Source organism: Sus scrofa, chromosome 17 (genome assembly GCF_000003025.6).
Source record: "Sus scrofa isolate TJ Tabasco breed Duroc chromosome 17, Sscrofa11.1, whole genome shotgun sequence".
In the NCBI taxonomy this organism is placed as follows: domain Eukaryota; kingdom Metazoa; phylum Chordata; class Mammalia; order Artiodactyla; family Suidae; genus Sus; species Sus scrofa.
In genome coordinates, this window is record NC_010459.5 from 37,278,941 (window position 1) to 37,350,014 (window position 71,074).

The 71,074-nt window shown below is 47.6% G+C and overlaps 1 protein-coding gene across 1 annotated transcript; it reads left to right on the forward strand.

The window, feature by feature from the left end:
• On the forward strand, positions 6,482 to 55,163 carry CHMP4B (charged multivesicular body protein 4B). Its single transcript, XM_003134402.6, has 5 exons — positions 6,482 to 6,834; positions 48,446 to 48,623; positions 50,754 to 50,868; positions 51,874 to 52,000; positions 54,310 to 55,163. The coding sequence occupies exons 1-5, from the start codon at positions 6,645 to 6,647 to the stop codon at positions 54,372 to 54,374; spliced, it is 675 nt and encodes a 224-aa protein (XP_003134450.6). The 5' UTR covers positions 6,482 to 6,644; the 3' UTR covers positions 54,375 to 55,163.

Here is a 71,074-nt window from a genome sequence, read left to right on the forward strand (position 1 = left end):
TCAAATTGGAGCTACAGCTCCCAGCCTACACCACAGCCACAGCAACACGGAATGTAAGCCATGTCTGCAACCTACACTATAGCTCAGGGCAGTGCTGGATCCTTGACCAACTGAGCACAGCCAGGGATCAAACCCGCGTCCTCATGGATACTAGTTTGGTTCGTTACCATGGAGCCACAACGGGAAGTCCTCTTACTGAGTTTACTACTTACCTCTCTATCCAAAACATTATTCCCCTGCTTGTCTCCTCTGACCTCAGTTCCATTCTTGTCCTCTCTGACCTCAGTCCTGTGCTAACTGAACACTGATCAACCATAGCAGGTGACTATGATGTTGTCTATAACATCATTTATGTAAGAAAACTGCTGTTGTAGATATGAAGAGAGTGGGAGACAAGCCTCTTGGTCTTTGAGCTTAGGATGTTTAAAAGGGGAAGAACAAAGAAACTGGGATTAATCATCATCCTTTTGTAACATTTCTGTGACATTTCCTCTTTTTTTTTTTTTTTGGCCATGCCCATAGCAAGTGGAAGTTCCTGCCTGGGCCAATGATCAAACCCGCACCACCACTGTGGCCCAAGTTGCTTCAGTGACAATGCTGGATCCTTAATTCGCTGTGCCAAAAGAGAATTGCCCTCTCTCTTGCTTGATGTCCTGCCAGTAAATGCTGACTTTGCTCTCAGAGTTTGCTTTCTGCACTGTGTGGGCAAAGGAGCCCTTGCTTGGTTATATGCGTACCTCTCAGTCCATTCCTTTCTTTGGATGTAGGCAGTTACAGGCATAGTGGATGAGCAGGTTGTCTTTACAGTAAGAATCCCAGCTCTGCCCCTACAAGCCGTGTGACCTTGGTTGAGTTATTCAACTCTGCTTCTCCAGTATCTCATGTACAAAATGGGAACAATGAGAAGGCTCACATCGTGCAGTTGTTTTGTGGGCCAAATGAGGTAATGCATGTAAAAATGCTCAGTTTGGTGTCTTGCTGAGCACCAACTGCTCAATAAAGATTTTCTATTATTTGCTGGGGATTCAGATGCCAGCCACACCACTTAATGATGGTGTGATCTTGGGCAAATCACTCAACCTCTCTAAGCTTCTGTTTCCTCAGCTGTAATCTGTACCTACCTCATTGAGCTGTAATTGGATGATTAAATGAGATATACTGTGTAAGCCATTTGACTCGGAGTAAGGGCTCAATAGCTGTTATTTGTATTTCTGTTATTGTTGTTTATTTATTTTGTAAATATATATTACATGTGTATTCTGTGCCAGGCCCTTTACCTATATTTTCAGTGAATCCTCAGAATGGCTTGGTGTTGAAGTTAGTGTCTCTTTCATAGATGGGGAAACGGAGGCAGGTGAAGCGTATTGCCACATGGCTGAATGGAAGAGTCCCAGTTCTATGTTTGTGTGGTTGGCAACAAAACATGTTTTATTTTCATTACTTCACTCTTTTTTTGAGTTAAAATTCACATAACAGGAGTTCCTGTTGTGAATCAGCATGTTGAGAACCCAACAAGTAGCCATTGAGGATGCGGGTTGATCCCTGGCCTTTCTCAGTGGGTTAAGGGTCCCATGTTGCTGTGAGTTGTGGTGTAGGTCACAGACTCAGCTCTGATCTGGCGTTGCTGTGGCTGTGGCGTAGCTGGCAGCTGCAGCTCCAATTCTACCCCTAGCTCAGGAACTTCCATATGCCACAGGTGTAGCCCTCAAAAAAAAAAAAAAAAGGAAGCAAACAAACAAAAAACGGTACAAAAAATTCACATGACATAAAACTCACCATTTTAACTATTCAAGATATATAATTCAGTGCTTTTTAGTTGGGTTGCTCGTCTTTTTTTGTTTTTGAGTTGTAAGAGTTTTTAAAAAATATTTTCTGAATATTAACCCCTTGTCAGGTATGAGATTTGCCAATATTTTCTCTTGTTTCATGAGTTGCCCCTGCATTTTCTTGATAATGGACTTTGATGTACAAAAGTTTCTAATGTGAGGGAAGTCCACTGTATTTATATTTTTCTTTCTTTTCTTTTTTGTCTTTTTGCCTTTTCTAGGGCCGCTCCCGTAGCATATGGAGATTCCCAGGCTAGGGGTCTAATCGGGAGCTATAGCCGCTGGCCTACACCAGAGCCACAGCAACTCAGGATTCAAGCCACATCTGCAATCTACACCACAGCTCACCGCAATGCCGGATCCTTAACCCACTGAGCAAGGCCAGGGATCGAACCTGCAACCTCATGGTTCCTAGTCGGATTCGTTAACCACTGAGCCACGACGGGAACTCCATATCTATTTTTTTCTTTTGGTGCTTGTGCCTTTGGTGTCATATGTAAGAAACTGTTGGGGAATTCTCATCGTGGCTCAGCAGTTACAAACCTGACTAGTAACTATGAAGACGTGGTTCCTGGCCCCACTCAGTGGGTTAAGGATCCAGTGTTGCTGTGAGCTGCAGATTTGGTGCTGCTGTGGCATAGGCCATTGGCTACAGCTCTGATTCAACCCCTAGCCTGGGAACTTCCATGGGGTGTGGATGTGGCCCTAAAAAGATCAAACAAACAAACAAAAAACGAAAGAAAGAAATTGTGTGGCGCAGTGGGTTAACAATCTGACTGCATTGGGATTTCCTGTCCTGGCGCAGAGGAAACGAATCCGGCTAGGAACCATGAGGTTGCAGGTTTGATCCCTGGCCTCGATCAGAGGGTTAAAGACCTGGCATTATTGTGAGCTGTGGTGTAGTCACAGATGAGGCTCGGATCCTGTGTTGCTGTGGCTGTGGTGTAGACCGGCAACTGTGGTTCTGATTAGACCCCTAGCCTGGGAACTTCCATATGCCGTGAGTACAGCCTTAAAAAAAAAAAAAAAAAAAAGTCAAGAATCTGACTGCATTGGCTTGAGTCACTGTGGAGGCACAGGTTCAATTCCTGGCCCAGTGCAGTGGGTTCAAGGATTCAACATTTTTGTAGCTGTGGCTTACATTCAGTCCCCGGCAGGGGAAATTCCATGGATTTGTTAGTAATATAGCAATTTGTAACTAATACAAGAGGAAACTGTATTTGAGAAACCATTTTTTTTTCTGGGTTTTTTTTTGGAAGTTCCCGGCCTAGGGGTTGAATCTGAGCTGCAGCTGCCAGCCACAGCCACAGCAATGCCAGACCCTTAACCCACTGAGTGAGGCCAGGAATTGAACCTGCATCCTCATGGATACTAGTCAGGTTCTTAACCTGCTGAGCCACAAGGTGAACTCCTTGACAGATTTTTAATGAAAGTTAAACTACCTGGCAGGGTATCTTTAACCATGTGACCTTGGGCAGTTTCTACTTCTGTGGGCTGCACCTGTGGCATATGGAGGTTCCCAGGCCAGGGGTCCAATTGGAGTTGTAGCTGCCGGCCTACACGAGAGCCACAGCAGTGCAGGATCCGAGCTGCATCTGCGACCTACACCACAGCTCACGGCAACGCAGGATCCCCATGTTGTGAGTATGAATCTCGGGAGCCCACGGACCAGGTGAGCAAGGCTAGGGATCAAACCCACATCCTCATGGATGCTAGTTGGGTTTGTTAACTGCTGAGCCACGGCGGGAACTCCCCAGGAGATGTTTTTAAATTGCAATATAATGTGTTTAGTTAAGCACATATGTATGTAAAGAGCACTGATCTTAAGTATAAACATATAAATTTGTTTACACCTATGTTAACATCCCTGGATCTTGACATAGAACATGTCAGCACCCTACAATGGTCATTCTGCCTGGTCTGTATTACCCTAGAAGGTAACTTCTATTGTGACTCTTATCACCATAGACTATAAATTAGTTTTGCCTGTTTTTCAACTTTGTATAAATAGAATCGTACAGGTTTTTGTGTCTGATTTCTTTCACTCCATATAACATCTGTGTGTCATCCACCCTGATGCAGGTAATGGTAGCTAGAAGCACTGGTGGTATAGTGGCTAGCATAGCTGCCTTCCAGGTAACGGTAGCTCATTCTTTTCACAGAGCTTTTTTTTGAGGGCCTATGGAAATTCCCAGGCTGAGGTGGGGGTGGGGGTTGAATTGGAGCTGCAGGTGCTGGCCTATACCATAGCTACAGCAAAGTCAGATCTGAACTGTGTCTGGGACTTACACTGCAGCTCACGGCAATGCTGGAGCCTTAACCCAAAAAGCATGGGCCAGGGATTGAACCTGTGTCCTCATGGATACTAGCTGGGTTTGTTACCACTGAGCCACAATGGGAACTCCTCACAGAGCTTTTTAATGAGCTAACACCAGTCTGTGTATTTTCCCAAGAAACCAGAAAAATGAAGGTCAAGGAAGCCTAGGGCTCTCCAGTGTTGAGCCAACACACCCTGTGAATCCCCACCAAAGCAGCCGAATCCTCAGCCAGGATGGCAGCTGCCTTGCCCGTGGGTCACCATCTCCTACCCCTCACGCTAGGCAGACATCATGAATTGATCTCAGCACACTTTTACAAGATGTCCTGGTGAGAACTCAGAATTCTTCTCAACCCAATAATCTAAGTGACCCACACCAACTGATTGGGGTTGATACTCAAGATTAAATCTGAGTGTCTGCTATTATATCCCGAAGATGTTTTTCTGGCCTCCCAGAGTTATGGCATGAGGGGCTCTGCTATCATCCATGGTTTACTCCACATCAATACAAGACTGGTTGTGAGGGAATCTGCCAGTTCGTATATTCTTTGGGGCACGGCCCAAACCCGGCAAGTGTTCCTGGCTGCAGCATGACTTAGGTAAGAGTGGAGGGGCAGATTACTTAGATGTGGAAGAGGTGCTGTATCCATGAGATGATTTGATGGAAGCCTCCTTGGTTTTATTTTTCATTTTGATAAAACATTGCAATGTCTCATTTATAAAACAAACACAAGTGTGACTTATGTGTCATAATTTATGCTGATGTGAATTCTTGACAGTTCTAGCACGTCTCTCACATAATTTCTTCCAACTGGAAAGTTGGGTGAAGTGGATTCTCCCATCCCCTGGGAATGGTTACCTGTCTGTGCAGGCAGGTGTTGTGGCAGATTCCAACAACAATGACAATATCTGAGGCATGTTTTTGTCTTCATGTAGATAATAATCTAGGGAAGAGACAAGACTCGGTTATGTGAAATAACAGAGGAAAAGTTCAGTTAGGCTCATTTATTTGAAACTGTTTCTAAGCAAGAGAGTCCAGGAAGGAATAAAAAAGAAGCCATGATTTTCTTCATTGAAGAGCACTTCACATCGTCACTCAGAACAGGTTTACTTTTTGTTTTCATACAAGACTAACATATGCAAAAGATTGGAAGTGGCAAATTAGATTGGTGGGCTTGGGGGAAGTATTGGCTATTACAGCCTCATTGCTAATGGATGGAGAAGTGATTCTTGACAGCAATAGACAAGGAAAAACAATGTCGTGTAATGCAGCTACATACACATGAAAATCCTAAATACCTCTGCTACTTTTGAAAATTCTGGAGTTCCTGTCGTGACTCAGCAGAAACGAATCTGACTAGTATCCATGAGGACGCGGGTCTGATCCCTGGCCTCACTCAGTGGGTTAAGGATCTAGCGTTGCCTCGAGCTGTGGTGTAGGTCGCAGACATGGCTGGGACCTGGCATTGCTGTGGCTGTGGTTTAGGCTGGCAGCTGCTGCTCCGAATCTACCACTAGCCTAGGAACCTACATGTGCCTCGGGTGAGGCCCTAGAAAGACAAAAAAAGACAAAAAAAAAAAAAAAAAAAAAAAAAAAAAAAAAGAAAAAAAGAAAGTTTTGAGTCTTCTCCTGGTTTAATTGCTGTTGTGCATAATGATGACCCAGGCCTATGCCAAATAAGCACTTGACATTCCTATCTCACACAGGCTTGTAGGTGGTCCTGTTGTTATCTCCAGTTTACAGTTTTGAAAAGGCAAGTACGGAGAATAGGGCAAGTAACGCGCCTAAGTAAGTATTCAAGGTGAGTTTTGAACATTTGCAGTCTAGCTTTGCCTTAAGCCTCTACTAGGTTTCGAAGAACCTGTTAGGTGAATAAAGAGTAGAAAGGCACTGCAGGTAGAGGAACAGCATATGCGAAGATACGTCTAAGTTAAGCTAATCAGTCCCTCAATTTCTGAGTCTTGGTTACTCACCTACAAAATTAACAGTATTATCTCTCATAGGCGTGTGAGAATTTAATGTAATAATGAATGTAAAGCATTTTTCACAATGCCTGGATCACAGAATGTGCATAACGTTAATTACTGTTTTATAAACTACTCATTTCCTGTTCTACCTCTACAGAGCTGGTTCCAAGAAGACTACATTTCCCAGCATGCCATCTCGCCCTTTGACTCTAGCTAGACCAAAAAAATGCGTCGTAGAGCTCCTGAAGCCGGAAGACTACAGTCTCCCAGCATGCAGCGCACCTCCTTCCATTAAATTTGAGGCATGGCCCGCGCGTTGCCCTTCGGGAGTTGTAGTCCACGGCGTGTTTCCCTGACGCCGGCCGGGCCGGGCGTGGGGGCCTGTGGGAGGTGGCTCGGCCGGGCCCAGCTGCGGGGCGGAGGTGGCGAAGAGGCCTGCGGCGGCAGGGAGCAGCAGGGCTGGGAGCAGGCGCCGGAACCGAGCCGAGCCGAGCCGAAGCGGGCGGCGCAGGCCGGCGCGGCGAGCAGCAACCATGTCGGTGTTTGGGAAGCTGTTCGGGGCTGGAGGGGGTAAGGCCGGCAAGGGCGGCCCGACCCCCCAGGAGGCCATCCAGAGACTGCGGGACACAGAGGAGATGCTAAGTAAGAAACAGGAATTCCTGGAGAAGAAGATCGAACAGGAACTGACGGCCGCCAAGAAGCACGGCACTAAAAACAAGCGCGGTGAGTTGGCCCGGCCCCCTCAGACTTCCCTGGCCTGGACTCCACCTTCGCCAGACTCGCGCTAGTGTTTGCTCGGATCCTGGACCTCTTACCCGGTCAGACTCCCTTCAGTGTCGCCCCCTGGACTTCTTCATTAGACTGTCATTCCAGCCCTCTTCTCCCAGGCTCTCCCCACTCTGCCAGGCCCTTTCAGACCCTCGTTTCACAGCACTTCCTTCGTCCTCACTCTGTTCCTTTCTCCTCCACATTTCCCCCTCCCTCTGGTCTGTCCTCACCCAGCTTCCCAGATACTGCCGCCGCCTCCTTCTTGTCTCCTTTCTGCCCTCCATTCTAACACTTGTGTCCTTCCTGTCCCACTCCTACCCTCTGCCAACCCCTCTGGGGAATCCATGAGCTGTCCCTGGCCTCTCTCCCCATCCCCCTGACTCAGAATTCTCCTTTAGAAGCCTCCTGAATGGAGAGAAAAAGGAACTGGGAGGAGAGGAGGTCCCCTGTTCACTTGCTGAATGAACTTGAGCAAGTTACTTTTCCTCTTGAGGTTCATTTCTCCCATCCATCAGCCAGGGTTTGACCTCCATGGGGCCTAAAGTGCCTTCCAGCTCTGTGATTCACCTCTGGTTTCCTCATAACCAGGTTTTATCAGAGTTTCACGTAGCGCAAGCCTTCACGCGGTGACTCACGGCTTCCTGATCCCGGTGTACCAGAAATAAGGATTCCATTCCTCCGTTGGCCCCGACTCCTCCCCCAGTCCCTACTTCTGTGATTGAGGGCGGGGATAAGGAACTCTGAGGCACTTCCTGTTGTATGGCTTTCTGGGCAAGTGCTTTGTATTCTTAGGTGAAAAAGTGTTAATAACGATAAAGCAGTTTAGAAATATTTGATTTTTCTCGTTGTTACGGCAATGTGAGAGTGAACCATAACATGACAACCCTCCCCCTGAGGAGGGGGAAAGTGAGAGGGGTTTAGGAGCTATACAAACAAGTAGGTAACTCAGAAGTCTGCAAGTTACAGGCTGTGTGACCTTGAGGTAGTGAATTTACCCTCGAAAGGAAAATCATGGATTTACAGTGCCCAGCACATAGTAGGAGTTAAATTGATGCTTTCTTCATTCTAACAGAAGAACAAAATAATAATCCATCCTGAGGATGCTCTTTTGTTGATAGTCAGTGGATACTCTGGAAGTTCTTTCGGGGGCTTACTGCATGCACTAAGTGAACAAAACACAGCTTCCACCCTAATGAGGGAGAAGACAGGAAAATGAATGAAAAAAATACTGCCTAGTGGTGAAAAGTGCTCAAAAAAAAAAAAAAAAATCTGATGGCGAGTGATGGGGTGGAAAGGGGTGCCACTTTAAAATAGAGTGGTTAGGGAGTTCTCGTCGTGGCGCAGTGGTTAACGAATCCGACTAGGAACCATGAGGTTTCGGGTTCGGTCCCTGCCCTTGCTCAGTGGGTTAACGATCTGGCGTTGCCATGAGCTGTGGTGTAGGTTGCAGACGCGGCTCGGATCCCTCGTTGCTGTGGCTCTGGCGTAGGCCGGTGGCTACAGCTCCGATTCGACCCATAGCCTGGGAACCTCCATATGCCGCAGAAGCGGCCCAAAGAAATAGCAAAAAGACAAAAAAAAAAAAAATAATAATAATAATAATAATAAAATAAAATAAAAATAGAGTGGTTGGGGAGTTCCCGTTCGTGGCTCAGTGGTTAACGAATCTGACTAGGAACCATGAGGTTGCAGGTTCGATCCCTGGCCTTGCTCAGTGGGTTAAGGATCTGGTGTTGCTGTGAGCTATGGTGTAGGTCACAGACTCGGCTCGGATCTGGCGTTGCTGTGTCTCTGGCTTAGGCCGGTGGCTACAGCTCTGATTAGACCCCTAGCCTAGGAACCTCCGTATGCCACGGGAGCAGCCCTAGAAAAGCCAAAAAAAAAAAAAAAAAAAAAAAAAAAAGAAAAAGACAAAAAAATATATATAAAAATAAAATAGAGTGGGAGTTCCCATCGTGGCTCAGTGGTTAATCTGACTAACATCCAAAAGGATGCAGGTTTGATCAGTGGGTTAAGGATCTGGCGTTGCCTTGAGCTGTGGTGTAGGTCACAGACTCGGCTTGGGTCCTGTGTTCCTGTGGCTGTGGTATAGGCCAGCAGCTGCAGCTCCAATTCAAACGCTAGCCTGGGAACCTCCATATGCCACAGGTGGGGCCCTAGAAACAAAAATAAAATAAAATAGAGTGATTGGGGAAGTCCTCTTTCAAAACATCAAGTTACCAGCTCTGGTAAAATCTAGGGAAGAATTGTTTCAGGCAAGCAGACAGCATGGGAAAAGGCCCAGAAGTTGGCCTGTTTTAAGAAAACAGAAAACCTCTGTTTCTGGGATGTAGTGATTGAAGAGGAGAGTAGTATAAAATAAGTGGGTGTGGAGTGGACCTTGAACTTCCTGGTAAAGAGTTTAGATTTTATTCCAAGTGTGTGGAAAGTCATCTTAATCATTGACATAAAAAACACCACCTGGCCTCTCTTTGGGAAGTAGACCTATGGGATCAGAGTGGGAGCCTGGAGACCAGTCAGGATGGTTGCAGCCACACGTTTGTGGCCTGGACTCCAGTTGGGGCTCTGGAGCTGGAGAGCAGGGTTAGATTTTGCTGTCTCCAGCGTTTTTCTTTGATGACTCTTCCCATTCGGGATCCTCTGTTGTTCACGGTAATTAGAGGCAGTGTTTTGACCAGTCTGCGTTTAGGGAGTGCTTTGCCCATTGCAGGGTGGAGGAGGGCATCCGTTTACATCATCTCCCATCTGAGAGGGCAGGTCTCCCTCTGGAATTTTTGGTCTGGAGCTAATTTTGTTTCTGCAGTTCTAGAGGTGATTGAATTGGCTTTCAAGAGGCTTTTTGAGAGGCTGCCAGCAGACTGTGGAGGACCATTCTCAGTTGTAATAACTTTTTGGAAAGCAGTCTACTTGAGTTTGTCTGAGAAGACAGGAGCTACTGCCCTTCGTTTTAGTGTCCTTTGGGGGAAAGGACTTCCTTCCTTCTAGGGATAGTGTTCTGAGGTGTTAACACCACAACATAGATTCATTTAGTCACTCATGGACTCCATACTGTGCGGGGACTTGGAGGATCAGAGGTGAAAATACACTCTGTCTGCTCTCCAGGGGCTCAGGATTGGAAGTGTGTGTGTGTGTGTGTGTGTGTGTGTGTGTGTGTGAGAGAGAGAGAGAGAGAGAGAGAGAGAGGGAAGGAGGAGGAGGAGAGGGAAGGAGAAGGAATCTACTGAAACTTGAGTATGTACTCAGGCTGCAAAGGAGAAGATTCTTGTCTGGAGGGGAAAGGGCAAAAGCAGGTTGGCAGAGGAGGAAGATGGGAAGTAGGTCAGCCAGGAGTTTAGGGAGCCCCAAGTGAGAGCATCTCCTGGTGGGAGTTTGTGGGGCAGGACAGTAGAAGGATTAACACTGGGGAGGAGCCTGTAGCTTTTAGACCTTGACCTGGAGGTGGTGAGGCGCATTGGCTGCCCTAAAGCAGAAGAGACAGATGAGCTTGGATGTTTGCACTGTGGTAGCAGTGGAGAGGAAGGGGCCGGAGGCGGGAATCTAGTAAGGGCTAAGGCTAGAATCTCAGGGACATGGATTAGAGCTGTGGCTTTGTCGCTAGCTGTATGTGTTGGGCAGGTTACTCTGTACCTCAGATTCCTTCTCTGTAAATAGGGGTATTCATACCTACCTTAGTGGATTAAATCATGTTGTGCATGCAAAGCTCTTAGTACAATGCCTGCCAGGTGGTAAGTGATCAATAAATGGTTGCCATTACACAGAGGAGCAATACTTTATATTGTGAGTTCTTTGAAAAAACTCCTTTTTTTCTTTTTTTTGTCCATACACCCAGCATGTGGAAGTGCCCAGTGACCCAAGCTGCTGCAGTGATAACGCTGGATCCTTAACCTGCTGCACCACAAGAGAACTCCTTTATTTTTTTTATTTTTTTTAATTTTTTTTGTCTTTTCGCCATTTCTTGGGCCTCCCACAGCATATGGAGGTTCCCAGGCTAGGGGTCGAATCGGAGCTGTAGCCGCCAGCCTACGCCAGAGACACAGCAACGCGGGATCTGAGCCGCATCTGCGACCTACACCACAGCTCATGGCAACGCCAGATCGTTAACCCACTGAGCAAGGCAAGGGATCAAACCCGCAACCTCATGGTTCCTAGTCGGATTCATTAACCACTGCGCCACAACGGGAACTCCAAGAGAACTCCTTTAAAACTCCTTTTTTCCATGAGTCTCACGATACCCACTGAGCCTTCAAGCTCCATGAGGCAGGATGTTGTGGTCATGCTCATTGCTGTGTCTCGTGCACCTAGCATGGTGCCTGCCATGGAGTTACTGCTCAGTACATACTTCTTAAATGAATGCAAACAATCTTGGGAGTAGCTTCTCTTATTCCCACTGTCCCGAGAGGAATGTGAGCCTGCAGAGAGGATGTAACTCAGCTCAGAGACCAGTTCTGGTGGCTGTGGGCATCTTGTGTTTGTTTACTCCTGTGATGGCTTCCTTGGAGGCATCATCATGACCTTTATCATCACTCATTAAGCACCCACCTGTGCAAGGCGTGGTGCTGAGTCGGGGGAAAAAGAAGTAAGACAGGACCAGGCCCTGCCCTGTGAAGGGTGTTGTAGCCAACTGTGGGTACTATTTTTGCAGTGTACATGTTGAAAGATGATAAATTGTCCTTTGAAGCAAACCTCTGCAGCTCAAGTAGATTATTTGCATGGGGCAGGTGCATTCCAGGCAGTGGCCTCAATTAGGAGCCTAGAGCAAAATGTGGATTGCATACTTTTTCCAGATTTCTTTTCCTTTCCTTCAGTCATGTATATATTCTTAAGGGCGTGGCAAGCTCTTAAACTGTGTCCTGGGTCCCATGCTCAGTGCTGAGAGCTGAGTGCTGGGAATATAGAGAAACCAGGCATAGACTCTGCCATCCAAGGCATGTAAGTCTTGTCACTTTACTTTTCTGTCAAGTGGAAACAGTATTCACCTCACATGACTGGGGTGAGGATTAGCTAAGATCATGTATGAGAGAGTGTGGTACATTTTGGATATTGAGTAAGCATTCTTTTCTTTCCATTTTTGATCAGGTTATTGTTGATCACACTTCTTTGGTTTAATTGTCAAGTGGAAAAGTTCTTTCACAGGGAACTGAATGGGAACCAGGATTGCTGACAAAAATCTCCCCAACTTAGGTCTTTTTTGGTACCTTTCCAGACAGTGCCCTGTTGGTTTTCTCTCTAAAAAAGATGATTGAATGTCAAAGATTCTTTTCTTCTTAACACCTTGTAATTAGTTATGAAATATCTACTCTAGGTGGTTCACATTTCCCTCTTTTCCTGTTTTAATAAAGATGAAACCACGTTGTAGAAAGGGTCATATTTTAGTTTAACAAAAGAATTATATGAGACTGGGAAATGGAGATTGGGTAGCCCACCCTACACTGGTCTATTTTTGTTGGATTTATGGATGCAAATCAGTTCATTTACAGGTTAATTTAGGTTCAGTTGAAAGTGTCTGATGGATGCAGAGAGGCCAGACACTCATGGGAAATAGATCTTCATTAACTCCTGCTCTTTGCTGGAGCCAGGGTGGCTCTCCCATGTTTAATAAAGTTGTTCTAGGGAGTTCCCGTCGTGGCGCAGTGGTTAACGAATTCGACTAGGAACCATGAGGTTGCGGGTTCGATCCCTGCCCTTGCTCAGTGGGTTAATGATCCGGCGTTGCCGTGAGCTGTGGTGTAGGTTGCAGACACGGCTCGGATCCTGCGTTGCTGTGGCTCTGGTGTAGGCCGGTGGCTACAGCTCCGATTCAACCCCTAGCCTGGGAACCTCCATATGCCGCAGGAGCGGCCCAAGAAATAGCAACAATAACAACAACAGCAACAACAACAAAAGACAAAAGACAAAAAAAAAAAAAAAAAGTTGTTCTAAAATGTTAGCATCTGGAAAGACATCTTAATAAGATAAATTTATAGTGAGTGTGGTTTTTGGTTCTCTGCTATCAGGGTGTCAGGTTGAAAAGCCCAGTATCTCAGTGGTGCATGTGCCGGCCAGATCTCCTGTCCCAGAGGCCCAGAGATGGAAAAACTGAAACCCACCCAGGGAACTGAGCAATGGGAATTTCCCTTGATGATGCTTCAGTTTCTTGTTTACAGGAATGGTTGGCCAGATTGGCACTGGTTTGCTTCTTAAGACAGATGGAGTGTCAGAGAGGCCTTATGTGTTGGCTGTCCAAATATGGCGGCGCTTTTGATTCAAATTACGAAATCTTTTTTTGCCCCATTTGGCAGGAGGATTAAATATTTTTAAGTGCCTACTAGTAGGTTTCTAATGTGATTTGAAATTCACGATTGATTTTGTTTGGAAGTTGAGCTAAATGTGAGGACCTTTGAGCTAGACTGTTTTGCTTTTAGGGAAGTTCTGAGTTGTCCTGAGTTGGGTTTATGTGCACAGAGCTAGTTTCTGGAGAACAGCCTGTGAAGATGTGTGTGAGTTCTCCACCTCTGGGGCAGAAAACCAGGACCTGATTTGCTTGCAGTGGTCCAGAGCCCTGAGATGGAGCCGGGCCTACTGGGAGGAAGAGATGGGGTTGAGTTCTTGGAGCCTTGAGGGATTCCTTGGGGCAGAAAAGCTTTGTGAAAAATCGGTCCTCTTGCCCCGAATTGTCTTGTGTTCTCCCACTGTCTTTAAACAAGAGAGAGAGGATATCCCAAAACAGCAACAACTTTACATTGGTCATTTCGAGTCTGGATAGTAGTAATTAGAAGGAAAATTTGAGCACTGCAACAGGAAACCACAACAGACCTAGCTGGATATAGTACTGGCCTGTTTTTAAGGTGTTTGGCTCAAGTCAGCAGACGTGTGAGTTCCTCCTAGGAGGAAAGCAGCATGATGGTGGAGGTAGAAGTTTCCCATTTTGAGGTGCCAGCTTCACCACTCACCAGCAATACCTCAGCAGTTATCCTCTCGGAGTCTGGATAACTTTATTCCCATCTGTAAGCAGGGAGTAATAGCATTACTTCTTAGGGTTCTTGTGAGGATATGAAATAAGTTGATATGTGCAAAGTGCCTGGCAGAGAGCCTGGCAGAGAGGAGGCATGTAAATGTCTCCTTGGTTTCCCAGGTGTATATAGTCTTAGGCGAAAGAAAGGGTATAGAGATGGACAGAACACTACAAGGCCTCACAGTTCAGTGAAGACGATACACACGCGTACAAGTAACTGATAAAAGGCAAACCATGTACAAATGAAGTGTTAGATTGAAATATAGTTGGAAGAGATTAATTCATCTCTGAGGGGTGGCAGGTTCATCTCACCCAGTCAGCCATCCAGTGCCCAGATTCCCTTTGCAGTATTTCCTGCCAGTGATTAACCTCTGATTGACCCTCTGCTGATAGGATTTGTATTAGGTGCTCTATCCTCTCACATTACAGCATAGTCTGTCTTTGGACAGCTCTGACTATACAATCACCTTTCTTATTTGGAACTATAGTGCCAACCTCTGGTGCAGGTTGGGGTGGCTGCTCTATGGGGAAGGAAGCAGCTCCGGCTGGTGGAAAGAACGTGGGATCTGGAGTTAGGAGGCTTAGAAGCAAATCCCAGCTCTGACACCAGACAATGGTGAACTGTTTTCTTCCATTGGAAATGAGGTTGCTAATTCTGCCTTGGGGCTGCAGAGAACAGGTCCAGTCTACCTTTGAGAAGAGAGATAGGAAAAATGAGGCTTACGTCTTAACCTGCGCTTCTCTAGGACGGATCTCTGTCCTCGACTGTTCCTTGCTTGGTGTTCCTGCTTTTTCCTTGTTACCCTCCTCTGCATGTGTTCATCAGTGTTGCTCTCAAGGTGTGGAGTGGGCAGAGCTGACCACTCGGAATGTGCCAGCTGAAGTCTGAGCAGCACAGCCCAGAATACGCAGGACTAGCTCGTCCTTCCTCTCCCTCCCTCCCTCTCCTTCCTTATCCCTGAGATTGTTTGTTTGTTTGTTTGGAACCATTACACTTTCCCATACCCTTTCATTAGTAAAGGAACAAGCATCTAGGAACCCCTGAAGTTTGGCCCTTCTTAAGGAGTCTTAGCTGAAGGATTGAATGATTTAAGTTCTTAACCAGAGCATCTGGCTGGCTTGGTCTCCCGTGGCTTCTATTTCTAGCTCTCCCTCCTCCCTCTTCCTTGTGTGACAAAGCTGGAGGGAGGGTTTATTTGAGGGATGTTGGAAAGCTATACATCTTTATGGTCCTGAATGTTTAGCTCAAAAGGTTAGTGGTATGGAAAAAGTCTCTGGGTTTGGGATCAGAAGACCTGAGTTCAAATTCCACCTCTACTTGCGAGTGAAAGTCTCCTCCTGTCCCTGAACATTAGCTTCTTTAACTGCAAAAACGGGATACAGTATTTACTATACAAGTTTTCTGCTCTTACAGAGAGTGAACAGGTGGTTGTCAGAGGGGAGGGATGTGGGAGCACGAGTAGACTGGGTGGGGGAGCTTAAGAAGTACAGACTTTTATTTATAGAAATAAATGAGTCAGGCCGAGGAGATGTAAGCATGGGAAATACCGTCTGTAATGTTGTAATAACTTTGTATAGTGACAGATGATAACTAGACTTATCATGGGGATCATTTTGTCATTATAGAAATACTGAATCACTATGTACACCTGGAACTAACATAGTATTGTGGGTCAGTTATACTTCAATTAAAAAAAAAACGACAACACGGCCTTGTAAATCAACTATACTTCAGTTTCAAAAAAGGTTAAAAAAAAAAAAATGAAAAACAGCAACAAAAACTTTGCTACTCAAAGTGTGGTCTGTGGGAACATTTTGCAATTGTTAGAATTGCAGACTCTCAGGCTCCACCCAGACTGACTGAAGCAGAACCTGTGTGAGAGCTCCAGGTGGTTTGTATGCACATTGAGTTTGCCAGTCGGCTCTCAGTAGTTGCTGTAGGGATTACATGAGAATTTGGGGCATTTTTCGTATGTCCATGCCAGTATTCTTTCTTTCCTGGACACTCAGGGATGTTACCTGTCTGACTAATGGGCTCACTCATTTTGCGGCTCAAAGATTGAACTCTTATCCAGCTTGACATATTCCTAAATACCTTGAGTAATCTGCTGAGGCCACAGAATGGTTGTAAGGTTTAGTAGCATGTGCCTGCCTTCCCTTGAAAAAGCTCTTGAAGCACATGTCCTGCCGATGGGGTAGCAGCCTTCTTCATGGAAGAAGCCAGCCATCTGGATAACTGACAAGCATTCAGTCAAGCTCTTGGTTGTGAGGACCCCACTGGTTGTCCAGCACCAGCAACCCTGGTCACAAGTTAGGGGTAGTTCCCATCCTCAGGGAGCACCACTGCCTGGTGCGGGGACAGGTTGGTGAAGAAAGAGCTTCCCAGGTGAAGAGGAGTTAGCGCTACCTGGAGTAGGCTAGGAAGTGAGGTCCCCCCACCCCCACTTTTGGTCACCCGGCGGCATATGGAGTTCCTGGGCCAGGGATCAGATCCAAGCCATAGTGGAGACATAAGCTGCAGCTGCAGGAACACTGGATCCTTAACCCACTCTGCTGGGCCAGGGATCAAACCTGCATCTCAGTGTTCCCAAGACGCCGTCAATCCCGTTGCACCACAGTGGGAACTCCGGAAATGAGTTTTTTTAAGTCATATCTTTTTTCTACCAGGAATTATTTTTCAGTGCATTCTGACTTCGTGGTTGTCTCCTATTCTGTTTACATAGCATCGACACTATTCTGATCCCCCAGTTTTCTGCATCAGGAGGAACAGATGTTCTCTGAGTGCCTGTTCTGTGTGAGGAGCCATCTGAGGGGCCATGTGGGTTTCCAGGCAGTGAAAAAGACAGCCTGGCCCTGTGGATCCTGCAGTTGGACAGATCGGTGGCTTTCTCAGAGAAAAAAGTTGTCACAACTATACAGCCTATAAATTTCCTGAGTAGAGTCTTGGAACCATCCTAGGTAAAGTGTTTCTTTCAGAAGCTTATGGATAAAATAAAGCTAGAAAATGCAGGGAATTTCTCAGCTAGAGGAGAAGGAGTGAGGTGGGATGATGAAACTAGAAATTCCATCATCAAACTTGACCTGTTTGATTCTATAAAATGATAGTTTTCTGGATTTTAAGGGGATGGTGAATTTTTGAACAGGGATTCCTAGTTGGGTTAAAACCCAGTAAAGAGCTTTGTCAGCTCTTTTTCACCCTTAAAACAAAAACAAAGCCCAACCTCCCCCAAAACAAACAAAAAGACCCAGGGTCAAGCTGCTTGGCCTGGTTTTCTCCCATTCAACGATCAGGGCAGTTGAGTTTGCTCAGAGCCCAGAGGCTCCGTGAGTCCCCAGACAGTTCAGACATTCATCAGTCAGGGTTTCCTGCTTCAGTGTGAGGCCCTGCCCTATGATCCTGCTCTCTGGAAGCCCAGTTTCTGGTGGGGGGGGATGAACCTTGGACAGCAGTCATTAAAGTCCAAAATTGGCCATAAGGGCCACTCACAAGAATACCCCAAATGTAGCTCAGTGGAGATTTGAATTTGGGAGATTTGCCCTAGTTCAGGGTAGGGGATGACAGTGTGAACTTTTACATCAGTCCTTAAAGGAGTAGGCAGCTATGGGGTGGGGTGTGGGTTGGGGGTAAACACTTCGTTTTTGCTATATGACACCAGCTCAGCTGAGAGTTACAACTGGAAGTTGCAGAAGAGCTTTCACCTTCCTCTAGTTGTGTTAAGAGTGGTGTATTTGAGAAAGGAAGTTTTGAAATGAATTTGGATATTGTGCCCTGTTTTGGGACTCTGATGTTGGGATCCCATCTTTCTGGTCTTAGTGCTGAATAGATAGACATTCGCATTTCATTTTAGATGGTCCATCTTTTTTATTTTTTGGCCGCCGCCTGACATATGGAGTTCCTGGGCCAGGGATCAAATCTGAGCCGCAGTTGTGACCTAAGCCACAGTTGCAACAATGCTGGGTCCTAAACCCACCGTGCCTGCATCCCAGTGCTCCAGAGATTTCAGATAGTCCATTTTAAAAGAAGGTTCTAGAGACTTTTGCTTCATTCATGCATCCATTTGATTATAAATATATAAACTTGAGCCATGTGCCAGATACTGTCCTGTTTTACTTGGTAAATGCAGATGGAGAAGGTCATTGCCTCTGAGATGCTCACAGTCTAGCTGGAGTGACTGAGAAGTAAACAGATATAATCTAGGTACAGCGTGATCTGTTCTAGAAGAACATTCAGACTTCAGAGTATAGGATATGCAGTGGAGGGAGTCAAACAGCTGTCTGTGTATGAGTGTGTGTGTGTGTTGCTTGAATCTATGTTTCATTATTTTGGAGAGTAGTTAGAATGTTAGAGCAGTAGGGAACTCAAAATGTCTGAGTGCTTGAAACTTTGAATTAATAGGAAAATTTTGAAAAAGAAAAATTAGGAACATGGGAATATATGCTGCACTTTTTAAAAAGTACTTTATTTGAGGAGTTCTCTTGTGGTGCAGAGGGTTAAGGATCTGGTATTGTCATTGTAGTGGTCAGGGTCAATGCTGTGGTGTGACTTCAATCCCTGGCTCAGGAATTTTTATATGCTATGGGCACAGCCAAATAAGAAAAAAAAAAAAAAAGATGTCTTATTTGAAGAGTTCTGTAGTGGCTCAGTGGGTTAAGGATCTGATGTCATTGCTGTGGCTTACATTTGATCCCTGGCCCAGGAACTTCCACATGCTGTGGTTGTGACCCCGCCCCCACCAAAAAAGTGCTTTATTTGAATCAGAAACCCTTTTGGCAGGGGGCATAAGAATGGATAAATGGGAGTTCCCATTGTGGCTCAGTGGTAATAAACCCAACTAGTATCCATGAGGATGTGGGTTCGATCCCTGGCCTCACTCAGTGGATTAAGGATCCAGTGTTGCTGTGAGCTGTGGTGTGGGTCGCAGATGCACAGCTTGGATCTGCTGTGGTTGTGGCGTAGGCTGGCTGCTACTGCTCCAATTTGACCCTAGTCTGGGAACTTCCATTTGCCTCAGGTGCAACCCCCCCCAAATAAAAGAAAAGAAAAAGGAATGGATAAATGTTTAACTTAGTTTGGTCATAAAATAATTAGCTTTAGGAGTTCCCATCGTGGCACAGTGGTTAACGAATCTGACTAGGAACCATGAGGTTGCGGGTTCGGTCCCTGCCCTTGCTCAGTGAGTTAATGATCCGGTGTTGCCGTGAGCTGTGGTGTAGGTTGCAGATGCAGCTCGGATCCCGCGTGGCTGTGGCTCTGGCGTAGGCTGGTGGCTACAGCTCCGATTTGACCCCTAGCCTGGGAACCTCCATATGCCGTGGGAGCGGCCCAAAGAAATAGCAAAAAGACAAAAAAAATAAATAAATAAAAAAATAATTAGCTTTAGAATATTAAATTTGAAGTGTAGCTTATTGAGGAGTCGGTTCTTTACTCCCTACCCAAGCAGGAGCAGTAAATTCTTTGTGATCCGTGTAAGACCTGATAGCTGTAAAAGTAAACATAGGACTTGCACACGTGTAGCCTGCTCCTCTTTCCGCAGAGGTTTGGAGAGGAGTTGCTACTCAGATAAGGCCACATGAAAGGCTCCCCATGTAGATGAGTGGTTTCATCAGCTCAGTGTCCCCAGATTTCATTAGACTTGTTTTTGTTTTTGTCTTTTTTTAGGGCTGCACCCGTGGCATATGGGGGTTTCCAGGCTAGTTGTCCAGTCAGAGCTGTAGCCATCAGCCTCCGCCAGAGACACAGCCATGCAGGATCTGAGCCACATCTTCGACCTACACCACATCTCACAGCAACGCCGGAACTCACTGAGCAAGGCCAGGGATCGAACCTGCGTCCTCATGGATACTAGTTCTGGGTTCGCTAACCGCTGAGCCATGACGGAAACTCCTAGACTAGTTTCTTTTCTTTTGGCCATGCCTATGGCATGCAGAAGTTTCCCAGGCCAGGGATCGAACCCAAGCCATAGCAGTGACAACACAGCAACCTTAGGAGGTCACCAGGGAATGCCTAGACTAGTTTCTTAATTTTCCCTCAGTGGGATCAGTTGTTTTTACCTCTCCAGAGCATTTTCCCCTTTTAGAATCTTGCACAAGGGCAGTAAATGGTTGCAGACTGCTTAGCAAGTCTGGACGTTGAGTTGTAGTGGGCTCTGATAGCCCTCTGTGGCCATATCCAAGGAGGGGACTGCTGTCAGCCTGGCATTCAGCTTGTTGTTCTTAGAAGCCAGGGCTGCAGGGTTGGCAGCTGCTGATAGACCTTTTCATGCTTATATTTTACAGGTAATTTTGGAGGCATAGAGGACAAATATCCTTATAGAAACTTTTTTTTTTTTCTTCTTAATGGCATGTGGAAGTTCCCAGGCTAGGTTTCAAATTGGAGCCATAGCCACTGGCCTATGCCACAGCCATGGGAACACCGGATCCGAGCTCCATCTGTGATGTACGATGCAGCTGTGGCAACGCTTAACCCACTGAGCGAGGCCAGGAATTGAACCTGCATCCTCATGGATACTAGTTGGGTTTAACCTGCTGAGCTACAACAGGAACTCCAAAAACACCTTTTCTTAAATTATTTTCATTATGCTAAAAAAAAATTATATTTTGGAGTTCCCATTGTGGCTCAGCAGTAATGAACCAGGTTAGTATCCATGAAAACACAGGTTCGATCCCTGGCCCCACTTGGTGGGTTAAGGATTTGGTGTTGCTGTGAGCTGTGGTATAGGTGGCAGATATGGCTCTGATCTGGTTTGGCTGTGGCTGTGGCCGGCGGCTATAGTTCCAATTCAGCTCCTAGTCTAGGAACTTCCACATGCCACAGGTGTGGCCCTAAAATATATATATATATTTCGAAGCAAAAAAAAGTTTTTCAGGAGAAAAATCTTCAGAAAGAGAAAATATTCTCCTCGTCTGTGGGAAGTGACATGCACTTTACAAACTTGATTGTGTTTGATCTTTTCAACGACCCCATGTATTAAATGATATTAATCCCCACACGCCTACCATTTTAGAGATGAGAAAGTAGAAGTTCACATTACATGAGTCACTGGGCTGACCCAGGAATCTTGGGCATCCTGAGGTCAGCTGCATCCACTGGGCTCTAACTAATATCTTTAGCATTCCATAGGGCAAGGACTCCGTAACTCTGAGTGCTTATAAGTAACTATTGGACAAAATCTTGTCATTGGAAATGACTTTTTACAATATTCCCTCCAGAGCGTGAGCACCTGTTACTCTGCAGGGGAGTACTTCGCATTTGTACTAGGTTTGATGGCTGCCAAAACACTTGCATATCCATCATCTTATTTTGAAGATAAGACAGGGCAAAGAGTAATTTTTAACCCGTTTTGCAGAGGAGAAAACTAAGACTCAGAGCAATTAAGTGCTTTCCCTAGGGCCTGAGCGAAGGCTTGCCTACTTAAGCTCCACATCTAGTGCTTTTCTGACACATGTACCATTCTGGCTCCTTCTTACTTATGCTCAATCTTAAAAGGCTATGGGTTAATAATGGGTATGAGCTGGGTCGAGGAGGACAAGGTTGCAGGTTCTTAGAGAGATTGGATCATCTTATACACAGTGGGACTAGTGCCAGAGAGGAGATGGAGAGGAGACGGTACGTGTCTGGAGTGGTGTGAGAGCCTTTATTCACTGTTCATTCTTTCACAGTCTGCTACAGCATCGGCATTGTGCAAGTCCCAGCCTGGTTTCCATTTCTTTCACCGCAATAAGCTTCTCTTCTCAGCAGCCTCTAGAGCAGTGTTTCTCATCCTTGGCACAATCGACATTTTGGACTGGATAATTCTTTGTGGTGAGGAGCTGTCCTGTCCACTGCAGGATGGTTAGTAGCATCCTTGGCCTCTACTCACTAGATGTCCATAGCACCACCCCCCTCCCCCTCTCCCAGCTGTGACAACCAAAAATGTCTCCAAACACTGCTAAATGTCCCCTAAGGGGACAAAAGCTCCTAGGGTTGAGGACCACTATTCCAGGGCTGGTGAAGCCACAGTTAAAGCTCTAGAGCTTCAGAGGCTGGCCTGAGGGTGAGGGATCTTAAAGAGCAGAGCTGGGAGGACCTTGTTAGATGCTTCTAATCCTGCCTTTTTATTATCTGCTGAGGAAACCAAGGTCCAGAGAGAGCTCAGCCTCCTGGCTCTGCTTTCTGGGAGTCTAACCAGTATTAGGATCCAGACCTGAATCCTTCCCACCCAGGACTCTTTCATTATCCCAGAGGCCCTCATTCTTTTCAGGTTGGAGGACCCTTATCTAGTTCCAAAAAAAAATCTGATTTGGTCATGTGTTAATAGTTGTACTTTTAGTACCCATTGATTGAGAAGGTACGTTATTCCCTCAACCAGTGTTTATTGAATACCCACTATTTTGTGTCTGTATCCTAGGACTGTGTGTGACATGAATAGTAGTAGATAGTCAAGTGGTGGTTGTTTTCTTATTTTTTTGTGATTCACCATTAAGTGCATAGGCAGTGCTGGGTTGGTGCATTCACAGAGCAGAGTGATAGCTGTGAACCCTGTGGGCTCACAACCATAGACTGGGAACCAACTGATGCATTATATCATGAGATTTGAGAGGACAGCAGCCCTAAAACTGCAGGCTTTTCTTGAAACCATGAACTATGACCACACTCGAGATGGAAACCTCCACACTCTGTGGAAAGAAAAGGCCAACAGGCTACCCAGAGTCCTCAGTGCAGCTCTCTCAATAGCTGTACAGTGGGGCATTTGTGATAAAAGAAGAGGCATTTGGCTGGAAACAAGCTTTAAGTTCCTAGCATTAGTTGGTAAATGGGGCATGAATCTAAGGGGAGTTTAAAATAATGGCCTTAAACTTGAGAACCTATTTCCAGAGCCTCTCATCTTGAGGCACTCAGCTTCTCTGACAAGAACTATTACTCTTATTTCATGGAGTTCCCGTCCTGGCTCAGTGGTTAACGAATCCGACTAGGAACCATGAGGTTGAGGGTTCGATCCCTGCCCTTGCTCAGTGGGTTAAGGACCTGGTGTGGCCATGAGCCGTGGTGTAGTTTGCAGATGCAGCTCGGATCCCGCGTGACTGTGGCTCTGGCGTAGGCTTGGCAGCTACAGCTCTGATTAGACCCCTAGCCTGGGAACCTCCATATGCCGCGGGAGTGGCCCAAGAAATGGCAAAAAGACAAGGAAAAAAAAAAAAAAAGAGCTATTACTCTTATTTCAAAGGTAAGAGGCAGAGAGATCAGGAAAGAGAGCCAGCTACTCCCAGGTTTAGGAGCTGGGACTCTGGTTGGCATCTTAGGATGGAGCTGTTTGTTTCTGTAGGATGATGTTGGGAAAGGGAAAGGGAAAGGGTTGTTAGATTAAGTTCCACCAATTTGGCCAACATTTTGAGTTTCCACTGTGAAAGACTCCATGTGGGGGCCACTATGGAACACAGAGGGGTGGGCACAGGTGAAGGGGATTCGGGACAGAGGAAGGGGCTAGGGTCATTCCAGGCAGAGGAGACTGCGTACGGGAGGATTCTGGGCTGTGGGTAAGGGATGGTGAGAGCTGGAAAGGTAAGCTGTGGCCTCCCTAAGGAGGCCCTGGATGCTAAGCTGAGGAATCTGTTAGGTTGAATTTAGGGAGGCACGCACTAGGTGGGCACGTTCTGTCTAGAGAGCAGTTTGCTGGGGACCAGCAGCCATCTTCCTCCAGCACCTGGTGAAGTTTCCCGTTGGGGGGGTTTCTGCCCATTTTCACTTGAGGGAATGAGGTGGGTGAGGGGCTGTTTCCTCATAAGGGAGGACCCATGGCCTCACTACCCGTTTTCTTGTTAGTTCTTTCTGGTTCCTCTTCTGCTTTTTCTGAAGCCCAGCACATCCTGGGTAGCTGGTAGAGGCAGAATAGCAACTTCTTTTCGGTTCTGAGGGTATCGCAGGTTACATGCCAAAGGTAATTAGATGAAGAAATATCTCCTACCTGAACTAGCTTGACCCAGTTATTTATTTTTAATTTTTTAATTTTTTTTTTTTTTGGTCTTTTGTCTTTTTAGGGCCACACCTGTGGCATATAGAGGCTCCCAGGCTAGGGGTCTAATCGGAGCTGCAGCTGCCAGCCTACACCACAGCCACAGCAACACCAGATCCGAGCCACATCTGCAACCTGCACCACAGCTCATGGCAACGCTGGATCCTTAACCCACTGAGCGAGGCCAGAGATGGAACCCGCAACCTCATGGTTCCTGGTTGGATTCATTTCTGCTGCACCACGACGGGAACTCCCCTTTGGGATTATTTAATTTTGCCTTTATGTTTATCTTTGAGCCGAGAGACAGCTAGTTACTTCCCTTGCCTGATGACAGGGACCTCTGTTTCTGAGGCCATATATTTCGAGTTCAGCCTGAACTCTCCTAGTCATAAAAATCTAAGAACGACCTCTCCCAGCCTCCCATTAGCTTTCCTGTTCTCCAGGGGTTGAACCTCCACTCAGGGTGGCTGAACAGAGTCCTAGGACCTGGAGACACTGTGCTTCTAGTTCTCACCCTGTCAGCTGGTATCTTTGGGCAAGTGCCTGCCCAACTCTAGGCCTTAGTTTTCTCAACAATGAAATGAGAAGAACTGATTAAATGGATGCTAAAGTTCCTTCCCACTCCAACATTCTCTGAGTCAACAAGTGCCATATTACAGTAATCCTCCAGAGAACCAGGTGTGGCTCCAAGCAGTTTTGCGGCGTAAAAAGAGGGAGTAGCTCAGCATTCCTTTTGTCTGTTAACAGCGTGAGTACATCCCTGCTCATTGTAAAAGCCACATACTGTTTTGTAGATGCTGGACATTTTTCTGTTTGATTCCATGTTTCAGAGGCCAGAGCCAAATGATGGTTTTTAGCTGTTCCCCTGAGGCTCCATCCAGGTGAGCAGCACAGATGGCCTAAGGCAACTCTCCTCCTTTGGATCAATAGCCTGTCTCTGACTAGACCGCCAGCCTTTCAGCAAATCAGAGCCACAGATTTCTGCAGGGGCTGAGCAGGTTTAAGCCCTGCTGGACAAGAACTCAGCACTGACCATTTCGGCAAATTGGGGGTGCTTCCTTGTGGTAGGACCTGACCTGCTCACTGACCCACCTTTGGGACCATGGGACCAGGGGATTTGTGTCCTGTGTGAGGGGAGTGGAGAAGGGAACGAGCTTCCAAGGGTTGGCCTGACTTACTTTAATGAATCTGCTCTTGAGGATGGCAGTTGGAGATGATGCTGGCGTCTTGGGAAGAGCTTCCCTGCATGGCCTCCTGTCTGGAGTGTGAATCTGGCACCACCGTGAGCAGCTCAGCCTCTTAGGAATGTGGAGGACATCTACCCACCTGGTTCTAAATTAAGGCCTTTAAAATCTCAAGTCTTTGCTAGTGCTCATTAAAATAGTTCTCTCCCTTTTATTATGCTTTATACCATCTTCCTGGCTCTTAAACAGCTCTGAAAAATCACACAAATTTAGAGCTCATCTGTCCTGTAAAAAGAGGGAAATCTCAGGCCTAGAGAGCTTAGGTAACCTGTTAAAAGGGACAGAGCTCATGAAAGCCAACCCGGGGCTGGAACCCATAGCTCCTGTCTCCTCATTCCAGTGAGTTCTGCCTCACTGCTTCTCAGCGAATGCTCTGGTGGCATGTTCCCAGCCCTGCCAGAATGATTTTGAAAATAAAATGAAAGTCGCCATGCCAGAAAGCCAGCTGACAGGAGAGAGAGAGAGCAAATAGCCACTATTTTAGAGGGTTGCTTTCTTTTGAGCTATAACTGGCTGCTGGTGGTTTCCCCAGCTGGGGCTGTGTGGAAAGTCACAAAGCCCAGGGTCTTATTGTTGCTGTCTTCCTGGCACTCTGTGTAACCAAGCTGTCTTTCTCTGCCTCACAGGATCCTCCTGTGCAAGGGGTCAGAATAATGCCTACTTCTCAGCCCATTTTACGATACTCTGGAGGATTAGCAAGTCTATAAAGAGACCTGGGAAAGAGTTGGCATATAAATAGCAATTTTTGGTGCCTCTTGAATTTTTTTCTTTTTTATTGAGGTATAACTTACTTACAGTAAAGCAGACAAGTCTTAACTGTACAGCTCATTTTACAAATGTTTATACCCAGGTTTTGGGTATATACACTACCCAGATCAAGGTATCGAACCCTCCAGGAGTCTTGATGATTTTTATGGTAGCTCAGGACTTCAGAAGAGAGTGGTATTTGTTCACTCTGGCCCCTTTAAGAATCTCAGAGGCCATTCTGTTTTCCTTCTGTTACTCATTCAATATATGTTTCCTAAACATCTAGCAGTACAGGGCTCTGTGCAAGGTATTTCTGAGAGTACAGAAACAAGCAAGTGTTGGCTTCTGTCTCGGCTCACAACCTATTAGGGATTATGACTGGAATCCAAGGGAGGAAGAATGGGGCTGTGACAGACATCCTGGAGGAGAGGAGTTACCTCTTGCTGGAAGAGCAGAGGAGGTGTGTATTTATGTAGACAAAATTTTTCCCACTTTCCTCACTGTCTAGAAATACAGGAAAGGGGCCAAATTATAGACTTTCAATCCAACTGTTTGCCTTCTTGGGCTGTGCTGGGCAGGCCCGGCAGAAAATCCACATCTGTGGGGTTTGCTCAGCGTTGCCTTCTCTGCTGAGAAGCGGGGAGAACGCAGGCGGTGTGGGGAAAAATAAACCCACGAGGCGCTCCCCCTCCACCTCTTTGACTCCCCAGGTGCTTAGGAGCTGACTTCCCTTCTTTCTTGGGTTTAAAGACTCACAAGACCACAAATCTTATGTGAATTAATTTTGGCTTGAATTTCTCTGCACCCTTTGGTTGAATAGTTAAAGAGTTTTCTGTATTTTAAGTGAAAACAGGCCCAAGACTTTTCCGTGGTTTTTTGTGTGTGAGGAACAAGTTTTTGTTTTGTTTTAATTACTAATAAAGGCATATGGCTCAGGTTGATAGGAGGGGAGAAGGCCATTCCAAAGTAGAGGCAAGATGATTCCTTTCTCAATCTCTCTCTTTTTTATTTATTTATTTATTTTTTTTGCTTTTTGGGGCCGAATCCACAGCATATGGAAGTTCCCAGGCTAGGGGTTGAATCAGAGCTGCAGTTTCAGGCCTACACCACAGCTGCAGCCATGCCAGATCCAAGTTGTGTCTGTGACCTACACCACAGCTCATGGCAATGCCAGATCCTTAAACCCACCGAGCAAGGCCAGGGATCGAACCTGCATCCTCATGGATGCTAGTCAGATTCATTTCTGCTGAGCCACGACAGGAACACCCAAGGTCAGCTCGAGGAGATAACATACAAGGACACCTGGATGTGACAGACCTGTCTCTGGGTCCATGTAGATAGAAGCTGGGAAAGAAAGGGGGGTAGATGTCTGGCTGAACCTTGCTCAGGTTCTGATGAGTTTGTGTGTCTTGGAAGCATAAGAGACTTAGATCATCTGGATCTGTTCCCCGTCTCCATTTTACATATGAAGAAACTAAAACTTCGATTTGGCCAGAGCTGGAGCCAGCACCAGGCCTCCTATCTGGTGGAGTACAAAGAAGTTCTGGAGGAGCGGATGCCCAGCAGAATTTGGAAGGAAGCTTGGCTGGGAGAGAGTGGTGGTGCGGCACTGAACGGAATGGCAGGAGCACTGACTGGATGGTTCTCCACCACATCTGGAGCAGGAAAACCCGAGGGCTGAGGCCCAAAGGGGAGGTGAGAGTGGAGAGGCAGGGAAGGCTGCCAGTCATCTGAGGGCACGGCCTGGGAGCCCCACGCAGCGGGCTTGGGGGCTGCTGTGGCCGGGATTAAGGCTATTAACTGGCTGGAGAATCTTTAGTGTTTATCCTCCTTATCTTTCTGTTTTCTAATTGGCGACTCGTGGAGGTCTGAGGCATGCATCGCCTTCCTTGGCAGGAAGCCTGCTTTCTGACATTCCTTTCTTTACATTCTTTTCTAAATAATCAGATTATAATTTAGCGCTGTTGTGTCTTGTTTAATTTTCAGTTTCTGCTAATTCTGTGCACTTGGGAGTTAGTTCTCCAGGTTTGTTTTTCTCACTCACATATATAGTTAGAAGCTACGGTGTTCAAGAGGGAAGATAGCAAACTCACGAACCCATCCAGTTTTGTGTGTGGTAAATTTTATGTTATACAATTTATCATTTAAACCATTTTTAAATGTACTGTTTTTTGGCATTAAGTACATCCACATTGTTGTGCCTGATCTGTTTTAACTCTTTGAATTTAGGAGGGGGCAGGATTAACCATTAAGCTGAAAGATACTTAAATTTGATGTCGGCCATTAAGAGAAGCGATTTGTCCTTTTTGCACTTATGTCCTCATCTGTAAAATGGGAGGAATGAGATTAATAAGGAGTCTGGAGGCAGATTTGAATTCAGACTCCATTACTTTCTTTCTTTTTTTTTAAGAATCTTTATTATATTTTTATGGCCACACCTAGGGCATGTGGAAGTTCCTGGCCCAGGAATCGAATCCAAGTCACAGTAGTGACCTGAGCCACGATAGTGATGACACCAGATCCTTAATCTGTTGCATCACAAGAGAACTCCAGGCTCCATTACTTTGTTTTTTTAAATACCTATCTCTGTCTATCTATATTTTAGAGTATAGTTGATTTACAGTGTAGGCTCTGTTGCTTTCTAATTGCAGTCTCGGGAAAGTTACTTAGCTTTTTTGGTTTCTACTCATTCCATTTTGAAGGAGAACAGAGTGAAGATTTATTGAGTATCCACCGTTAGGTACTGAGCTATGCAAGTATCTTGCATGTGTTGCCTTGTTGCCCAGTGAGATGCAGGTGTTATTTTCCTCATTGTACACATATGGACTGTGAGTGTTGGGAAGAACTTTTTTTGTTGTTGTTTTTTTTTTTTTTTTTTTTTTTTTTTTTGCTTTTTAGGGCTGCACCCACAGCATATGGAGGTTCCCAGGCTAGGGGTCAAATCAGAGCTGGCCCATGCCACAGCCACAGTAATGTCAGATCCCAGCTGCATCTGTGACCTACACCACAGCTCACAGCAATGCTGGATCCTTAACCCACTGAGCGAGGCCAGGGTTTGAACCTGCATCTTCATGGATACTAGTTCGATTCGTTTCTGCTGAGCCATGTCAGGAACTCTGGGAAGAGCCTTTTATTTTTTTATCATTTTCTCTCTCTTTTTTTTTTTGGCCTCCCAGAAGCATATGGAATTCCTGGGCTAGGGATCAGATCTGAGTTGCAGTTGCAACATACAGCACAGCTGCAGCAATGCCAGATCCTTTAACCCACTATGCTGGGCTGGGATCAAACCCACATCCTAGCACTACAGAGACGCCACCGATCCTATTGTGCCACAGCAGGAACTCCTTGTTTTTTATTTTTTTGGCCACGGCAAGCAGCAGCTTGACGTGGGATCTCAGTCCCCAGACAAGGATTGAACCTGGGCCACAGCAGTGAAAGCACTAAATCCCAACCACTAGTCCACCAGGGAACTCCTGGGAAGAGGCTTTTAGGAGGGACTGTTACAGTGCTTTCTGAAATGGGATTTTTTTTTTTTTTTTTTTTTTGTCTTTTTGTCTTTTTTGTTGTTGTTGTTGTTGTTGTTGCTATTTCTTGGGCTGCTCCCGCGGCATATGGAGGTTCCCAGGCTAGGGGTTGAATCGGAGCTGTAGCCACCGGCCTACGCCAGAGCCACAGCAACGCGGGATCCGAGCCGCGTCTGCAACCTACACCACAGCTAACGGCAACGCCAGATCGTTAACCCACTGAACAAGGGCAGGGACCGAACCTGCAACCTCATGGTTCCTAGTCGTCGTATTCGTTAACCACTGCGCCACGACGGGAACTCCTGGATTTTTTTTTTTTTTTTTTTTTCCTCTCAGATAGATTATGATTCAGCTAGTGTTTGCTGAGTCTTTCTCAGATGATAGAGCCAGTACATGCACCCAAGTCCGCCCCACTCCTACGTTATGACACCTCAGGATTACCTGATTGTGGCCCAGTGGCTTCAAGCAGTTGTTGTTAAAAGTGAATTTCATTCCAGCATTAGAGTTTGGCTAGTCCCAGGAAGTTAACTGCAGTGAGTTTTGACCTGAATCACAAAATGATAAAAGGCATTGGAATGGTGTGTGTGTGTGTGTGTGTAAGGAAGAGGCTTTCCCAACCATTATTAGCATGTCTGTTCAAAAGCTTTGCAAAAAACAAATAGAGAAGCTGTGACTTTCTGTATTATATTCTCAGGAGGTTGGAGCCAGGAACAGATACCTTCTTTCTTCTCTCATTGACCTTGGGAGGGAGACAGGTGGGAGTCTTGTGATGTCATATGGGCTCTGGCAAGGACAAACATCTCATAGGAGTTCCCGCTGTGGTGCAACAGGATCAGTGGCATCCCTGGAGCACTGGGACACAGGTTTGATCCCTGGCCCAGCACAGTGGGTTGAGGATCCAGTGTCGCCATAGCCATGGTGTAGGTCACAGCTGTGGCTGGGATCTGATCCCTGGCCCAGAAACTCCATATACTGTAGGGAGGTCAAAAAAGAAACAGCAACAGCAACAAACAAACCAAAAAGACCCAAAAGGACCCTTCCCTCCAAAAAAGCTCCAGATCTCATGGAGCTCTCTCCCAGGAAGTTGTCAGGATCTCAGGCTGTTGTTGGGGGTTTTTAGTCCATGGAGGTAGTTTTCAAACTTTTAGCAGCCAGACATGGTTCAGATAAACTTTTTTGTAGAGAAGCAATGACAGCAAGTCCTGGGCAGTTTCAATCCTTCTGGCGTGGTAGAAAATGTTTGATTGTTTGAAAAACCTCTAAAACATTTTCCTTAAGCTCAGAGGTCCTTGTAAACTACTGGCTGGGCTGAGGCAGAGTCCTGACCAGACTGTAGGCATTGCTTCTTCCTCATCTATTCAAATGACACATGGGTCTTGAATACCTCATCTGTGCCAGGGACTGTCCCCAGGAGGTTCACTGAGTGTCTAGGTGACGGTTGGTTACAGCACAATGTTAGTGCTTTCAGGCAGCCTTCAGCAAGGGCTGCTGCAGGAGCCTGCAGAGGCAGGGTCTTAGCCTGGCCTGGGGTCTGGGGTGATCAAGAAGCTGCTGCCTGGACAGCCCTACAAGACCAGTGGGAGCTAGTCAGATGAAGCATGAGATGGGCATCTGGGGAGAACTGGAAGCCAGTATAGTATTTTCTAGGCAGGGGAATGAAATGTTAAGGGCTTTGTTTAGAAAGACTGCTGGTGCAGTTCCTTGATAACCTAACCGGTTAAGAATCAGCATTGTCACTGCCATAGCACAGGTTTGATCCCTGGCTGGGGAACATCTGCATGCCATGGGCATGGCCAAAAAAAAAAAAAAAAAAGAAGACCACCAGTGACAAGTAAAGGGACCAGCCTCTAACCCCATCACACACATTATCCCCTTCTCTTCCCCAGCTCATGCAGCCCAACCCACGACCTAGTGAGCAGGCACCCAACAGATCCCTTTACCCCCAGGCACGCACACCCAGCTGACCCCACGCAGGGCCCTACCCCAGCAGTCCTCTTACTCTTGAGTCCTCATTGCTCCAGCTGCTGGAAGGGGCCTTCCCTCCATGTGCTGAGGAGCTGCAGCTTAGGCTTAGTGAGCAGGCAGAGAGGCTTTTCAAGCCCTTAAGGAGGGAGAGGCTGAAGTTGCCTTCCATGTTCCAGCCTTGATCCAGGTCTGCCAGAACTGGGAGGGGCAGCAAGTGGCTCTGAGAGAGGAGCTGGGGACCGCTAGCCACCCAGCTCCTCAGGGAGAGTGAATGTAGAAATAAGAGGCAGGAAACAAGACTTCAGCCAAACTCCCACCTTATCCCCCCAATCTAGATGGCTGGCAGGGTGCATGTAGGGGGAGAAATGGCCCTGTCCTCATGGAATGTACTTCAACGTCACTTTCCTTTTGCCCTGAGATCTTCAGAACCTTCATTGTATACCTCTCCCCACCAGGGGAAGGATCTGGGACTGGGAAGAAAAAGGAAGAGGGAGGTTCTCATCCTGGGAGATAGGGTGACCTTATATCATCCAAACCAGGACACTTATGAGCGTGGAAGGGGGTGCCATTATATTTCCTCTGATGCAGCAGATAGGAACTGGGACTGCCCCAGGAAAACCAGGGTGTATGGTCACGCTACTGAGAACTTCAGATAACCCAGTTCTCTCTACATACACACACACACACACACACACACACACACACACACACACACACGGCAGAGGGTAGGTAGAAGAGAATGTCAATTCTGTTACTATCCTTCTGGAGGTAGTAAAATCTGTTGTGGGGGTAAAGGCATGGAGGGAATTCGGGGCGGCTGGGTAGGGATGAACGTAGTAAGGAAGGTGACCCACAGAACTTGGTGGACCAATCGAGAACTCCAGCTGCATCCAGGAGGTGCTGGCTTTGGGAACATCTGTTTCCTTTTGCTCTAGCTTCCTCATTTTTAATTCTTTGGGTATCTTGGATCCTTTTGAAAACCCAGTGAGTGCCACAGAAAACTACACAAACAATATGTATGAAATTTTGTGTGTTGTGTTAGGGATCCTGGAACCCAAGTTGAGAATCTCTGCTCCTGCTTCTCTCCCCTGCACTTTCTGTGTCTTACTTCATTTCTTGAGTTGCCTAGTTTGTGTTTGTGGGGTTTTTTGTCTGTTTGTTTTGTTTGTTTGTTTTTTGGCCACACCCGTGACATGCGGAAGTTCCTAGCCAGAAACTGAACCCACGTCACAGCTGTAATCAGAGCCACAGCAGTGACAACACCAGACCCTTGACCCGCTGAGCCATGAGGAAACTCTGCCAGTTTGTTTTGGGTTGCAGGTGAAGGGGGACTTTTGACTCACATGGCTGTGGGAAAGGACGGGTTGGAGTTTGTCTTTTTCTGCTGACTTCCTAGTGACTCTGGGCCATGGCCAGAGGCTGCTCTGGCTTATAGCTTTGGATCCTGGGGATAAAAGAATTTCTACCGCCTTCTACTCCCATTTCTCTCCGCTGGAATCTCCTGGCAGATTTTAGAGAAGAAATCCGACCGGCTGCTTGGGTTGTGTGTCCATGACTAGATTGATCACCGTTATGATGTGTGTGCAGCCCAGCTTCCATCACAGGCCTGCTCCACCCCTGTGGACAGGGAGGCAGGGTGTTTGCAAGGCTTGGGGTTTGAGGGGGTTGGTCCTTAGGAAGATAATTGCCCCAGCACTTTTCTCCTCCTCCCCGGAAGAGCTCACTGTCCCTGCTCATCCATTCTTTCCCAGCCCCAGTAGGGCTTGTGGAGAAGGGCTGGAGGCCTGGGTTCTGATCCTAGGCTGGTCCCTCCACCGGGCTATGATTCAGCAGGGCTCTTCTGAGCACTTACTCTGTGCCTGAACCTCCCTGGGCCTTAGTTCCTCCTCTGTACAAGGTTGGATTTATTCCCGAAGAGTGTGTTTGTCCAGCCAACCATCCTTCCCTGAGCACCTACTGTGTACCAAGAATACTGAGCTAGAGAGACACGGTCCCTCCTCCCAGCTCACATTCTAGTTAAATTACAGGCTGTGTGAAAATGGAGATGTGCGATAGGGTTCCAGGACTCTGAGGTTCTTGCCATTTTTTGTGGACCAAGGCAAGATTGTGTGTTTTCGAGAAAGGCACCAGCTTCCTGTGGCTTCTCTTGCACTCCCTCCCCTGCTGCCATTGGGGAGGAAGGTGATTTGTCTCTATAGCCCTCTCATGTTTCTCTGATTCTAAAAGGAGAAAAGGCTGGTTTGGTTTTCTCTCTTACTTTGGAGAAGCCCTGGACACTGTTTTGCTGCTGCCATTTCCCCCTCATCCTCACTAATGTACCCCAGCCCCCAGCCCTCTGTTGTCATCTCAGTTGCCATGGTGCTGTTATGTACAGGGGTCTTGTTGGCATGGATTCAGCTGGAAGCAGAGGAAGAAAAAGCCAGTTGGGAAAGAAACATTTCATGCCAGCCTGGGAAAGGAAACCAGGGGCAGGCTCTGCTTCCCCTCTGTCCCAGCCAAGAGCCTGGCTAACCCGAATAAGCCTGCCAAGGCCAAGAGCAGCCAGCGTGAGACCTGGCGGGTACAGGGAGGAGCTCAGTCAGTGCCTTCACTCTGCTGATGGGACCAGCCCACAGTTGCAGTGTCGGTCGTTGTTAAGTTGTTCTTAGTAAATGTTTTCTGTTTTAAATATAACTTGCAGGAGTTCCCGTCGTGGCGCAGTGGTTAACGAATCCGACTAGGAACCATGAGGTTGCGGGTTCGGTCCCTGCCCTTGCTCAGTGGGTTAACGATCTGGCGTTGCCGTGAGCTGTGGTGTAGGTTGCAGACGCGGCTCGGATCCCGCGTTGCTGTGGCTCTGGCGTAGGCCGGTGGCTACAGCTCCGATTCAACCCCTAGCCTGGGAACCTCCATATGCCGCGGGAGCGGCCCAAGAAATAGCAACAATAACAACAACAACAACAACAACAACAAAAAGACAAAAGACAAAAAAAAAAAATATATAACTTGCCTTTTCCTATCTGTGGATCGGGAAGAAATTGGCTCTTTTATTTAAGTTACTTCTTTTGTTTGTTTTGATTAGTCATGTAAATGGTACATGATTTAAAAAGTGCCTTCCTTGCCATAGGCGCTCAGTGCTCTTCCATGAGGCAACCAGTTCAAAGGCCCAGAGATAGTCTCTGCAAATTACAAACGTATACCTATATATTCTCCTGACACACGTGCATGAATGGTTGCAATCAGGTTACCTTTGAATCTGGTGCTCTCTAGAGTTTTGTAAGAAATTATTTGTATTTGACCCACTCAGAAGTCCCTGAACTTCTTTGTCTTCATCATATGGATTTAGAGAACGTTAATTCAAATTTCAGGCACTAATTTGGATTTTGAAGTTCCTAGCTCCACAGAAAGACCTGCTGAGAATGGTTTTCCCTTCCTTCTTCATCTTCTCTCCTCTGAGTCACTAGTCTCTCTGAGAAATGACAACTTAGTCACCTGGTTGCCCCTGCTGGGATCCAGGAAATCATTCCTGACTCCTCCTCCGTTTCCTTCCCCAGTACCTTCAGACAAGTGGTATAGTCCCCCACGGAGTCTTCCCTCCCAGTCTCTCAAGTTCATCCTCTCCTGGTTAGCCCCTCTGCTGTGGCCTTCATTCAGGCTGTTAAATCCAAACCCCCTGGATGATGGTAGTGGGTTGCCAGTCCTTTCTCCCCACAGCAGCCAAGGGGATCCTTCTGAAATGCAAATCTGATCATGTTCCTGGCCTGCTCTGATCTTTCAATGGCTTCCCTCTAACTCTGGGATAAGGTCCAGCAACTCCTTAACAAGACGGAGAGCCTGCTCTGGAGTTGAACTCTTGGGCATTCATCTGTACTCCCTCCCTCATTCTCTCCTGCCTCTCCGTTTCTCCTGCCTGGGATGCATCCCTCTTGGCTGTCTCTCATCGTTCTTTAACATGACTGATAACTCCAAAGGTTAGGTTCTCCTCCTTGGGGCTCCCACAGAGCCTGTGCTCATCTCTCATCATATCACATTGTCCATCTGTCTGCTGGTTTGTGAGCTCCCTCAGCCTTGGGGCTGTATCATTTTTGTCCCTGCTTTCTTATAGCAGAGTGTAATTTCTGGTATAAGAGAAGGAGCATGAATTTGGGTTGTACAAGGTATTTGTCATTCTGAGTTGTCAGAGTTATTGGCATGAAGTTGTTCATAATATTCCTTTTTTTTTTGGCTATGCCTGTGGCATGCCAGAGTTCCTGGGCCTGGGATCAGACCAAAGCCACAGCAGTAACAACACGGAATCCTTAACCGCTAGGCCATCAGGGAACTCCTGGCCATTATTTCTTGAAATATTTTTTCATTTACCCCTCTCCTTTGGGAACTCCAGGCGCACTTACATAGGCTGCTTGCAGTTATCCCACAGCTCATTGATACTCTTTGTTTTTAAATTTTTTTCAGTGTTTCATTTTGGATACTTTCTGTTTCCATGTCTTCAAGCTTACAAATCTTTTCTTCTGCAGGGTCTAGTATGCTGTTAATCTCATCCAATAATTTTAATGCCTAGATGTTCAATTTAAGTCTTTTTAAAAAATATGTCTTTTATATGCCTCCTTGACGTTAGTGTTTGCTAATTCTGAAATCTGTATTAGTTCTGGGCTACTTGCAATTGATTGATTTTTCTCTGTTATGAATAGTATTCATCTGCTTCTTTGGGTGGTAACTTTTGATTAGAATGCAAATGTTTTAAATTTTACTTTGTTGGCTATTAGATATTTCTGTTTTCTCAAACTTTGGGCATAGGTTAATTTCTTTGGTAACAGTTTGTCCTTTTGGGTCTTGCTTTTAAGATTTGTTAGGTGGGCCCAGAGCAATGTTTATCCTAGTATAGGGCCAGTTATTTCCTACTGTTGAGATAAGACCCTTCTGAACACGCTACCCAAAGTCCCGTGAATTATGGCTTTTTTCAGTATGGCTAAGGAGCAGGCACTACACCTGCCTGGTACTGTTTTCTATAATCCTTTCGAGCAGTTCTTTATCTGGCCATGGGTAGTTTCTTCACACACGTGTACTGGTCCCTGTTTTACTTAATCCTTGAGGGGGACCCTCTGCAGATCTCGAGTCTGTTCTCTCTCTGCTACTCTCTTCTGTGAACTCTAGCTGCTTTGAACTCTCTCTCTTCAACTCAGAAAGTCTGCCAGGTTCTGCCTGGGTTTTCTCTCCTTGCACCGAGGTCTGGAAACCCTTGAAGCAGTAAACTAGGGTAATTGTAGGACTCACCTTGTTTATGTCTCATCTCTCAGGTTTGCTGTCTGTCTTTTTGTTTTTGCCTCATGTCCAGGGTCTTCGAGACCATTGTTTCTTTTTTCTTAGGTGGGAAGGTAAATCCAGTTCCTACCATTCTTGACTAGAAGTAGGATTATAGATTTGAGTCCTGACTTTGCCAATTATTCACAAGCTTTGAGAGTTTAGCAAGTTACTTACTATCTCCAGCCTCAAGTCTCCTCATCTATAAATGGGTTAATAAGACTGATTCCTTATTGTGAGGATTAGATGAAGGAATAAAATGCAAGGCTCTGAACAGGTATTAGTTCAGGTAGGTTACTATGTGAGAAAAGAACCAGGGTCAAGATTTGAGTTCTAACCAACCATTAGGAATTGAGAAGAGGAAGAAAAGGATCTAAGAGGAAAAACCCAAGAAGAAATGGTTGTGGGGGCTGGGGAACCAGGTCACGGTATCCCCCCAGGGCTGGCAGAAAAGAGGAATTTTAGGAGTTCCAGTTGTGGCTCAGTGGTAACGAAACTGACCAGTATCCATGAGAATGTGGGTTTGATCCCTGTCCCGGCTCAGTGGGTTAAGGCTCCGGTGTTGCCATGAGCTGTGGTGTAGGTCGCAGGCACGATTTGTATCTGATGTTGCTGTGGTTGCAGTGTAGGCTATTGGCTGCAGCTACTATTCGATTCCTAGCCTGGGAACCTCCGTATGCCACATCTGGGACCCTAAAAAGACAAAAAAGAACAAAAAAGGGGAATTTCAGAGCAAGGACATCAACGATCTAGAACTTGTAAGGAGATGGAGGATGAAGGCACATTCTAGCTGCACTTAACCTATTCTCCCTGAAAATTTGTGAAGATGTTTGTGGCTAATGTTGGATCTGAGCGCTGACTTCTTCTGTGTAGCTGGCGCTGCTGGGTTCTAAGGCTGGAGGTAGTATCTGATTTTTTCTAACTCAGTTTGTGAAAAAGAGATACTGCTTAATTTTATTGGACAGGAAAAACTTAATTATATGAAATACTGAGGAAATGTATTGACGTTAATTACATTTTCAGGATCACACGAGGTCAGTAGAAGAAACCTTTTGTGTTCCAGCCAGTTACTGGAAGTCTGAGAACCATATAGGTTCATGTGTTGATAAAGTTGGAGGAAGACCTTAGGGGGAACTGATCCACTCTTTTCATATCCTTGATGAGGAGTCTGAGGCCCTAAGAAATAGGGGCCTTGCTAAATAATACAATTTGGTCTGGTCATGGCAGAGTTAGATCTAGATGCCCAATCCAAAATCATAGGACCCATATTTCAGGTTCTGTCTGGTCGGAATTCTCCTCTGGAGATGGGAGGAGCTATCCAGGGTCAAGGCACCTGGCTTGATTCTTTCTTGGCCGTTACTTCTAACTGTGTGAGCTTGAGCAAGTTGTTAAATCTTTGTGGCTTTTGTTACCCATCTTTATTTTTTTGCTAAGATTTTAATTTTTTTCTACTATAATTAATTTACATGTTACCCATCTTTAAATTGGGCATAACCTTGACTGCCTGAAGGCAAGGGGTTATTCTCCAGAACTAAGATTAATGTCAGATGTTAAGGGGGGGTCAGGTGTAAGTTGGTGGGCAGTGGTGGGTGCTGAGGTGAACGGGAGAATATGTGCCCCTTCTGAAAGGATGGCTGCTGCTTAGCTCCACTGCTGCCAGACAGCACTGTAGGCTCGGTGTTGCCAGATAATCTGCATTTTCAAAAGGAAACCAAAAACCTGGATTTTTGTGTGAAATGTATAACAGCTGTACACATTAAAGGAGTTTCCTGGTGGCCTAGTGGTTAGGATTCAGCATTTTCACTGCTGTAGCCTGGGTTCAGTCCCTAGTCTGGATGAGATACCACATCAAGCATCTGCATGCTGTGGGGGGAAAAAAAGTACATTAAGACATCGGACAGGAGTTAAGGCGCTGCGGGTTAAGGATCCGGCATTATCTCTGCTGTGGCTTGGATTTGATCCTTGGCCTGGGAACTTCCATATGCCGAGGGTAAAAAAAAAGACATGGGACAACTAACATAAGTCTGTGGGCTTAATGGGCACCCAGTTTTAGCCTCTAAAAGCTGTTTAAATGAAAGTCCATGACCTGGTTGCCATAAAGGAAAAAACCTTGCCTTAGATCCCAGAACACAGACTTCTGACAATGCCCCTCAGTAATGAAGGGCAGATCACTTTCCTTCCTGGGATCCTAGTTTCCCCAGCCTGGCCTCGAGTTACCCTTATCACAAGGAGGTACTTCGTGGTTGCCTGCTGTTTCTGGGCAGTAAAACACCTCCTCTTTCTTTTTCTTTTTCTTTTTTTTTTTTTCTTTTTTTTGTCTTTTGTCTTTTTTAGTGCTGCACCCGAGGCATATGGAGGTTCCCAGGCTAGGGGTCTAATCGGAGATGTAGCTGCCGGCCTATACCACAGCCACAGCAATGCAGGATCCTCATCTGCAATCTACACCACAGCTTGAGGCAATGCTGGATCCTTAACCCACTGAGTGAAGTCAGGGATCAAACCCGTAACCTCATAGTTCCTAGTTGGATTCATTTCCACTGCGCCATGATGGGAACTCCAACCTTCTCTTTCTGACTGAATTGAATGTAGCTGCGGTCGAGCTATGTGAAGCCATCAGCTTGCCTTTTCGGGGACAGGAGGAGGCAGCCACACAGGCCCTTGTGCTCTTCCCCCTGAGTGAACCTTGACTCCCCTCAGCCGTTTTCTCCTCCTCCTTATGGCCCAGGCCTCTCCCACCTGCCCCTCTGGAATAATCTGTTGTTTACTTTGGGTCTCTGCCACCTCTTTCCAGATGTAGTCACAAGAGGTCCCAGGCTCATTATCCCTTAAACAAGCCCCAGGCCTTTCGGTTTTAAAGTTCTAGGCATTCCACTGGAGCTTAACACAGAAGAAAAGTGGGCAAGTGACAGAAGTTTGAGAAGCCTTACCCAGTTCCTGTGGCTATAGTCCCTGCGTCTCCTGGAGTGTAGAGGGAGGAGCATTTTAGGTCTTGGAAAAGATCTGGAGGCTGTTATGGGTAGAGAGGGCAGAAGGCACAGCCCGCTAGCCTTAGAAGTGGTGACAGAGCAATGCTGGGGATTCTAGAGCATTCCTCCCCCTGTCTCAGTGCTGTTGGGGCCACAGAGATGAAGCTTCCACCTTTGAGAAACTTATGGTCTAGGGAAGAGCTTAGGGCAGGCGTGAGGAAAGAAAACATTTATTCTTTGAAATACAAGTAAACAAACAAACCCTCCCTACAAAGTCCCTAACTATGTGGAATTGTCATCCCAAACACAGAGGGACTGATAAAATGGTTGGATTTTATCACATGTATATTTTAATCAATTTAAAATCCAGTAGTGTGTGTGTGTGTGTGTGTGTGTGTGTGTGTGTGTGTGTGTGTGTGTGTGTTTTAAGTCAGAGGCTTTTACTGCCTGCCCTTATGGATTACCAATTAGTCGAGAGTTTCTGGGCAGACTAAGCTGCCCCTTGGATGCCTCTGGTGCTGGCTTGTAGACTCTGTTGGGTGGGGAGGCACAGAGGCTCTCAGATCCCCAGGCTCAGGCAGCAGCAGGCCAGCTGGCTTCCTCTGTGAAGTAAAAACACACCCTTTGCAGATAGGCAGCCTGGCATTGATCCCACGCTTGCCACTGCATAACCGTATGACCTGGGAAGGCAGTAAACTCTTTGGGGACGCTAGTTTGGAGACGCTAATGTTATCTACCACATAGGGGTTTTCTGGGGGGAGGACGTGGGGTGAGCATGTAAAGCACAGGTCGTGGTGCCTGGCACCCAAGAAGCCCCTCCTAAGTGTCAGTACTATTGCATTTCTCTCCACTGTGCCTCGGCTATTTACGCTTTCCGGGAAAGATGTACTTGGGAGGAAGATGGGGGAGACAGGGAGATACAGAGCTCCTCGGAGAGAATGCTGGACACAGGCAAAGGCAGAGGCAGAAGTGGAAAGAAATGGGTAAGATGGAGAGAATGCTCACTTTTCTCGAGTATTTTCGGAGAGGTTCTCTCTCACCCATCCTTGTGGTAGCTATATCACACCCGTTTTCCATTTAATGAAGAGGTGAAATAACCTACCCCAGGTCAGTGTCAGGGCTAGGATTCTGACACCAAGCTCCAGGCTCTTTCCTCTGTGCCTCAGTGCTGGTACGAGCCAACCAGGACCGAGGTTGATGAAGCTGGTGTTGGCTAAATCATCAAGATGGTTTTAAGTTGGTTTTTTCACCAAGCTATTGGGGGTGGAGGTGGTATTGGTTCCCTTTCTAAAAATAGGCTCTGAGAGGTACTGCAGTTAGTAACACAGCCACCAGTATTTACTGGATGCATGTGCATGTCTGGCCCGGTGCCCGAGCTTCAGGTACACCTCTTATTTTAATCCACACACTAACCATGAGGTAGATATTTTTATTATCTGAGGATTAGTGAGGTTAAGTAATTTGCTTAGGGTTTACTTGATACTGAAATTGAAACTCACAGCCAGACAGCCGGACTCCCTAAAGGCCCATTGGCATCTCCCAGGCTTGTTTGAATGTGCCTTATCTTGCCTTTACCTCTGTTTTACAGAGCACACTTTTTCTGTGCTGTTTAAATGATTTGGGAGCAGTCTGCTATTCTGTGAGATTGTTCACTGAGGGGGCTTATTTCTTTCATCTTTGTCCATGTTAAACAGATAAGGGGCTTCTTTCTTTCCCTCTAGAATTTTCTCTTGCAGCGAGTACTGTGCTCCCTGTGTGTTTGCTGATGAAGTCAGCAGGGTTTCAGACTCCACTTTCCTGGTCATACACAAGTACTTATTTTACCATCGTTAAATGAAGTGCATTAGCTCCAGGCCACGGAGAGCAAATTAGGGGAACCAAGAGGTACATCACAGAGAAGGAGGCTGCTCTGAAAAATGCTGTCTGCACCTCCAGCCTGGACTCTCCAGCTGTGTGGGGCTATACACGGCTGTGTCAGGAACAGCATGCCAGGGCTTTGGCAGGATGAGGCCCTTGTTTCTGCAGGTGAGCCTGGGACACTGTCCGAGTGAGTGACGAGAAACACAAAACCTACTCTGTCTGTTTTTTTTGTTTGTTTGTTTTTTGTTTTGTTTTGTTTTGTTTTTTTTAGGGCTGCATCTGTGGCATATGGAAGTTCCCAGGCTAGGGGTCTGTTCGGAGCTGCAGCTCCCATCCTGCACCACAGCCACAGCCACACCAGATCCTTATCCCTGAGCAAGGTCAGTTTGAATCCGCATCCTCATGGATACTAGTCAGGTTCTTAACCCACCGAGCACAACAGGAACTCCTCTATCTGGTTTTAAAGGTGCATTTTGATTTCAGAGACCTTTCTGTAGGTTCCTGCCACCCTTCTACCAGGTAGAGAAATGAGAGCCCAGCCCCGCCCCTGCGGCAGGATTGACAGCACCTATTTGGGGGAAAGTACTTTGGAACCAAGCAGAGCAGTACCTCTTTTCTGTTAGTTTTTCGTTTTCTTCTATCTGGGGGCTTAGGAGAGCATATCAGATAGGTTTCTGGTTCTTTGTGTGTCAGCATCAGCTCTAAGTGGGCTTTGCAAAGGGCAGAGTTTGAGATTGGATGAAAGAGCATTAGGAGACTGTTTGCCTTACGGTGGGGGACTGCTGATTTATTTATAGCAACTTAATTTGGAGATATCAGATTTGAGGTGGTGGAGAGAGCCCTGGGCTGCAGACCTGGGTTCTAGTCCTGACTCTTCCTCAAACTCACTGTGGGATCCTGGCATGCCGTGACACCTTTTCTGGACATCATTTTTTTCTCAGGTTCTAATGAGATAGGTTGGACTTCAGTATCTCCGAGAGCCCTTCAAGCCCCCTCCATCCTTGATGCCAAGATTGTAACCCTTATTTGATCAGGGTTTGGTGGGGCGGCTGATGCCATGTGGTATGGGGATGCTTACTAACTGTCCCTGTGGGAAGGTGAGTTTCTTTAACACTGGCATTTAACTTTGTCGTGTTGACTTAAGGTCTTTTCTTGCCCACATAGGGCAGATGACAGGTGACCCAGCAAAGTAACTAGTGGTTTAAGATCGGGAGTGGTTCTCCCAGCTGAGGGTACCTCAACATCTGAGGTATATTCATGGGCACAGTGAGCAAGGAGCATCTGACTGACTGCTGGAGGCAGACAAAGCAGGGCTTCCTTAGCTTCCCTGGCTCCCTGCCTGCCAGTGGCCCTGCTGTGACCAGGCCGCTGAGGGCTCTTCAGAATTCTTACTTAGCCTTGCATTTCCGGGTAAGTGTCCTCTGGAGTGTGTTTGTGTTTTCTGTGTAGATCGTGCTGAGAGTGGGAAAGAGCCAGCGCTCCCCTCCTCTCCCAGCCCTTGGACCTTCTGCTGCATGAGTTCAGATGGAGAATTTTGGATTTTTGAAAGGACTCTAGACATCATCATTCATATAGGGAGAGGATATTACTGGTCCCTCCTTCTCCCCAATGCCTGAATCTCCATGTAATAGTCATTGGCGTGCAGTTAGGACAGCTAAGCATCTGTTGAGGTGCCCTGGCCCAATGGCCTCTGTTTTGAATGCCCCCATGTCAGGGCAGACAGACTTGCCCTCCTCAGCAACTCTTGAAAGAGAAGCCAGGTCTGCCTTTGGGGAGGAGAAGGAGCATCCTACCTAATTGTCCTGAACTGATTCGTTCTATGCAAATGGTTTCTGTACAGTCACTAACAGATGCCTTGCAGAAGGAGTATCTGGTCCTGGATGAATGTCTTTTCAGCTGGTCTCTTTGCTTCTTAGGGTATCTCTTCTGTATTTTTCCTTCAAATAGCTGTTTAGAGTGTCTAATGAAGCAACTGTCTGGAGACCAATGTTTATTTCAACATGGTTGGAGTTGTTTTTGCTTCAGCTTTCAGAGCCAATAAAGCTGGTTATTAGATTCTGTAATTGCTGCTGTAATTACTCTCTTGGAACCAGCAAAGGCATAATTAAATATGGAGATTCCAAGGCCTATTTTTTTCCATCTAAAAGCAACCTTTTAAACTTCTGCTGGTCTGGGATAGATTTCTGCGGTTAAAGCGTGGTGTTTATGAATGACACCAGGGGTTCTCTGGCAGAAAAGGGACCTATTTGGACACCTCTTTGTTGAATGCTTGATGTAGATGAAGTCCTTGTTAACCCAGTACTTGTTTTTATTTTTTTCCATTTCCCCTCCCATTTTATTGAGATATAATTGACACATAACATTACATTAATTTTAGGTGTACAGCATAATGATTTAATATGTGAAATGATTATCAAATATGTTTTTTTTTTAACATTCATCACTTCACATGATTATTTTTTTTTAACCTTGTAATGAGAACATGAGAACTCAGTACTTGTTTTTTTTTTTTCACCCAACCATCAGGAATTTGGAGAAGTATAAGGCAAGGTACTAAGAGCTGGCACATATTTATATAACGTTGAGTCTGGCCCTTTAGACTTTGGCCATCTGTAAAAGCAAACTTTCACGGTTAGCAGTAAGGCTGGCATGGAGGATGTTTTACTTGAAACATAGCAGTCTGCAGGTGAAGTGGCATTTTACTCATTTGGTTGCTCTAAGTGATACTTCACCATGGTGCCACATGTTTGTAAGATACAGCACTGGTTCAAGTGCTGTGAATATTTGTGTTATTTATGTTGACACACATTCTTGCAGCCCAAAGGCTGCCCCCATATCTCATTTCAAGGTTACTGTACTGGTGCACCATGTGCAGAGGGGAAATTCATCATGCCTTTTCTCTTTGAGGTTCTCAACAAGTTGAGAAATACACACAGGAGTTAGGTCGCGGTAAACAAATCAACTATCTTTGGCAGAAGCCATCCTGGAGAGTTCACTACAGGGAGGGGAAGAGACCAGGAGAACTCTGCAGAGCAGGAGGGGAGCCCTGAGGGCCAGGCTGCTTGCCGAGAACCTTTTCCTGCTCTCAGAGAGGGCACACCTCATGGCGAGGATAGAGGGGGAGAGAATCCTGCCAAATGACTGTTTTTGCCAGTATTTCAATGAGACATTATCATTTCTCCTTTGAGTCCGAGCTACACAGGAGATAAAATATGGGTGTACCACACGTGAGGGACCCTGCATAGAATATATGAAGAACTTAAAAAAAAAGGTGAAATTGGAAATTGAACTTAATATTCATTAAGCACTTATTGTGTACCAGTCATTGTGCTGGACTATGGTTCGTAAAGATGAATGATAAAAACATTATTTCGGAGTTGCCATCGTGGCTCAGTGGTTAATGAATCCCACTAGGAACCATGAGGTTGCAGGTTCGATTGCTGGCCTTGCTCAGTGGGTTAAGGATCCAGCGTTGCTGTGAGCTGTGGTGTAGGTCGCAGACTCGGCTCGGATCCCGCATTGCTGTGGCTCTGGTGTAGGCCAGGGACTACAGCTCTGATTGGACTCCTAGCCTGGGAACCTCCATATGCCATGGGAGTGACCCAAGAAACGGCAAAAAAACAAAAACAAAAACAAACAAACAAACAAACAAAAAAACATTATTTCATTCATGGAAGACTCTTGCTTACCTGCCTGGCTTTGAGTATTTGCTTCCAGAAAATTTATTGCTTGTGAGGGTTTTAGCAGTGGGGTGTAGATCAGAGAAATGCTATGATTAACATACGTGGAGTCACTGCCAATTGAAAATGTATTTGATGGAGTTCCCTAGTAGCTCAGTGGGTTAAGAATCTGGCATTGTCACAGCTGTAGCTTGGGTCACTGCTGTGACCCTGGCCCTGGGATCTTCTACATGCCATGGGCGTAGCCAAAAAAGGAAAAATATTTGAGAAAAAGTTAAAATCTATGATGTTAACAAGGAAAGAATAAATTTGGTTTTAAAAATCAGAACACAGCTGACTATACAAAATCAAGTCTCCCACTACACTCAGGACACTGAGAAGCAAGGCAGATGTCATCTCACTGTTCATTCTTGAGAATTGTCCCCGTGTCACTTGCCATCATCCAGTGAAGAGCTGGGGCTGGGGGTTTACACAGACCAGGGGCTGAGCCCTCCTCTCCTCACAGAGCAGCAGGCTGCTGACTCAGATGAGCCGCCTCACCTTTCTGATCCCCAGCCTCTTGTTGCTGTGGACCTGCCATCTCTGACCCGGGACCCTGCTGGAGGATTAAGTGAGGAGGTGGCGGGACTGCAGCAGCTGCCCTGCTTGCTTACCATGCAGCAGGTGCTCCGAATACCTCATGACGCTTGACTCGTAGACAAGTATTATTGGCTGGGCTGTGTCGTGGGTGGTGGGGACGGCTGAAGAGGACCTGGGAAAGGGGCACAGGAGTGGCATTGGCCTGAGCAGCTTAGGAACCCCTTGATGATTGGGATGTGTCTCAGTTTCTAAGAAAAGCAGCACGGCTGTGGGGAGTCACGAGGAAGCGGCCCTGGCCCTGAGCACTTCTACATCAGGCCTCTCCAGGGCGCTCTTCCCTCTGCCATGGCGGTCACTGGCAAAGGGATTCAGACCTGGTGCTCGGGCTCCCGGAACCTGGTTGGTGGCAAGAATCCCCGTTCATTGGCTTCCACGGGACCTTGCAGGCCATGTTGAACTATGTGGAGGCTTTGTCCTGAGGGCAGAGGGAGCTGTAGAGGGTTTTGAAGCAAAGGAATGACATGGTCCAATTTGTGCCCTCTCCCTGTGGTCCCACAGATCCGTTGATGCTCCCTGCTGGGCTAGACGGCTCCTCTGGGGCAGGGTCCTGCCTTTTTCATTAAGTGGGAGGCATGAGAGTTAACATGGCAGGGCATGGACTTTGGAGTTCCATACCTGGCTTGATCCCCTCTCTGTCACCTACCACCTGGTAACCTGCGTCACATAACCTCACTGAACTTAACTCATCTGCTGAAACAAGTGGTCATTTCTGCCATATGGTGTTGCTGTTGTGAGGTCTTCCTTGGCAGGCATGATTTAGTGCTAGCAGAAGGTGAAGGTGGTTAGTAAAGGGTCTTGGGTACCCGTGGCTGTGACTACAGGTTGGATTTTCTTGAAGTCATAGGCCATTCAGCCATTCATACCAGAATCAGGGAGATAATAGGTTTGAATGGGTTTTCAGGTTTCAGTGAGGCACATTTTATCATTCTTTAGATTTTTTGCAGTGTTTCTTTAGCCTGCTTATCCTTTGCCTGGAGGGATTTTTCTGGCAGTTTCATCTGCTGCTTTTGGAGGCACTATGGACTGCTTATATGCAGACTGAGGCTGTTTTCCCTTGGCAAATGGTTCTCAGGACGCAGTCCTAGGCTAAGGGAACTTTAGTGGAAAGACTATGAGACCTATTTAGGTGATGTATGGAGAAACCACAGCCCTGTGGGGGAGATGATTGACTATTGTTTACAGCCTGCAGGTGGTGGCTTTGGTGTGAGCTTGGGGACACAGGGGAACGTAAGTACACAGGTGCATATGTGTCTACATCTGTATGTGAGGTTAGTGCTGTCCAGGCCAAGGCAGGTGCTGGGCAGCTTCCCTGACCCAGCCCGTTCCTTCTGCTCGAGTCTGCAGAGCCTCCTTCCAGGCTTCGATGCCCAACTAAGATGTGTGCTAAAGAAGGGCTTCCCATTGTGACTCAGTGGTAATGAACAGTAATGAACCCGACTAGTATCCAGGAGGATGCAGGTTCAATCCCTTGCCTCACTCGGTGGTTTAAGAATCTGGCATTGCTGTGTGAGCTGTGGTGTAAAGTCACAGACACAGCTCAGACCCTGCATTGCTGTAGCTGTGGCGTAGGCCATCAGCCACAGCTCCGATTCAACACCTAGCCTGGGAACTTCCACATGCCACAGCTGTGGCCCTAAAAAGCAAAAAAAAAAAAAAAAAAAAAAAAAGGAGATGTATGCTAAAGATACTTGTTGGTATAAAGAGGGGAACTAAAATAGTAAGGGCAGGGAAGCATGGGTTTTAAATAGGGAGATACTGTTTTGGCCCTTGCTTTGCGACCAGTTCACCTTGGTCAAATTGCTGGCCTGACTGGACCTTAAAACAAAATGATCTCTACACCCTTGACTCACTAGGAGGCTGAGATAGATGATGGCATTGATTTGCCGAATAGTCAGACTCTAGATCAGTCCCTGACAGGGAATTCTGCCCTTATTTCAGTTAGTTACCACCTTCAAGCATGGGGCTTTTTGCTTTTGTGGAATAAGTTTCCAGAAAGAAATGACTGGATCAGAGGTCAGGAACAACACTATAACCATTGTTGTGTGTTGCCAGGTTACTTTTCAGAAGCATTATAACATTTACAGTTGTCTGCTGAGTGCGAGATGGCGTTTTAACCCCAGATGACCCGGTAATCATTGCTCTAGTCATTATTTATTATTTGTATTTTAGTTGACATAAAATGATGCTTTAAAGCTGCTTTATAATCATTAGAGCTGCTAGATTTTTGGGTGTGCACTATGTTTAATGTTGGGCTGGGTATTTCTATACGTTACCTCATTCACTCCTCACAGTGAATCTGTCAGGGAGGCTAAGTAGCTTGCTGATAAGGCTACAAGCCGGGTCTTGAACCTAAGGCAGCTGGACTTTAAAGCACATACTTTTTCTAGGTGCCCCTCCATCTTTGATCTGGGGGTGTGTGTGTGTGTGTGTGTGTGTGTGTGTGGTGTTACCGTAGAGTGTGAACTTTTTGCTTGTGTGCCTGGCTGTGTTTTGAAGTATGTTGAGTTTTGTATGGTTTTCTTAGAAAACTGAATATGTTCTTTGTGTAGGAGAGATTATTAACCCTCTGTTTGAGTGGAAGCAGTAACTGAAGTGCCCGCATCACAGTTGGGAGCAGGCTCAGTGAACTCCAGGACACTGCCCCATGTCTGGGCTCTCTGAAACCCTGTTTCTTCCCCGTGCAGCGGCCCTCCAGGCCCTGAAGCGCAAGAAGCGGTATGAAAAGCAGCTGGCGCAGATTGACGGCACGCTGTCAACCATCGAGTTCCAGCGAGAGGCCCTGGAGAACGCCAACACCAACACCGAGGTGCTCAAGAACATGGGCTATGCCGCCAAGGCCATGAAGGCCGCCCACGACAACATGTACGTGGCCACCCGCTGGTGGAGGGGGGCACCCACCTGCAGGGCAGTGCCGGCCGTGGAAGGTCTCAGGCCTGGCCCATGGCCCTGGGCAGACCCCTTGACCTATCCACTCAAGCACCTGAGTTTGTTTTAATTTCCATTCTTTCTGGAACTCCTAAAACGGATTATGTGCCCTGCTCTCCTCAGAAGCAGATCTTGTGGAATGAAACAGTGTTTTCTGAGTAACTCAGTGTTGATGGGATGAGCACAGTTTCAAGCTGGAAAGGTCCTTAGAAGGTTCTCTCACCGAGGCCTCTGATCGTCAAAGTGGGGAGAGACTTGCCCTGGGTTATATGTGATCTTGGTTCGAACTGAGATTAAAATCAATGTCTGTGACTCTCTCCTGATGCTGTCAGGGGCCCTGAAAAGTATGGTATAATCGAGGGCTTTAGCTCTCTCTTTTTAAGTCTGTTTGTTTTTGTTTTTTTTGTCTTTTTGCCATTGTCTTGGGCCACTCCCATGGCATATGGAGGTTCCCAGGCTAGGGGTCTAATCAGAGCTATAGCCGCCGGCCTACACCAGAGTCACAGCAACGCGGGATCCTAGCCACGTCTGCGACCTACACCACAGCTCACGGCAACGCCGGATCGTTAACCCACTGAGCAAGGGCAGGGATTGAACCTGCAACCTCATGGTTCCTGGTCAGATTCTTTAACCACTGAGCCACCACGGGAACTCCTTAAGTCTGTTTTTGATGGAATTTTCTGCCTCCCCGCCTTGCTCTTGGGCTTTGGCTGTCCTATTGACAGTGTTCTTGACCTCAGCATTCCTTCCTTTGTGTGGCCACCTCTCATACAGTGGCCTAAGAAACCAGATAACCAAGCTTGTCACAATTGTAATCAAAGGCCAGGGTGATGCTGGGCTCCAAATGACGGCTTCTGCCAAATAGAACAAAATTCTGTGTTTTAGCGCTCGAGTTTAGCATCATATATTTGGGGTTGCTCAGAGCCATTTTTTGCTTCCTCTTGGGTACTCAGCTGTGTTGTAGAACAGGAGTTGCCAAAATAGAGCATGTGGGTCTGCCACCGATTTTTGTAAATAAAATTTTGTTGACGCACAGTTGTGTCCAATAATACATATTGTCTGTGGCTGCTTTTGTGGCACACAGCAGGGTTAAATTTTTGTGGCAGAGATTGTATGGCCCACAAATTCTAATTTATTACTTTTGGGAGTTCCCTGGTGACCTGGTGGGTTAAGGACCTGGTGTCATCACTGCTTTGTGGTGTGAGCTCAGTCCCTGGCCTGGGAACTTTCACATGCTGTGGGCATGGCCAAAAATAAAATAAAATTTAAAAAATATATATTTGCTATTTGGCCCTTTTATAGAAACAGTTTGCAGATCCCTGTTCTAGAAATGTAGGGTTTCCACATTCAAAAGTAACTTTCAGGATAACTGGAGTATCGGCTAAGGTTCATTGGACTGAGCGTCCTGAGTGAGGCCCACATTTGCTTCATTCCCATGTTCTCTGTGGTGCGTAGCACACAGCACATCTCAGTAAATACTGTGCACACTTTGAAGTATATGTGTATGTATTATATTGATTAATTGATTAATTAATGTTTATGTGATTGACAGTGTGTAGAAAATAATTCTGCATTGCTTCCTTTCCCTTTGGGGCCTGGTAGAGGAGCCATAAGTGGCCTGGTGTAGCTGGGACAGGTCTGTCAGGTCGTGTGGCTCTATCATATGATTTGTGATTGGACCTCCCCCCGTGCAGCATTGCCCTTGAGCTTCAATAAGAGCTATTGGCCCAGGAGCTCGAGTCCCATAGTCTCATCTAACATGTTTACTAGCTCGCCTGAGAGACTGTGACTATGGCACCTAACTTTGCTAATAAATAAGCCTCACTTCCTTAGGCTTATTTATTGGACCAGGTGATGTATAAGGAGGCGCCCATCCTCTTGAATCTATGATTCTCTATTTTAAAGAGCAGGAAGAAGACAGTAAAGATAAAAAGTTATTCCTCAGAGGGAGTAATTTCAGGGGTTGGGGCTGGGAAGCAGATTGCATGGGGCTGGGTTTCTGCTCCTGCCTCACAGACCGCTTTTACACAGGCTGATTGATATGACATTTGTCCATTTCGTTTAAAGGGACATCGATAAAGTTGATGAGTTAATGCAGGACATTGCTGACCAGCAAGAACTTGCAGAAGAGATTTCAACAGCTATTTCAAAACCTGTAGGGTTTGGAGAAGAGTTTGATGAGGTGAGTGGTTTCCTGCAGGTCACACAAGCTTTACAAATGATCGCTGGGCTGCCTTTGCGGTGCTGTTACAGCCGGTCATCCCTCCAGACTTGAACATAGAAAGGACGTGGCATTAACCCTCCCTAATTCTGGACTTTGAGGGCTGTCTCAGTGCTTGGGGGAGTTCGCATGAAGTAAAGGAACCTTTGTTGGAACCCTCAGCAGACTTTGGGTCGGCATTGGTTTCAACAAGTATTTACCTTACCCCTTTCCATGGGGGGCCCTGGGCTCCATGCTGGGGCCGCTGCAGTGAAGGTGCCCTGGAGAAGTTTACAGGATTCGCCCTCAGACCACTCCAATGAGAGACAAAGGTGAGACCAAGGAAGGAATGTTTACGTCTGACGCCTCCAGGTTCTGTCTGGGACTTGGCCACCTGCCGATTTCTGCTGTAGCAGTTGGAACCTGGAGTCTCTTAGGTTTTTAAAATACAGTTACAGGCCCTATTGAAGGTACCTCATTCTGCCTTAGAGTTGAGTCCACTGAAGGCCAGGCCCTCTCCGTCGGACCGGACTCTTGGGGCTCTCTGCTTCCTACGGTATAGCTGAGAAAACAGCCCGTGGCCTTTACCCTTGGCTCTAGCACCAAGGTTTTCATGTTTTCTGACTGGAGTTTGACAGACTAGACAGCATCATTTCAGTTGACCAGACAGTCCTGAACGTTCACTCAGTGCACCAGTTCTGAGATGAAAAAATCAGAGTGAAAAAAATACAATCGCTTTTTTCAAAAAAGGCTCATAGCCAAGTGCAGGACTGCCAATGTAGCCATCAGTAATTGCTCTGTAGTGTGCTGTGTTCACCAGTAGAAGTGTGTTGTTTGAGTCACAGAGTGGGGACCTGGATGGAGTTCATCTCCCCTCTGACCTTCTCAGAAGGGAGGTGTGTCCCTGGAGCCATCAGGTGAGAGGTACCACGGGAGAGGCTGTGACCCCAGGGATGTCTCTCTCACTTCTCTGTTTCCTTTTACCAGGATGAGCTCATGGCAGAATTAGAGGAACTAGAACAGGAGGAACTAGACAAGAATTTGCTGGAAATCAGTGGACCTGAAACAGTCCCTCTACCAAATGTTCCCTCTATAACCCTACCATCAAAACCCAGTGAGTACTTCTCATCAGCTACGATGCCACGTGGGGGGTAATTGTGTGGTTGGTTGGCCTCAGCCTGGGTCCTGAGTTGCCCACAGTTGAGAACCAGCTAGGATCTGTGTGACAGCCCTCAGAACAATGTCCCCTGCTCTTTCCTAGTTTCTTTAGAACAGGGTTTCTTTTTTTTTTTGTCTATTTGCTATTTCTTCGGGCCGCTCCTGCGGCATATGGAGGTTCCCAGGCTAGGGGACGAATCGGAGCTGTAGCCACAGGCCTACGCCAGAGCCACAGCAACGCGGGATCCGAGCCACATCTGCAACCTACACCACAGCTCACGGCAACGCCGGATGGTTAACCCACTGAGCAAGAGCAGGGACCAAACCCGCAACCTGGATCGTTAACCCACTGAGCAAGGGCAGGGACCAAACCCGCAACCTGGATCGTTAACCCACTGAGCAAGGGCAGGGACCGAACCCGCAACCTCATGGTTCCTAGTCGGATTCATTAACCACTGCGCCACGACGGGAACTCCAGAACAGGGTTTCTTAATCTTGGCACTATTGACATAACCAGATCATTCTTTTTTTTTTTTTTTTTTTTTTTTTTAAGGGCCACACCTGAGGCATATGAAGGTTCCCAGGCTAGTCGTCAAATCGGAGCTGCAGCTGCTGCCCTACCCCACAGCCACAGCAACACCAGATCCAAGCTGCTTCTGTGACCCACACCACAACTCTTGGCAACACAGGATTCTTTAACCTGCTGAGTAGGACCAGGGATCAAACCTGCTTTCTCTTGGATATTAGTCAGATTCTTAACCTGCTGAGCCACAATGGGAACTCCCAGACCATTCTTTGGGTGGGGACGGAGAAGGGAGCCTGTCCCCATGCACTGTGAATGTTTAGCAGAACCTAAGGCCTCTACTCACTAGACTCCAGTAGCACCCCTTCTCCAATTTTTCTTTTTGCTTTTTTTTTTAGGGCCGAACCTGAGGCTTATGGAAGTTCCCAGGCTAAGGGTTGAATTAGAGCTATAGCTGTTGGCCTACACTACAGCTATAGCAACGCCACATCTGAGCCACATTTGCAACGTATACCACAGCTCATGGCAAAGCTCATGGCAACACTGGATCCTTAACCCACTGAGTGAAGCCAGGGGTCGAACCTGAGTCTTTGTGGATACTAGTCGCGTTTGTTACTGCTGAGCCAAGACACATTTTCAGCATCAAAATAGAACCCCCAAGCTTTGACATTGAAAATTCCTCCAGATTTTGCCAGATGTCCTTAGAAAGTAATTTTAAGATTACTTTCCTTGTGCCACCAAACAAGAGGAAGTTCCAGGCACTTAGAGAAGGTGTGAGGAAGTGGAGGACAGCTCTTGCTTCCTGTCTGGTATCCTGTGCACACCTGTAAAAGCTGGGGCCTCAGAGGTAGCCACGGTGAAAAGAACATTGCTTTGTCTTTTTTTTTTTGGCCGCCCCGCGGCATGTGGAGTTCCAGGCCAGGGATCAGATCCAAGCTGCACTTGCTACCTAAGTCGAAGCTGCAGCAACATCAGATCCTTAACCCACTGTGCCAGGCGAGAGGTTGATCCTGTGTCCCATTGCTCCCAAGTTGTTGCTGATCCCGTTGGGCCACAGAAGGAACTCCTGCTTTGGCTTTTTTGAGACTTGCTTCTATGAAACCTTCGTTTCCTTTTTCCTGCACCCCTCCTGCCCCTAGTTATTTTACCCTTGAGTAGAAGTTCTCCACACAGAACTTCTTTCTTTAAGTCAAGCAGCTTGGCTTGGCATGGAGACAGAGCCCAGTGGGGCACAGTGTGACCAGGCTGCGTCACCTCAGTCTCCCCCAGATCACGGAGAAGTGGCTCTTCTAGTCGAGTGAGCTGCCCAGAATGGGGTGCAGGCAGAGCAGGTCCAGATGCCCCGCAGTGTATAGAGGAGGTGTAAGCCGGTGGAGGTGGCTGGCTGGCTGGGATGAGATCTCTCTTGGGGTTCTTCCCACTCTCCCCCACCTTGGATGCTCTGGGATTGAGGCCACGCATGGCTCCTGATGGACTCTCTGTAGAATCCTCCCTGCTTTGTTTGGCCTCAGAGTGGGGCGGGGAGGTGCTGTGGAAAGTGTGCCTGGTTATCTGGAGTTTAACGTTGCAGCTTTTAGGCACAGAGAAGCAGTCCGCTGATAGCCTGGCGGTGAGGCTGGCTGCAAGGGCGGGCTGTTTTGTAGACACCGCCGTGTAGCACAGCCCTGGCAGCCAGCCAGAACGTGTTGTGCACACCACAGCCAGCCCTCCTAAACTAAACGGCCTTTCCTCTTGTCACACAGCCAAGAAGAAGGAAGAAGAAGACGACGACATGAAGGAATTGGAGACCTGGGCTGGATCCATTTAACCGGTCCAGTGCGGGCTGGGCCCAGACAGACTCTGGTGGCCTGCGCGGCGGGCAGGCGTATGCGTGTGCGGGGCAGGCAGGACGCGGTGCAGGCAGGGTCCATCGCTCTCGAATCTCCCTCCAAAGCAGTAGGGCCGCATCACTGCTCACTCTGCATAGCATGGTCTGCACCCAGCGGGACGGGCGGGGGTGGGGTGGGGGGCGGGGGTGGGTGCCTGCTGTTTATAATGTTGAATTTCTGTAAAATAAACTGTATTTGCAAATCCAACACTGAGCTTCTGGACTACGCTAACTCCACTGCTGAACCTCAGTGGAAAGGGTCGACCATTTGCAGTTGAAATGATCTGAAAATGTAGCCTCTGTCCTTTTAAGTCAGCTGACTTTGTAAGACTTGTATGGTACTGGCAGAAAGTTGTTTTTTAAAAGCCATAGGCTTTTCCTTGTCCTTAGCTGTAATAATGCATCTGATTTTGGTTTCCTCGAGAGCTGTATTTCTGTCCATCGCCTGTGTACTGGCCCTGTGTTTACCACTCTGGCCCACTCCTCACTCCTACTCCCCTGGTCTTTTTGGAGTTTGTGACACTGGTTTGAAAGGGATGGTGGTCTCTTGAGAGCGTGTGAGATTGTTAGAGTGAAATTCCAGCTATATACGTTTTTCTAACATAGCTCTAAGGTCCTTGTTGCTGTTTGTGATAACTGATAGATAACTCATTGGAAACATGTGCATACATTTATATTCAGATGAAATTATGGTTTGCACTGTCTATTAAATATCTCGATTAATTTTCATACTTTGCCATTGTGTTTAATCGATCTGCTGTTTGCTTCGGGCGTTGACCCTTTCCGGGCCAGCACGGTGTCCAGTGGAGTCGGGGAAACGTGGAAGACTTGAACATGATGTGTATCAACAATTTTTTTTTTTTTTTTGTATTAACAATTTGAACCAAGAGCAGAGTGTGTCTTATTAGAGATGTGTTTTGGTTCCAGAAGCCATGAATCTGTGGCCCTCCCCTTGTTTGGGGACGCTCTGGGCACAGTTCAGGAGTGAGTTGGTTCTTGTATGGCTCCTCTCCATCAGTGTCCATGGGCAGTGCCAGCAGGACAGCAGCCCTCCACGTGTCGGAAACATTGCTGGGCCCTCTGAGTAGGCCCATCTGGTGCGCTGGTGCATTGAAGAAAATAGCCTTTCCCACGGCGAGGAAGTGGACGACAGTGACTGAGAATCTAGGACACGGGCTGCCCTCAGGTCAGCTGTGACTTGCCTGTGACTTTGACCCAGCCTCTTTCACTGTCTCTAGTTTTCTTTTTTCATTTTTATGGCTGCACGTGCAGCATATGGAAGTTCCTGGGCTGGGGCTCAATCAGAGCTGCAGCTCAGTCCTACAACCACAGCAACACTGGATGCTGGCCTACACCACAGCACCTCTGTGATCTAAGGTGCGTCTTGTGGCAATGCTGGATCCTTAACCCAAGGAGCAAGGCCAGGAATCAAACCTGCATCCTCATGGAGACTATGGTGAGTCCTTAACCTGCTGAGCCATACAGGAATTCCCTCTGGTTTCCTTTAGTCTTTCACTGCCTTGAGAATCTGATGGACACCGTGGACCTTCTCCTTTAGAAAAATGGATCTTTGTATGTTCATCCTTAATTCTGCAAATCGGCAGAATTGAGAGGATCCCTCTCCAGTGCCCATCCCCAAACCTCTTAAGATTAAAACCAACGCAAGTCCTGCTGTATAGCACAGGGAACTGTGTCCAGTCTCTTGGGAAAGAACATGATGGGGGATTATATAAAAAGAAGAATGGGGGGTTCCCGTCGTGGTGCAGTGGTTAACGAATCCGACTAGGAACCATGAGGTTGTGGGTTCGGTCCCTGCCCTTGCTCAGCGGGTTAATGATCTGGCGTTGCCATGAGCTGTGGTGTAGGTTGCAGATGTGGCTCGGATCCCGCGTTGCTGTGGCTCTGGCGTAGGCCAGTGGCTACAGCTCCGATTTGACCCCTAGCCTAGGAACCTCTATATGCTGCGGGAGCGGCCCAAAGAAATAGCAAAAAGACAAAAAAAAAAAAAAAAAAAAAAAAAAAGAATGGGAGTTCCCATTTGTGGCTCAGTGGTAGTGAACCTGATTAGTACTCATGAGGACACAGTTTCCATCCCTGGCTCCGGATCAAAGCAAGGAAAAAGATGTGAAAGACAAGAAGCTAGGGGGAGTTTCCACCAGTGTGGGCAAAGGCCCAGAGGCCACCTTGGGCTTGTTGTGGGTCTGAGCTGGACAGTTACACAGAATTGACAGACCTTTGTTAGGTATTTATGAAATGAATTGCAGATGAGGAAACCGAGCTGCCCAGGTGCTTCAAGTCTCATAGCAAGTATGGGCAGAGCTGAGATGTGAACTTGACCTGAGTCCCTGTCTCCCCATTCATATCTCTCTTCCTGTCTCTCCTGGGTACCCACCTTGTAGAAATAGCTTCCTTCCTGCTAAGCTGGATCCTGGCCTCACCCAGACAACAGAAGAGGCAGGTGGAGCTGGGATAGAAGCATAGACCTTGGGTCCTGCAGCTCAGACTCTGAACCAATGCCAGGCTAGATTTCCATGAGGGTCAGGCTAAATGGGGCCCAAATTTCCACAGGGCAACTTGGGCTGCAGCAAAGGGGAAAATTCTCCTTTCAAAGCAGAGTTGTGTTCTGCTCATAGTGATGTTAGTTGCCTGGACTTTTTTCTTTTTTTTTTTTTTTTTTTTTTTGGCCTCATCTGTGGCATGTAGACATCCCTGGGCCAGGGGTTGAACCTGCACCACAGCAGGAACCAGCGCCACAGCAGTGATGCCAGGTCTTAACCCACTGAGCTACCAGGGAACTCCCATTGGTTTTCAGCAAGAACAACGGTCAACAGTCCCAAAAGAATGACAAACATTAAGGGAGCATTTGGTTAACAAACCCGACTAGTATCCATGAGGACGTGGGTTCGATCCCTGGCCTCACTCGGTGGGTTAAGGATCTGGCGTTGCCATGAGCTGTGGTGTAGTTCCCAGATTTGCCTTGGATCTGGCGTTGCTATAGTTCTGACGTAGGCCAGTGGCTATAGCTCTGATTGGACCCCTAGCCCGGGAACCTCCATATGCCGTGGGGGCAGCCCTAAAAAAAAGACAAAACATTAAGGGAGCATTTATTAAGACCAGATGCTTAATCTGCTTCATTTTATTATGTATTGGTTCTTTTTGGCTGTGCCTGCAGCATCTGGAAGTTTCTGGGCCAGGGACTGAACCTGCACCATAGCAGTGACAATGCCAGATCCTTAACCCACTGCACCACACAGGAAATCCCGCTTCATTTTATTTAATCCACATAAGAACTGCTTCAGGGTTGGCCCACTCATTGCCCTATTTTACAGCTGAGAAAACAGGCTCAGAGGCCTAAGGTCACAGAGCTGGTGAACAGCAGAGCCCTAAGAATCTAGCCCCCTAAGGCCTTCCCTGCTGTGGTGGGGGAGGGGCAAGTTCACAGAGCCTCTCCTGTCTCCCTTAGAAGCTTCCAACTCTGAATGTGACCAGGTGCTGGAGTCCAAAGAGGAGGCCAATTTGCTCAGAAGTCTTCCTGCAGAAAGTGGAAAGGCCGAGGGTGACAGGATCTAGGATCATTCAGATGACCTGGAATGGAGCTGAGGGGTCAGAGCCACGCAAGTAGAGTTGGGCTTCTAGCTCTTTCCACAAGGGGTTTTGAAGACAGGGCTCCTCTGGGGCTGGTTTGCCCTGCACACCCTGAGCCCCCCGCCTTCTTCCCTCAAACCGTCTCACTAGTGCTACCTCTGTTTCCTCTCTCCCTCCTCCACTTGGGCAGCTATGTGGGGACACTCTGTTTCCCTCACAGAAAGCGTGGACTGACACCACAGTGTATATGCCGGCAGTTCTGCTTATCTATTGCTTCACAATAAACCACCCTGGGACTTAGACATGAAAAGCAACTATTTCATTATGCTCATGGATTCCTTGGTCAGAAATTTGGGCAGGGCCCAGGGGGGGATTACTTGTCTTGGTTCCGTGGTAACTAGGGCCTCCCCTGCCAAGCCCCGAAGGCTAGTGACTTCACAGCTGGAGTCACCTGAAGACCTCTCCAGTTGCATGGTGTGGGTGTCTGGTGGTGCTGGTTGTTGGCCAGGACCACCCCTGGGGTGTCAGCAGTAACACAGGGCTTCTCTGGGTAGCTTGAGCCTCCTACAGCATAAAGGCCTCCATGTAGTCTGAGCTCAGGGCTCTAAAAGTGATTGTCCCGGGAGTTCCCATTGGCTCAGAGGGTTATGAACCTAAATAGTATCCATAAGAATGCAGGTTCCATCCTGGCCTCCTTCCGTGGGTTAAGGATCTGGCTTTGCCTTGAGCTATGGTGTAGATTGCAGATGCAGCTCCAATTTGACGCCTAGCCTGAGAACTTCTATATGCCTCAGGTGTGGCCCTAAAAAAGCTAAATAAAAAGTAAGTAAATAAATAAATAGAAGTGATCGTCCCAACCAGCAGCAAGAAAGGCGCATCATCTGTAGGACCTCGCCTTGGAAGTCATGGGGAGTCGCTTTGCTGTGTGTTACTAGTTACAAGCAAGTTGCAGACCCATCCCGGTTCAAGGGGCGGGGAATTCAACTGCACCTCTTAATGAGGGCAGGGCTAGTTCTGAAAGAGCACAGGGGACAGAAAATACCATTTGGGTCATCTGTGGGAGGCACAATCTGCCATGACAGCCAACACAGAGTGTTTAGTCTGTGCCAGGTATTGAGTTAACTCAATGGATTGGGGGGGGGCTCTGAACCCCCATCCAGAGAAATTATTTTGAGGATGTGCCATATCATATCTACATCTATTCTATCTATAGACACAGTGATATATGGTATAATATATTGTGCACAAAATACATACACAACTCCTTGAGGTTTTATCTTATTTTTTTTGCTTTTAGGGCCACATGTGTGACATATGGAAGTTCCCAGGCTGGGGGTGGAATTGTAGCCACAGCTGCCAGCCTACGCCACAGCCACAGCAACTTGGGATCTGAGCCGTGTCTGCAACCTACACCACAAGTTGCAGCAACGCTGGATCCTTAACCCACTGAGCGAGGCCAGGGATCGAACCCACAACCTCATGGTTCCTAGTTTCCACTGCGCCACAATAGGAACTCCCCACTTGAGGTTTTAAAATGCTAGGATAAGAAATAATCAGTAATTCCAAGGTATTCTTCTATGTTCTAAAAGAGTTAAAAGATTTACCTCTGAAATCTGTCCCCTTTCTTCCCCTCCACCTGATCCAGGACACCACTGAATCTGATCTGGGCAACCTCAGCAGTTACCTCTCTGATCTCTGCCACCCACCTTGTGCGACCCCCACCAATCTTTTCTTTACAGTAGCCAGAGCCAATGAGAGCTTTGTAAAAAAGCTGTCACACCCTGTTTAAGAGCTCCCGAGGCTTCCACTGGCCTCTGGACAGAGTCACAGCCTCCACATTCGAGGCATGCTCTGGCAGGCCCCCATCTGCTTTTCCAGCTTCCCTGAGGCTCCTTCCTTGGACAGCTTTCTCATGCTGAGACTGGCAGAACATCTGCATCAGAATCTCCTGGGATTGATTCCACATACAGGTTCCTGTGTGGATCAGAATTACTTGGGGATTGAGGCTCTGTAACTTGCACTTTATTTGCTTTTTTTTAGGGCTGCACCTGCAGCACATGGAGGTTCCCAGGCTAGGGTTTCATCAGAGCTATAGCTGCTGGCCTACACCACAACCACAGCAATGCCAGATCTGAGCCGCATCTGCAACCTACACCACAGCTTGAGGCAATGCTGAATCCTTAACCCACTGAGCGAGGCCAGGGATTGAACCCTCAACCTCATGGTTCCTAGTCAGATTTGTTTCCACTGCACCACAAGGGGAGCTCCACTTGCACTTTATTTTTTAAAAAATTATTATTATTTTTCTTTTTAGGGCTGCACCTGTTGCATATGGAAGTTCCCAGGCTAGGGGTTGAATCGTAGCTGCCAGCCTACATCACAGCCACAGCAACACAGGGTCTGAGCTGTGTCTTAGACCTTACACCCCAGTTCACACAGCAATTCGAGATACTTAGCCCACTGAGGGAGGCCAGGGATCGAACCCACATCCTCCTGGATGCTAGTCAGGTTTGTAACCTGCTGAGCCACAATGGGAACCCTTGGAGCTTGTATTTATTTATTTATTTATTTATTTATTTTTATTTTTATTTATTTATTTATTTATTTTTTGTCTTTTTGCTATTTCTTGGGCCGCTCCCGCGGCATATGGAGGTTCCCAGGCTAGGGGTCTAATCGGAGCTGTAGCCACAGGCCTACGCCAGAGCCACAGCAACGTGGGATCTGAGCCGCGTCTGCAACCTACACCACAGCTCACGGCAACACCGAATCGTTAACCCACTGAGCAAGGGCAGGGACCGAACCCGCAACCTCATGGTTCCTAGTCGGATTCGTTAACCACTGCGCCACGACGGGAACTCCTGGAGCTTGTTTTTAATTTTATTTATTTATTTGTCTTTTGTCTTTTTAGGGCTGCTCCTGCAGCATATGGAGGGTCCCAGGTTAGGGGTCAAATCCGAGCTGTAGCTGCCAGCCTACGCCACAGCCACAGCAACGTGTGATCTGAGCCGCATCTGCGACCTACACCACAGCTCATGGCAACACTGGATCCTTAACCCACTGAGTGAGTTCAGGGACCAAACCCACAACCTCATGGTTACTAGTCTGGTTCGTTAACCACTGAGCCATGATGGGAACTCCAAAACTTGTATTTTAAACATGCTTCTAATGTTTTTAATTTTATTTAAAAAATTAATGACTTTTTAATTTAATTTTTAAATGAATTTTAATGAATGCTCTTCTTCGTTAGTTTGAGAATCCCACCTTTGAGATAATGTCTTCTAGTGTAACAACCTCATCCCCATTCGGCAAATGAGGAAAATAAGGCCTAGAAAGAATGACTTTCCCCTGGCCTCAGCCTTCATGTTAGGGAACTGAAAGGTTAACTCAAGTGAGACCTCAGGGTAAATGTGTGTGGGGAATCTCCGGGGGGGCGGGTGGACGTGTTCCAAAATTTTTTGATCAGGGTGTGGGTTCCACAGTGGGAAACACTGCCATCTCTCTTTCCAGGCGGCGTGATGCTGTAATCCGCTGCAGAAGCCCAGGTCCCCAAAGAGAGTGGGGTCCTGCCCTCTCCCTCCCCGTCGAGAGGCTGATGCCGCAGTGCGCCAGGGTGCCTGCAGGTGGCGCCATCTCCCCGGGAGTGAGGCCCCGCGCCCCTTTGGCCTCTCAGGGACGGGATGGGCTCTTCCAGGGTAGTCTGCGCCCCTGGGAGGGGGAGGGCGAGAAGAGGTAGGGTGGGGGAGATGGGATGGAGGTGGGCTTAGAATTTCTACCTCCCCCCTCAGTCATTCTCCACCTGCCTGCTTGATGGGGTCTGATGAGATACTGCAGGCCATGGGACGCGGGGATAGGGTGGGGGGAAGGGTCGGAGTTGGGATTTGATGCTATATGGAGGTCCTAGCTCCAGCCAGAGGCTGGGAGAGAGGAGAAAGTGTAGCAGAAGGGATAGAAGCCACCTTAGAAGTTCAGTGAGCCGTCCATTGCGCGACTGAACCACCTGGGATAGAAGCCAGCTTAGAGGTGGGGCTATTATACCAACAACAATCCTGGTAATAGCAGTCATTAGCTACTGAGCTCCAGGGTGTCTGGTGAGCACTGCTCCCTCGTCCTTTGTCCTGTCCCAGGAGTCCCGCAAAGGAGGGCAGCGCTGTGGGTGATGCCCTCCCTTTGGGAGTGCTTTCCAAGTGGGAGGGTGGGTCCCGTGCATGCGACTTCAGTTTTTTTGGTTTTTGTTTCTTGTTTTTAACGCCTGCACCTGTGGCATATGGACGTTCCCAGGCTAGGGCTCAATTGGAGCTGCCGCTGAGGCCTATGCCACAGCCACGCCAGATCCCAGCCACGTCTACAACCTACGCTGTAGCCTGATGGCAATGCCAGATCCTTAACCCACTGAGCGAGGCCAGGGATGGAACCGGCATTCTCACAGAGTCAACGAAGGGTCCTTAACCCGGAGTTACAAAGGGAGCTCCTGAGACTTCGGTTCTTGACCTGAAGCCGCTCCCCCAAGGGCACAGAGCCACCCTCCTCCTCTGTCTCCTGTGAAGCTTGGCCCCCACCTTGGAGGGCCTTGGCCTTCCTTCCCTGGCCCTCTAACCTCTGGGGGCTCCAGAATCACCCAGAGCAGGCCTGGGGAGGAAGGCAGCCCTGCCCAGAAACTGTATTTTTAGCACACTGCCAAAGTGGGCCTTGGATACTCTCTGGGAAATGCTGATGAAGAAATGTCTTCGAGGGAATTCTCCTGTGGCTTAGTGGGTGAAGGATCCTATGTTGTCACTGCAGCGGTCCAGGATGCTACAGTGCCACGGGTTCCATCCTTGGCCCTGGAACTTCTGCATGCCATAGGCATGTCCAAAAAAAATAAAATTAACATCTTTGAAAAGATAAAACTCTGACTTGTAATTCTTGCTGATTTCCATGGTGTAAATTACTCCCACCAAGGCCAATTTCAAGGTACCAATAAGGAGTTCCCACTGTGGCTCAGTGGTTAACGAATCTGACTAGGAACCATGAGGACGCAGGTTTGATCCCTGGTCTCACTCTGTGGGTTAAGGATCCGGCGTTGCCATGAACTGTGGTGTAGGTCGCAGACATGCCTCAGATCCCTCATTGCTATGGATCTGGCGTAGGCTGGTGGCTACAACTCTGATTGGCCTCCTAGCCTGGGAACCTCCATGTGCCAAGGGTGCGGCCCTAGAAGAGACAAAAACAAACAAACAACAAAACAAAACAAATCAAGGTACCAATAAGAAAACAAAATTCCTCAAAATTGAAAAATTGGCTGTCAGAGATGATACAAGCCTGCTCCATGACCCCGGTGCCAAAAGGTTTATGACTTTGAGTGTTGAAGAAAAATCCTTTCTCTGCTTTGGTCAGGATGCTCTATGTAATTGCAGGGGTGAGTATAACATGAAAATACGGAGCCCCTTGTTCAAAAATTATTAAGAATTTCAAGACAATGGCAACAGAGTGTTAAACCAAATGGGGGTCCTTCTGGGTGAGAGCCCTGTACAGTTGCACAGGTTGCACACCGTGAAAGTTTGCCCTGGCTCCAGTCCAGGACACAAGCATCGCTCGCTGGTCATGGCGTCCTGACCCCCTACAAACTATTATCCTCTCAGCTGCCAAAAGTACCTCTTAATATTCAGGCCAAGTGCTGCAGTGCCCTGCCTACCTCTTATTCTTAACAGCAGAGGGGCCCTTCTACCTAGCCTGCTTCTCCCACCCCTGGCTCCGCAGCTACGTATTCTCATAGCTCCACACCCGTCCCTGCCTCTCTCCTATCACCTTTGAGGCATTACAAGTTATGCGTATGATCTCCATCTCTCCCTTCATCCCCTAAGTTCCATGAGGGCAGAGGCCATTGTATTCCTGTGTTCAGCGCCACTGTGTACCTGTACTTAGTATGCACTCAAAACTTACTAGTCGAATAAATGAATTAATTGATGAAAAGCATAATTGGACCAGCACAAGGTTTCAATTTTTTTGGTAACAGAATCATTTAGTCTAACGAGGTCTTATCTGTAGCTGGCTGCTTTGCCAGGGGGGCAGGGGTGCCTCAGAGCCCTGACTGTGGGCCCCACGCACTCTGCAGAACAGTGAGAGTTCAGTGGACCTGGTTTGGTGACCATATTGCCACTTTCCTTTTCCTCCTATGTTTAATCTTAACCCCTTTTGGTTAGCATTAATGATCTGTTTGGATTGGCCAGACTTTGAACTCTTAGCTGTCACATTGGTTATGAACTCGGATGATATTCCCATGAAGAAGGGAGAGGAAGTCACTGAGGCTGCCTCTTCTGAGCACCTACTGCATACTACCAGGAAAAGTGGGCTGAGTGGGGGTGCAGGGATCCTGCGTCCCTCCGTCCCTTGCCATGCAGATCACATTTGGCTGCCTCTCAGCTCTCAGAACAGAGGTGAGCACAGGGGCAGGGCCACAGCCCCATCTGTCAGAAGACCAGCCTGCCTCGACCCACTCTGTCATGCTGGGCTCACTTTAGTCATAAAGTGACCTTCCATGGCCAGAGGCTACGTGCTCCCTCTCCCTGGCCTCTAAGCTCACTTTTACACCAGTCACCATTTATTAAGCACTAACGAGGTACTCAGCGTGCTGCTAAGGGCTTTGTGGGTTTTATTTCCATCAGTCCTCACATTCACCCTTAGGCGTGGCTGTTATTATGCCTCTCAATTATTTATCTATTAGTTAATTTATTTATTTATGCTTTTTAGAATTGCACCTGTGGCATATGAAAGGCCCCAGGCTAGGGGTCAAATCGGAACTGTAGCTGCCGGCCTACGCCACAGCCACACCAGATCTGAGCCACATTTGTGACCTACGCTGCAGCTTGTGGCAACACTGGACCCTTAACCCACTGAGCGAAGCCAAGGATTGGAACCTGTATCCTCATGGATACTAGTTGGGTTCTTAACCTGCTGAGCCACAACAGGAACTCCGCCCACCTTACAGATGAGAAAGTGGACGCTCAGAGAAGGGCAGTGACTTGGTCAAGGTCACATAGTAAGGGATTCTAACTGCCTGCCCACTCTGACCCCGGAGGCTGAGCCACAGACTGGCTTTTTATCACCTTCCCCTCTGCATATGTCTCCTCCTGTCTCTTATAAGATACTTGTCATTGGATTTAGGGCTCACTTGGGTCCTCTAGGATGATATCATCTGAAGATCTTTCATTTAATTACATCTGCAAAGATCCTTTTTCCAAAGAAGGTCACACTCACAGGTACAGGGGGTTTGGACACCGACATACCCTTTTGGGGAACCACCCTTCCACTCACGTGGTAGTGGTGGGGGCTTGTCATCCGAGCCCTCACACCTCAGCCTCGCCAGTAAAATGAAAATGAGAGGCAGACGTGCAGTTGGCTCAGTAAATTCGAAGCCAAAGGAAGAACTAAAGCGCAGGGAGGGAACAGGCACTGGGAGAGTCTGCCCCTCTGGGCCGCATCTGTGAGGGGGTCCAGCGGGCTCCTCCACCTCCCCGGTGGAGGCGCATGCGCAGCTCTGAGGCCTGCTCTGGACTGAGCCCCACCGCAGGCGGGAGGCTCCGCGTCCCATTTTGCCAGAGCGCTACCCAGAAACATATTTTATCCTTAAACGGGCCAATTAAGTAGGCAAATGTTTTCAAACAGGAGGATTTATTGGCATAGGATGTGCCATCCCTCCGAGCGGGAGGAGTGGGTGTGTGTGCAAGCCATCTGGAGGGGAGTTGTTTATCATATTTATTTAGTTACGAATTGCTGGTTTGTAACTGGCAGGGCTTCATTAGGTGGGAGCGTAAATCCCTGGGAGGGTGCATGGATTCGGGTGGCTTTTGGAACACATGTGCATCTGTATCTGTGCAGACAGGTATGTCTCTGCACCAGAAGTGCTTGCGTGCACGCGCCTGCATGGGTATGTTTATGAGTGTGCACATCCCTTGATCATGTTCTTTCTGTGTGCACACACACGTGTCTTTGTGCCCCTTGGGATGTGCACTCATCTTTGCACATGGATACATGCATGGCCTTGTGTGCACAAACCCTTGTCTCAAGCCCATCACGCCTAACAACTTCTAGTCAGCATTAGATGCTACCGATCACGTTCTCCTTAAAAGCCTCTTCCCTGTCTGCGTCCTATGTCACTCTCTCCCGTACCCTCTTCTCTCTCTAGGCCAGAAGCTGTTGTGAATGAGGGAAGAGGGTGTGGCCTGGGTTAGGCTTTTGACACAAACTCAATCTCCCTATTGAAAAAGCAAAGGAATTGTCTTGGCATCTGCAAAGACACATGCTCTTCTGTTTTACTTGACACACTCAACTCTGATTCTCTGAGACTACCCTTTATGATAAAGGTGTGGGACATGGAAATCATTGCAAATGCAATGATAACTGACAACAGAACAGCTTAACTTAACCTTGGATTCTATGAGACAATAGGGAAAAGTGATGGGAGTTCCTGCTGTGGTTCAGTAGGTTAAGGATCTGGGGTTGCTGCAGCTGTGGCACAGTTTGCAGCTGGCAGCTCAGATTCGGTCCTTGGCCCCAGAACTTCCATACGCCACAGGTGCACACACACACGCAAAAAGAACAGGAAAAAAAAAGGGAAGCGTGGGGTCTGTGGTGAACTGGAGAGCTCTTGCCCTAACTGCTTAGTCCTTAGCTACTTAACTTCTTAGCTACTTTTCAGCAATGGCTGCCCTCAGGCATTCTAGCCCATGTTGTCAGATCTTCTGATTTTCCAAGAGAAGACAAAGATTTGTATTTTTTTCACTGCACCCTGAGCAGGCAGAAGTTCCTGGGACAGGGACAGAGAGAGCACCAGAGCCATCCTGAGCCACAGCAGTGACAATGCCAGATCCCTAACCAGCTGAGCCACAAGGAAACTCCAAAGATTTGTCTTTTTTTAGGGCTGCACCTGTGGCATATGGAAATTACAGGCAAGGGGTTGAATTGTAGCTGCAGCTGCTGGCTTACATCTCTGACCTAAGCTGCAGCTTGCGGCAATGCTGGATCCTTAACCCACTGAGTGCAGTCAGGGATTGAACCTGAATCCTCATAGATACTAGTCAGCTTCTTAACCCACTGACCCATAACAGAAACTCCTTTTTTGCTGTAATTTAATATAATTTTTTAGGGCTGCACCCATGGCAGATAGAAGTTCTTGGGCCAGGGACTGAGTCTGAACTGCAGATGCAGCCTATGCTGCAGCTGTGACAATGCTGGATCCCTTAACCCACTGGGCTGGGCTAGGGATTGGCCCCAGACGTTGCAGTTGGATTCTTAACCCACTGTGCCACAGCAGGAACTCTTAAATTGTTTTTATTTTATTTATTGCCTCCTGCCTTTGTACATACTGTTTCCTCGTTGTGCAATTCCTTTCTGGGATCCTCCTCTTCCCCTAGCTAACTCCTCTGCATCCTCTGGGACCCCACAGGAAAAGCCCTTTGCCAAATTGTGAATCTACATCTCACCTCATGGAGTTTTCAGGATTCCATGTGATTGTGTCTAACACAAAGCCTGGCATGCAGGGGGTGCTCAGTTGACGTGACTGCCATCCTCTGCCTCCCTGGGCTGCCCTCCCCGGGGCAGGAGGACTGCTGGCACCTCCTGGGCCCTGAGAAATTTGACAGTCTGGCTCGTGGACAGATGAGTTCCCAGCCTTTTCCAGGCTTGAACCCTATGTGACATCAGTCACAGAACTTCACCAGCACGTGGATTTTTCCAATCAGCCTTCTCCCATTGAATGGGCATTTTAATATTTTCATTGGACATGTATTAGTCATAGAGAATTCTGATTTTTACCGCTCGTGTTTTAAGTTTGGTGTTCTGGGCTTTAAAAATATAATCAGCTTTCATAAGAGATGGTTTCTTGGATGTAAAGGCGGGGAGCGCTGGCCTGGCAACAGCACGATTGGAACTCTAAGTGTCTAAAGTGACGGTCGTGAGTCCCCAGAGCCACCTTGCAATCAGCTGCTGTAAACGGGAATTTGGTGACGAGTATTAGAAAGATGGGGGAAGATGAAAATGAGAAAAAAGAAACATTCAAGAGGGAATTGAATTTTTGAAGTCATTTGATAGAAGTTTTCAAAATGAACAATAACAGCCCCTGAAGTGTGTCTTTTCCTGGCTGAAGGGGAGAAGGGTTTGCTTTCTGAGCTCCTGAAAGACACTTTCAAAGCTTCTTCTTTCTTTTTTCCCCCTTGCTCCCTCCTTTCCTTCCTCATTTTTCTTCTCCTTCTTTTCGCAAATGTTTCCTGAGCACCTACTGCATGCCAGGCCCCACACTGGCACTAGGGGTACAACAACATATGGGGCTAGATGTCCCTGCTCTTGTGATGTTTACAACCCTCCCCTGCTGTTAGGTGATGGGGTTGTTTTCAGCACTTTTTTTTCCTCTTTTTTAACGGCTGCACCTGTGGCATATAGAGGTTCCCAGGCTAGGGGTCAAATCAGAGCCGCAGCTGCTGGCCTACACCACAGCCATGGCAACACCGGATCCGAGCCACATCTGCGAACTATACCAAAGCTTGTGGCAAAGCCTGATCTTTAACCCACAGAATGAGGCCAGGGATCAAACCCGCATCTTCACTGAGCCACAATGGGAACTCCTGTGCTTCCAGCTTTTTATAATTGCAGAAAATGGGGTAGTGAACATTTTTGCACAGTTACCAGTACAAGGCATGGGACAGAGTTTCCTGTTGCCCCAGCAATGGTGACTGAGACCAAAGCTATAGGCAAAGCCATCAAGTATCCCACATTCTAAAGAGTGCATTTAAAACGGGGGCCAGGCACACCCTTCTGGGCTTATGAAAGTTAGTCCAGCAAGTTCTGTTATCCCAGCTTCCCCCTGCAGCCCCTAACCCCTTGTCCTGTCTCTATAAGCAGAAAATCAGTGAGAGACAGACAGAAGAGAATTATTGCGTTGTAAGTTGTTGGCACTGGGGGGGTGGGGTGGGAGGTCACGGTCTTCTCCCTGGGGTGGCGGGGGGCAGGGGGGCGGTGATCCCCAAAGGGCATGCTTGCAAGAGTTCCTGTTGTAGCTCAGCGGTAAGAAACCCTACTAGTATCCATGAGGGCTCTGGTTTGATCCCTGGCCTTGCTCGGTGGGTTAAGAATGCAGTGTTGCTGTGAGCTGTGGCGCAGAATCTTGTGTTGCTGTGGCTGTGGGGTAGGCCAGCAGCTGCAGCTATGATTCAGCCCTGATTCAGCCCTTAGCCTGGGAATGTCTATATGCCACAGGTGCGGCCCTAAAAAGCAAACAAAAACAGAAACAAAACGGTGCTCTTGCAGAGATGAGGCCTACTGGATTGTGGATTGTGCCACGTTGTGAGGGGATCTACTTAGACACTCACGTGGTCTCCCTGCCCTGGACAAGATACAGGCAGGTGGGGAGCAGCTGCACAGAGGAGGCTGAGGTCAGGTGTATCCTGTGGGGGTGGCTGGAGCTGTCTGCAGGGACAAGGACTCAAGGGGTGGAAGGAGGTCGGGGTGGGCTGCCAGGGGTGGGAGCTGAGGACCAGAAGGACCAGAGCCATGTCCCATGTCAGGAGCCCACCCCTGAGGATGGCAGACCTGTGCCCACACAGGGGCCCAGGGCACTGCTGGGCAGCATCTTCACACACCTCCTCTGCCTGGCCCTCTCCCCGCCGGAAGCTGTCTCTGTCTGCCCTCTCTCAATCCTCCCATGCCCTCCAGCCTGGGGCCCCCAAGGGTCCCACCAACCCAGACCAGCCCCCCTGGCCTGTCTCCCTCTAGGGTATGTCCATCTCCGGCCGGCAGTGATGTCTCTGTCACTTCGTTTGGCCTTCATTCGCCTCTGAGTCCCAGCACCTGGCACAGGGCTGGTAAACCGTGAATGCGCACTGTGTGTGTGCAGGAAGCACCTTTGGTAGAGGAGCTCTGAGTAGAGGGGAGCTGCTGGCTCAGGTCCCTGGGGCTGGAGGACACCTGTCCTCTGACTGTCTTTATTATCTCTTCTCTCCTCTTTAGGCCCAACCCTAGCCTGGCTTTCCCTTTACAACCAAATAAATAAATCTTCATCTTCAGAGTGAGCTTTCCTCTGGACAGTGCTCTGAAGAATTGGAAATGCTTGCAGCCCCAGTTTACAGCAAAGAGTCATGAGAGGAGATCTCTTAAGCACCCCCCTACCTCCCCCTGCCCCACGCTTTGCAAAGGCTGGGCTCTCAGCAGCCACACTGACTCCTCCTTCTCTGCTGGATGAAAACCTCTTCTACTAGGCCTGACTCAAAACTTGCCTCCCGGGTTCCCGTCGTGGCGCAGTGGTTAACGAATCCGACTAGGAACCATGAGGTTGCGGGTTCGGTCCCTGGCATTGCTCAGTGGGTTAACGGTACGGCGTTGCCGTGAGCTGTGGTGTAGGTTGCAGACGCGGCTCGGATCCCGAGTTGCTGTGGCTCTGGCGTAGGCCGGTGGCTACAGCTCCGATTCAACCCCTAGCCTGGGAACCTCCATATGCCGTGGGAGCGGCCCAAGAAATAGCAACAACAACAAAAAGACAAAAGACAAAAAACAAAACAAAACAAAACCAAAAAAAAAAAAACCAAAAACTTGCCTCCCTGGGAAAACTTCCTTGGTCTCTCTGGCTCTTAGTTTTTTGTTTTTTGTTTTTGTTTTTCCCTTTTTCCTGGAATCGAATCCTGCAAGCATCCTTCATCCCAGCATCATCTAAACAATATTTGGGATTTGGGGAGTTCTGGCTGTGGCACAGTTGGTTAAGAATCTGACTTCAGGTTCAATCCCCTGTCCAGTGCCAGGATCTGCCATTGCCAAAGCTGTGGCATAGATGGTAGGTGTGGCTCAGATTCAGTCTCCAGCCTGGGAACTTCCACATGCCGTGGGTGTGGCCAAAAACAAAGCAAAGCAAAACAATATTTTACCCATCCATGTCTGGACATTCTCACTAGGGGTAGGGGAGACAGATCTGGAAAGCAGAGGACAGGCTCAAGTGGGTTTCCAGAGGTAGAATCCATGGGGTTGGACCTTAGAGTGGGAGGGGAGGCCAGGGCAGCACCTGTGGTCTGGAGAAAGGTCTGGGCTTGAAAGGATTG

Bases quoted from the DNA above. Each gene is read 5' to 3' on its own strand.
- CHMP4B (XM_003134402.6), top strand. From the start codon at position 6,645: ATGTCGGTGTTTGGGAAGCTGTTCGGGGCTGGAGGGGGTAAGGCCGGC. The intron at 48,624-50,753 runs GTACGTGGCCAC...TTTCGTTTAAAG, and splicing joins AAGGCCGCCCACGACAACAT to GGACATCGATAAAGTTGATG. The intron at 50,869-51,873 runs GTGAGTGGTTTC...TCCTTTTACCAG, and splicing joins TTGGAGAAGAGTTTGATGAG to GATGAGCTCATGGCAGAATT.